At 35.1% G+C, this 72,089-nt stretch overlaps 4 protein-coding genes across 4 annotated transcripts; 1 reads left to right on the forward strand and 3 right to left on the reverse strand.

Moving 5' to 3' along the window:
- The first annotated feature begins 2,597 nt into the window (after positions 1–2,597).
- On the forward strand, positions 2,598–9,176 carry LOC145797263 (protein disulfide isomerase-like 2-3). Its single transcript, XM_082883978.1, has 9 exons — positions 2,598–3,019; positions 4,193–4,351; positions 5,661–5,774; positions 6,856–7,013; positions 7,577–7,676; positions 8,004–8,180; positions 8,254–8,399; positions 8,554–8,700; positions 8,785–9,176. The coding sequence occupies exons 1-9, from the start codon at positions 2,888–2,890 to the stop codon at positions 8,957–8,959; spliced, it is 1,308 nt and encodes a 435-aa protein (XP_082740104.1). The 5' UTR covers positions 2,598–2,887; the 3' UTR covers positions 8,960–9,176.
- A 626-nt stretch (positions 9,177–9,802) lies between these two features.
- On the reverse strand, positions 9,803–22,426 carry ATZW10 (centromere/kinetochore protein, putative (ZW10)). The gene is made up of 14 exons (XM_082883979.1): positions 21,592–22,426; positions 21,143–21,280; positions 20,806–20,979; positions 18,480–18,641; positions 16,848–17,081; positions 16,620–16,769; positions 16,111–16,203; positions 15,705–15,800; positions 14,197–14,325; positions 13,643–13,720; positions 13,393–13,551; positions 13,160–13,310; positions 12,943–13,025; positions 9,803–10,245 (listed from the first exon to the last, which is right to left on the reverse strand). The coding sequence occupies exons 1-14, from the start codon at positions 22,150–22,152 to the stop codon at positions 10,162–10,164; spliced, it is 2,292 nt and encodes a 763-aa protein (XP_082740105.1). The 5' UTR covers positions 22,153–22,426; the 3' UTR covers positions 9,803–10,161.
- A 13,141-nt stretch (positions 22,427–35,567) lies between these two features.
- LOC114278338 (uncharacterized) lies at positions 35,568–37,229 on the reverse strand. The gene has a single exon (XM_028220355.2). It carries the CDS (start codon positions 37,227–37,229, stop codon positions 35,568–35,570), a length of 1,662 nt encoding a protein of 553 aa, XP_028076156.2.
- A 3,153-nt stretch (positions 37,230–40,382) lies between these two features.
- Positions 40,383–44,587, reverse strand: LOC145797262 (GDSL esterase/lipase At2g04570-like). Its single transcript, XM_082883974.1, has 3 exons — positions 44,130–44,587; positions 41,399–41,888; positions 40,383–40,842 (listed from the first exon to the last, which is right to left on the reverse strand). Exons 1-3 carry the CDS (start codon positions 44,496–44,498, stop codon positions 40,649–40,651), a joined length of 1,053 nt encoding a protein of 350 aa, XP_082740100.1. The 5' UTR covers positions 44,499–44,587; the 3' UTR covers positions 40,383–40,648.
- Positions 44,588–72,089: the final 27,502 nt, after the last annotated feature.

Raw genomic sequence — 72,089 nt, forward strand, 5'->3', positions numbered from 1 at the left:
TATCCTGTAGATTGATATGAATTTTAGAGTTGTATAAGTAATGTATTTATAATTTTATTTGCAAGATATATACTCTGAAAGTTTTTCTGGACAAGATAAAATCACTACTTTAATATTATGCTAGTCTAATTTTGTAAATCAAAAATTTGTGCATGTGTGTATTTATGGTTTAATTCTTGTATCTAAGTTATTATTTCATACCATGGTTTAAATAAATTGTTTATTTAAATTCTGTACTTTTATTTAGTATTGTGTGACACATACAATATTTTATGATTGAGAATTTTAATGAGTTGGTATAACATTACTTGTGATTAAAAATTTGGAATTATTTGTGATTAATATCAAAATTAACTGAAATGATTAACGGCATATACAAAGTTAACAATTGACGGTTAATACCAGTTGTTCGAGGTGAGCCTTGGTTTAAAGACTGTACGGAATTAAGGGTTGACGGTTAACACCGGTTGTTCAGGGTGAGCCCTGGTTTTGAGAATTCTCACGTAAATTGTGTTGCGAAACTCTAAGATGGCACGTGACTTATTTGAACCCTTTTCGGTATTCGGTTTTGGAATAAGGGTGGATGTGCAGGTGGTACACAAGGAGGTTACTTACCCCTGGCAGATCGTTTTTGAAAACTCATGCATAATGTGCATTATGATTTTATCTTGTGACCTTAAAATCTTGTGGATGTTTGAAAAATGTTGAAAGGGGGTAAATAGCATATGAGTCCGGGTAGTTGATTCAGATTTTGGAAAGTGATTGTGTATTGTGTTGGTACCAATGCGGGGAGTTAAGGTGCCCAATTGCCCTGTGTTGAGCTTATTGCCAGACGAATGTGGGATAATATTTTTGGGTGTCCATTGGTCTTTTCATATTGTAGTCGGTAAAAGTAGAAAAATAGATGATTTTGGGTGCCCATTCCCTGCCGTATTAATAGCTGACAAATGTGGAGTATTTTCTGTATATAGATCTATGTATGTAAGTATGGTTTTGTGACTCTTACTTAGGATTTCATAGCGTATTTATCATCCCATGGTTACGAATGAGACTTTGAATGGAAATCATGCATTAGACATTTTTAGTTTTTAAAAGAAAATATATATATATATATATATATATTTTGTAACAGGTGAATGGCATGATCATAGGCATCTCGATTATTTATATATCTTATTAATAGTATTTCCTACTGGGCAATAGCTCATCTCAAACTAACAACATTTTAGGAAATGATGGTGTGATTTTGCCAAAGTGACTTGCCAATGGATGTGTTTTGATTGGTTCCTTGGGGCAGACCGCGGATGCCACTACTTGGGTATATAACTCCGGGCGTGGGCATCCCTGGTAGTTACGGTTGGTAACACTTAAATATTTGACCAATGGAGGGTTTCAAATTAACCGTTGCCATGCTTAGTGGTTAGTAAGTTAAATCTCTTTGGTGAGATTTCGAGTGTCACCTAATTTATAAAAATTACTGAAATTATTCTAATGGTTGTAAATTCTGTGTATAATTATATTGTTATCTCATGTTTAGAATATTATTATTTTTCTCTTAAAAAGAATGGTAGGTTGGTTACGTTTTCTTACTGTGGTGCAAAACTCATGGCATATATTTTGTTGCCCTGGCGTTTCATGCCAGATTATGTCGAAGGAGGGACTGAGGCTGAAATGGGGGCTGCTGCCAATATCGAACCTTGGCCGACTTAGAGTCAAGATTTTATCAAAATAAAATCATGTTATCCTTTGTATTAGGATTTAACTATGTTGTGACATTGTGTGTGAACTTGTAATTTTATTTTGTCGTTGGACTTTGACTATGTAAGAACTTAAAAGTTCCTAATTAGTAGTTAAAACTTTATCTAGCAAGTTATCGTTATTTAAATCTTATGACGTTTCCAAAAAAAAATTTAGGGCGTCACAGGTACTCCGACAATCAAGTCAATATTTAATATCTTTCAAAGATAATCAATAATGCTAAACGCACTAGCTTGAGCATAAAAAGACATACCTTAGACCCATGGGGTGCCTCCCTTTTATAGCCAATGCAATCCTAATCCCAATAGGAGCCTAGCTCTAATGGACTTAGGATTACTGCTAATCTTGGACGCCCAGTAGAATTAGGATAAACTCTCTAAGAGTCTCATGTGTTACCCAATATTGAAGTCTTCTCTCATTCTAGAACTCTTGTCCCTTATCCGCTTATCTCGGATTTTGATATCTTCGGAGATAATCTCGGCCTTGCCGAAATCACCTTGGCGTCATGACCAGAACACGTGACACCTCGGCTGACATGTCGGCATCACCCTGACCACGTATTGGTACTCAGAAAATATATCCCCACAAGTAATGGTAGGGATTGAAATTTTTTTACTAAATGAATGATCAAATATCTCATATGTAGAGTCCACAAAAATATAAGCCCGACATTTATATGAGGTATTTGACAATTTATTTAGTAAAAAATTCGAAATCCATTCATTTAGTCGAAAATCTGTCACCTATAGCATTTTCCAAGAGATATCAACAATGATTCATCCCCCTTTTTCCCCCACCCCTTTGACCCCTCTCTCTCTCATTGGTTACATTTTTTTTTTTTTCTTGCTCCTCCAATCACCACCCGTCACGTGGCAAAGGGGTGAGGGGTGAACCCCAAAAGGGGTCCAAGCATTATTCAAGAGATATACACCACAGATGACGTGTAAATCTCTTATTGGTGGGTACACGTAGCTCCGTCAGGCAATAGTAGACGGGGAAGGAAGGGTTTTTCCTGTCTGCGTCGAGAGGTTTCTGCTCCGATTTGATTCTATTCTATCTCACCCGCGAAGAGCCCAAAAACAGAAACTACAATCTTCAATCTTCTTGAGAGAGAGAGAGAGAGAGAGGAATGTATCGATCATTAGCAGCGTTGATCGCGTTCTCTTTGTTGTTGATCTTGGAGCTCAGTTCACAGGTAGATGCACTGTACCAATCATCGTCACCGGTGGTTCAGCTAAACCCTTCCAACTTCAAGTCCAAGGTTAAATTTTGATGTAGTTTTGGCACCCAATTCACTTAATTTATCAAAATTTGCTAACTTTCGATCAATGGGTCTTTTGTGTTAACTTTAGATCTGACTGTTTATTGTTAAATTTCCATTAATGGGTAATTCTGTGAACTTGGAACATATTATTATAGTTGTTGTTGTTGTTGTTGTTGTGCTTAGCTTAAACTTTTGTATTTCGAACTGTACGGGTAAATCTCTGCAGTTGCTGTGTTTTGTTGGCTAAATTTTCTATTTATCATTCAGAATTGATCATTTATGTATGGTCATGCTTATGCATTTGTTTTTATGACATTTATATGTGATATAGAGAAATGAAATTATCAAAACTGGTATCTTGGGCTAGGTAGGAATATATGCTTGGTTGGGTTTTTTTGAAATTTTTTTTGAAAAAGTGATTTGAAAACTGTTTTTTGAAAAAAAATGCTTGTTTGGTTTCCAAAAAAATACATCATTACAATTTCAAATTTTCCTCTAAATTAATGATTGAAACAATTAAAAAAACATAAAAAAATCACATCAAAACATTCTCTCATTTTTTTAAATATCTATATATACATACATATATATATACCTAAATGTACTTATATGTACCTATATTTTTAGAAAAATGTACCTATTCAAAGCCTACTTAAGTGTACCTAGATTTTCAGAAAAATGTACCCATTAGAAAAATGTACCTAGATTTTCAAAGCCTACCTATATGTACCTATTCTACTAAAGCCAACCTATCTCATTTATTTTTTTGAAAACATAACTCATTTTTGGTTATGATTATTTCTATGTTCACTCTTTTTTTTCACTTGACATTTTGGTCCTAAATAAGAAATTATGTGTTTAAGACTGTATCTTTATCTAAAAATTAGATTTGTAGGACATATCTGAGCTCCAGGAAGAGTGTGTTGCAATACTTCTATTTCCTTTCTTCTATTTCCTTTCTTTCTGTGTTGATATTAACCAGTAAAAAGTTATTGCAGAAATAAAAATTAAAATGCTTGGGCAAAAACCCATTGTCACATGTTTGATTCAATTAACTTGTACTTTTGTTTCAAAACAAAGTATAACAATAATAGTAAAAATGAAAATTTAAAAATTTCCAACACATTTGGCTTAGTGATATCATGACATGTTTTCCTTGAATGGTGGCAGGTTCTAAATTCGAATGGAGTTGTTCTAGTTGAGTTCTTTGCACCTTGGTGCGGTCACTGTCAAGCTCTGACACCAACATGGGAAAAGGCAGCTACAGTCTTGAAAGGTGTTGCTACTGTGGCAGCACTTGATGCTGATGCTCACCAGTCCCTTGCTCAGGTTTTTTTTTATACTTGAGATATTTCTACATACCGCGGATGTCCTTAAAATGTTGTGCTTATTATGGTTAAGCCTATACTTCCCTTTCAAATTATCTTCAAATGCAATATGTGTAATGATTAATGAACGTGTTGTCTATGATTAAAAAAAGGAGACTTACGTGTAAGTCTTACTAAGAATACTTATTGTCCAATAGGTCTTATGATAATTAATGGTTTTTTTTTATCAAACACTATTAAAAAAAGTCACTAATTGTTAATTTTCAACAACAGTTTAAAAATTGATACAAAAAATATCACTAATTATAAATTTTAGTGACAGTTTAAAAAAATAGTCACAAAAAAGTGAAAAGTCACGAATTTTTAATTTTCAGCGACAGTTTGAAAAATTGGTCATAGAAAAACATCACTAATTGTAAGTTTTGGTGACAATTTATAAAAATCGTAACAAAAAAAAGTCGTTAATTGTTAATTTTTAGCGACATGCAAACAATCGTCGATTTTATTAGGACTTATTTTCAGTAAGATTTTATGGCAATTAAGTCCAATTATTAGGACCTATTAGTAATTTACCCGTAAAAAAAAGTAGTAATAGGAAAACAATGCGCCTGTCTCCCTTCTTTTCAATATGTTCAGATGACATGTTGAGATGCAGAATATCATTAGTCAATTGGGTTGGTTATCTACAAAAACAACGCCTAATTAGTACACATTAATGTGTATTTGGGAGGAGAAAGATTGAGTGCACACCTAATCTTTGGCATAATGCACAAAATGGTAGTCCCAAACTTGAACCCATAACCTCAAGGTTGGATATCTATGCCAAGTTTAATTTGGTTCCTTCTCGTGCTTTGCTGTAATTTCTTGGTGATGGTATTCATCCTGATCATTGGATTTGGTTATTATAGTTCATGTAGTGCTTTTATCAAAAGTTGATGGCACGCTAGAGATGTTGGCTTTATTATCCCACACTGTCTTTCTCTGTCACCAAAGATATTACTTCTATGCCTGAAATCAGAAGTGGTTGAACTAAAAACTTGGATTAATTATTGTTAGATTCAAGATTGTAATGCAATTGTTTGGCATATGTTATGGAGTTGTTATAAAAGTTAACAAGACTGAATATTCATCATGTATGTTGGAAATGATGGGCTGGATGTAAAAATAGTTTTTGGCACTATTTCACAGCTTGTCTTGAGATTTCATTTCATTTTACATAATTGCCTGTGATAAACAAATTTTAACTTTTTGTCTGGAGCTTTTGTGTTTTCTAACTTTCCTGTAATTTTATTTATTTATTTATTTTGTAGGAATATGGGATTAAGGGATTTCCTACCATAAAGGTGTTTGTTCCTGGAAAACCTCCAGTAGATTACCAAGGAGCTAGGGATGTAAAACCCATTGCAGAATACGCCCTGCAACAGGTGGTGATCCATTTATCATTTTGCTTTATGTTTTTTTATCTATTTTTTCTTTTGTAGCGTAAAATGATTTGTTCTTATTTCAATTAGCTTAAGCTAATAAAGGTCAATTTTTATTTTTTTTAATTTTTTTTAGAAAAAGTTCAATTTTCTTCTTTTACAGTGTGCACCAACTACAGGATTTGTGAATTTTTTATGGTAAAATGGGGGGATGATTTGCAGCCAGATGTTCATGCATTGTAATAATGTCTATCAAAGAATATATATATATATATATATGTGTGTGTGTGTGTGTGTGTGTGTGTGTGTGTGTGTGTGCGCGTGTATTTTTTTTTATAAGCAACAAAGAAGATTGTATTAGAGAATGTGCCAAGGGGGCACAACCCGAGTATAATTCCTAAAGAAAGAAGAAAATAAAATAAAGAAAATTAAAAAGAAGCACAAAAGATGCTTCAAAATCCCAGCACCAAAGCCGAAAAATCGAAATAAACACAACCACATATGAAAATGCGTCAATATAATGTCATCTTCACAAAGGTTTATTTTCAGCATTAGACATCGATTTCATTTAGCTCCACCGGCTTTGCCAATAATCATAGCTGAACTGACATTCAGATGCTCTTTCTTGAACTTTCTACTTCCATTTCTAATTTTTAGTATTTGACGGAGTGATTATTGGTTTCAGGGGTGTGTGGAGTAGCCACTAAATGTTTAAATTCCATATATAGTAGCTCTTCACTAAATAGCTTGTCAAAATAAAGAAGCCCTTTATTTACACTGCCTGGCCAATTTCCTGACAGGTTAAGCTTTTGGGACTAATAGTTGTCTAAATATGGTTCTCTCTGCTTTCATTTATTTGACCATGCTGTCAGTCTGTTAACACTCTGTTCTATCTGTATCTATGCTTTTCACATGTGAGAGGGCTTCACATATCACGGAGAGTGTTAGAGCTCAATATTCATTTCCTGGCCCATTGCCTGAGAGCTTAAGCTCTTGTGGCTAGTGCTCGTCTATAATCATGGCTAACTCCTTCCATTGAGCATCATTATGAGTGAAAATGCTAATGTGTTTCAGTCGTGTACAGGTAAAGGCACTTCTGAAGGAACGGTTAAGTGGAAAAGGTACTGGAGGATCAAGTGAGAAATCTGAACCTAGTGCATCAGTGGAATTGAATTCACATAATTTTGATGAATTGGTGCTTAGAAGTAAAGAACTTTGGATTGTGGAGTTCTTTGCACCTTGGTAAGTGATGTTTACTGATACTGATTTTAGTTGGTTAACCTTTGATTGGTTTTGAATTGGCAGTAGCTGATAGGTTATTCTATGACTATCTGTATATATCAACAGTGTTTGAAAAAATTCTATATTTCTTGTTATGTCATATGTTGCTTGTTTTGTCATGCATGGAAGTGTCAATCACCTTGAATACAGAAAGGAGTGTGAATTGTACAGCTAAAGCAAGTTTGGCAACTGCTACTAATGAAAGTTATGAGAGCATAAGATATGTTGGCACGAGCTGGTGGAAAGGGGCCATGGCAAGTCAAAGCAAATCTTAATACTGTAGAATTAATATCAGTGGAGTTAGAAAGATATCATCATTGAATAGCACAAAAAAACTGATCAAATTGGCTTCCATGGTGCTTCATCTTCCGTTGTGTTACTATCAAAAGGAACATAGATTGAAGTGCAGGGCCTGCCATTTTAGGGGCATCAATTGCATTTTTAAGTGTTTTGGTATGTGCAATATATTCTGATTTACTTGTGTTTCCCCCTCTTATCAATATATTAAATTTGTTATTGTGAAGGTGTGGACACTGTAAGAAGCTTGCTCCAGAGTGGAAGAAGGCTGCAAGAAACTTGAAGGGCAAGGTCAAGTTGGGTCATGTAGACTGTGATGCAGAGAAGGTAATTTTTGAATTCCATTTTGGTTTTGTATATTGTCATCCTGTTTATCTCTGACTTGCCCGGAATCCTTTTAGATGTTATTATACTTTCAATTTTATAGATACAGGTGAGTTGTAAATATTAAAAAACTACCCAGGTTTCTCTGATGAGCATAATTGTGCTGAGACTCAGTTTTGCAGAATAAGTTTTGACTGGATTAAGCTATGGAAACATGTTGAGCTTTTTTCTCTGCAGAATTTAAAATCTGAAGAGAAATGTAATATTGTAGGATTAGTTTGGATTGTGTGCTTATGGCATGGCATGGCTCTAATGTGTTGGTGTCACCAGTCTCTAATGAGCAGGTTCAATGTGCAAGGATTCCCTACCATCTTGGTATTTGGTGCCGATAAAGACAGCCCATTACCATATGAAGGTGCAAGAACTGCCTCTGCGATTGAATCGTTTGCTCTAGTGCAGCTGGAAACAAATGTTTCACCACCTGAAGTGACTGAATTGACTGGCCCAGTAAGTGTTATTTTCCAGCATAAGATTCTTTTTGTGTTGGCAATATACAAACTGATGTGATCTTTCTCTGTAGGATGTCATGGAAGAGAAGTGTGGTTCAGCTGCCATTTGTTTTGTTGCTTTTCTCCCCGACATTTTGGACTCCAAGGCTGAGGGAAGGAACAAGTATCTAGAAATGATGTTATCCATTGCAGAGAAGTTCAAAAGGAGTCCTTACAGGTAAGAATATGAGAATCCTTATTCAGATTTATATATTGGAATGTTTGTCAAATATCATATGCTTAATGCACCTCCAATGTGCATGAAGTTTCCTTTGCTTAGTGGGCTAACTTTCGTTTTGAGATAACTAAATTACAATTTAATATTATTGCAGCTATGTTTGGGCAGCTGCTGGTAAGCAGCCAGATCTTGAAAAGCATTTGGGTGTCGGTGGTTATGGGTACCCAGCTTTGGTGGCCCTCAATGCGAAGAAAGGAGCATATGCCCCACTTAAGAGTGCATTTGAGCGCGATCAGATAATGTAAGTATCTGATTTTTCTTTTTCATTTGAATGCAACTGTGTTAACAGTGAAGCATGATTATAATACCCATATTGGTTTCTCAGAGCTTTTATAAAAGAAGCAGGGCTTGGGGGAAAAGGTAATCTTCCCCTAGCGAGCACCCCCACGATTGTGAAGACCGAACCATGGGATGGTAAAGATGGAGAAATATTTGAAGAAGATGAATTCTCCCTTGAAGAACTTATGGGGGAAGAATCTGTGAGCAAGGATGAGTTGTAACCAGCCCAGATTGTAACATTGAGGGGAATGAGAATCCAGTTTAGAAATTATTTTGATTTGATGATACGAGCATTGTATTAGTGTCCTGAATTACTAGATTCTTACTGTTTCCAGAGGAGTTGTTTCTCGAGGATTTTCTTTCAAACAAAGTTTGTTAAGTCTGTCTTTAATTTATTACAAATTGGAAATATTAGTCAGTAAAGCCACTAATTCACTAGTGTGTTTTTTTTTTTTTTGGATAATTGGATATCTGGGCCAGTTTACACACGCCTCAACTAATCCTGAAGACATAAAGTTAATGACTGGACAAACTTTCAGTGACTATTTTTAGGACATTTGGTCTACATAAGATTCGACTCTACGACCTCTTGGATTATAAGCCTTTAGTTGCCTCTCCTTCCACAAAACCAAACACAAAGAGGTTCTAATAATTACTAGTTTGTTTTTTTGGATAGTCTAATGTTCACTAGTTGGTGCAAAAAGAAAAAGTTCACTAGATGGTCCAATATTTTCTTTTAAAAATATTTATTTGTAAGTCTATGTATAGACAAATAGAGGTTCTGTATGATCTTGAACCTCGTAACTAAACAAAAAAGATGTTTTTTTAATAAATATATATTCATTTTTTATTTCTTATAATCCAATTAAAAGAGTTTAAAATAAATAAATAAAAAAACTTCATTTTTCTTTTACTACATTTTCCTTTTTCTTTGGCTAAAAATTTCCTTTTCTCAAATCTTTATTTCATTGCTAATTGTGAATCATGTCAAAATTTCGAGACATAATATAATAATTAAAATAAATTAGGACGGGCCAAAAGTATTTTGGGACAAGAGACATGAGTTTCACATGTAATAAAAATCCAGCCAAGCTTAAAAATAAAGAAGGCCGAATAAATTTTTTCTTACATTCAATGGCAGGTAATGTCGTATCATTTCAACAAATATTTACACAGTTTACAAAAATATCTGCTACCTCTCATTCGGCCAGAATTTTCCCTTATCATCTCCCTCAAAAACTTACGAGTACATAATTTTACAAACTGATATCCGCATCAGAAGATTTTGTGTTCAGAAACATAAAAGTGAGTCAATTTCAGAAACAAAAACTCGAGGGAAAACTGGATCTGATTCCTGTTAGTTGGGTCGTAAGAGAGATGACATGGCACATAGGTCAATTCTTCAGCTCATTTCTGAAACTTTCTAAAAACTGGTACTTTCTATTCTCCATAAACATTCTTTCCTCAAAGGAGAATCTGTAAATATGGCTTTGATGAAATCTTGCACCTGCAAGGGTTAACAGCTATAAAACATAATCTCATGAAGAGAGGAAGGAAATAAACATACAAGAAACAACAGTAACAGCTTGAGGTAACGGGTAGGGCTGCAACTCAGGCAGGTTTGGTTAGGTTGAACATCTGTCCAGGCTCAACCCAAAGTGTAGAGGGATCTAGCCAAGCCTGACTTTTGCCCAGAATCAGAGTTTTAACTCAATAAATTTGGACTAGGCTTTGGTTGTCAAAAATTCAAACACAAAAATTATCTTTAATTGTATTGCACTTACCAAAAAAGTGTTTAAAAAACTCAAAAAAAGAACCATAATAAAAACATGAGGGATTTTGTCAAAGCATCCTCATAATAAAATTTTAACGTATTAATGACCAACACAAAAACAATTTCTTAAAAAATCCAATACATACCATTATTACCAAAATATACTTAGTGAGTAATTTAATATTTTAAACTTTAAAATAATATAACTTTTGATCTAGATGTAGATTTTTAATAAAATTAGTATTCTTAGAACCTCTCATCAAGATTTATTAAAGAAGATCCTTGTTGACTATAAAATTCTTAGAAAATAAAAATAACAAAAAATACCGTCAAAATTGACGTAAACAGTCATATGTTACTCTATTTAACAGTAATATGTTATTCTATTTGACAGTAATATGTTACTATTACAAAAAACAAAGTACATCCTAGATGAGCCAACCAAAATTACACACACATCTTTAAACTTGTATAAAATAAAATAAAAAGTGTTCATTGTCAAAAAAAAAAAAATTGTGATATATATATATATATATATATATGCATAGGCAATATTGTCCAAGAAAAAAAAAAAAAAATTCCTTACTCAATTATACGCCTTCTCCTTAAAAGGGTTTATGAAGTAAAATAAATTAAGTTGTCATTTTCACTAAACAAAGGTCCAATGAAGGGATTTTGACTAAATTTTTCTAAAAACATTAGTTTGAGTTATGTGTACCAAATAATATAATATATTACATTGTAATATGATTTAATTCAAATGGTGAGCACATAATCCGTAATTTATAATATTTCATGTCTATTATATATAATTATAGGGTTAATTATATTATACCCCTTGTGGTTTAGACCATAACACATTTTACCCCCTTGTGATTTAAAAATATACACATTTATAATCTTGTAATCTAAAGTGAAGTGCAAAAGTAACAGATTCTGTTAAAAGTAATGGCACGTGTAAAAATCACTGAATTAAGCATGTGTGACGTAGTTGGAATGAGAAAATGACAATTTTGCCATTTCCCCTTCTATAATCTTTTCTTTTTCTATTTCCTTTCTTCCCATTCATCCTCATTCTTCCTTTCACTGCTGCTGCTGTTGCACAGTACATTCACCCACCATCTCATCCCCGTCACTTCCATGTCCTCCTTGATTTCCTAAAACCACCACCACTGAAACCATGGCCTCCCATGGCAGTCTCTCACACTCTCTTTCAAATGTGGCAACCGTAACTACTAGTGGCTACCAAGCACCACCTCAACCAGCAACCCCCAGAAAACCCAAACCACCACCACTTTCCAGCATCTATTTTCTTTACCATCATTCTCCATCTTCTCTTTGTCCTTACAGACACACATATTTGTACATATAGGCACACACAAGAAGTAAGCCATGACCCAAATTGTAATGGTGGCCACCACCACGGGTGCTGTGAAAGGGGAAGGTAGTGGGTGGTCAGTAATAGGATGGGAGCTGAGTTTGTTGGGTAATTGCAACAGTGGCTGTTGGGTTTCTATTGGGGCGTTGGGTTGGGTGCGCTTTGAGGAGAAAGACAAAGGAGTGAGTGGGTTGCTGCTCCTGTACAGCCGTGGATAGCTATGGAAAAATAAGAGAGGAAAAAGCAGGGAAAAAAAGACTCCGAATATATTTCATCTGACAAATTTTGTAACTGGTAAACATCATTAAGATAATTAGAACATGGACTTAACGAAAGCTTGGACTTGGAGTTCTTAGTGATTTTTCTGTTGAACATGTTTCCATTTTGTGTTGCTGCCACAGATATTGGGGTTGCATAAGGAGAGAGGAAGGAGGTAGTGGCTGTTTGAGGCAACTATGGTGGGGCTGTTTGGATCTACTCTAGGAAGAGAGAGTGTTGGGGTGATGGTGGCATGAAAAAGAAAATAAGAGAACAAATATTGACTTTTCACCGAAAATATTAATGGAGTACTTTACACTTCACTCCAAACTATAAGGTGGTTGTTATGTATATGTTACTAGATTAGGAGGTAATGTGTTTTTTGATTAATCCACGAGGAGGTAAAGTGTAATTAACCCTTATATATATTAATCATTGAATTCGGTCACTTGGTTGCTCAAGTTGTGAAACCCTTGCCCGAGCCTTGCCCGAATGGGCTCACAAATTTTCGCACCAAAATTGAAATTATACTTCTCAAGCCCTATTTTTTTTGCAGGCTGGAATAGGGTTGCTCAGGTTAGGCCCACTGAAGTTGCAACCTTAGTGACGGGTGAATTTTGAAAAAACTCAAGTAACTGTTCAATTACTAACTACACATATAAATCGGGCTATGCTTCAGGAGTAGAACCTCATGACTTGACAAGTACTTGTTAAAACAAGGGGTGTTTGTTTTCCAAAGCAACATGGTACTTCAAACCAAACAGCGGTTAGTGTGGGAATTCATCTTCTCATACCTCAGACAACGTAAAACCACAACTGACCAATTCTGCACTTTCCCAGGCTGTTGTGATGGACTTCAAAGGCATGTCCAACAAATCTAGTGAAATACCATGGAAAGAAAGAAAGAAAAAGAAAAGAAAAGAAATGAAAGAATCAGGTCGTTAGTTTTCAATCAACTAATATATTCCACAGTCCCAAGGCATTGAAGAGAATCATGTCAAGAAAGCTTGCCTGCCAGTTTACGTATTTTCCGTAGAGAAGGTATTAGTTCATCAACCGAACTCGTGTGGTTCTCCTGTGACTTCCCTGTTTGGCTGATAGTATCCACGGAATTCAACAAAGAAGATAGGCTCTCCAGCATCAAATGAATCAGTCTTTGAAGCTGAAAACATAATAAAAGTGAGTTTTTTAACATCCAAGTTTTTAACTATCAGAAAATCTGGATCGAGGTTTATAAATTGAACCTGTAGTGTCTCCTCAGCAGCCATATCATCTAACAGGAGAATGTTTTTTGTCATTCCAAAAAAAACTGATTCAAGCACCATGCACATACTTCTCTTGTAAGTGGAAGGTAGCAAGAGAGGCTCCCAAATAATATGTACTTTCTCAAGGATGAAAACAACCTGATCAAGAAAAATTAATTTCTATCATTACATTGGGAAGCAAAAAAATTCCGAAACAAAATTGCACACATTTATGTTATGACATTTATACCTGATCTATGCTAAACTTTGCAGATTCAAATTGTTGCTTTTGGTGGGTATTCTGGAAGCCATCAGCAGCATCAATAGCCTGAAATCACAAGATTTGTGAAGGATGAATCAAGTAATTAACTTCACAAAAGCAAGATGAATAAAAAAGGAGTAAATTACAAATACACCCCAATGAGGTTTGCTTAAAATACGAATTATCCCCCTGTGGTTTGAAAAATTACAAATATCTCCCTATTAGAATTTTTTATTTAACAGAATTAATTGAAAAAGTGAAATTTCTAACTATTCACCTATACAATAATAAAATAATCTGAATTATTAATTTAAATAAAATTTTAACATTATTAAAAACTGTTAATTAACTTGATTTATCAATAAAATGACCTATTTGTTATGAAATTAGAAACCTTAGGGCGCATAATGTAGTTTTTAGCACCACAGGAGGGTATTTGTAATTTAAGCAAACCTCGGGGGGTGTGTTTGTAATTTACCTATAAAAAAAAAAAAAAGAAGATAAAACATATTCATATTTTGTTTACATTTCAACGAACTTACCTCTTTCAAGCTATAAATAACAAGTTTAATTTGTCTTTGTAATATTTCTTCTGCCATGAGCTGGAATCGTGGAGCCAAATCAACAAAGACAGCAAGTTCCTTAATGGAACTCGGGAAGTCCAAGCGATACTGAAACAATGGAGTTCACATGCATAAGTATATCTATCAACAGAGATAGATCTATTCCATAACTGAGAAAAAGGTTGAATCAGCATTGCATGAGCAATATTGAGACATAGACTAATTTCTTTATATTTGTCAATAAATCGTTTGAAACTAAATTCACTTACATTGTGAGTTAGCCAAGTTAAATAATACAAGTATTTGAAGCTTTAGAGGGAATAGGGATCAAACTATTTTATAAGCTGTCTCAGTAGTGACTGACTTTATTAGCTGTGTGATTAATTAGTGGCTTAGCTGTCTAAAAGGTACAGTCAAGATAAATCCCTTCTGAAAATAAACCACTGAGTAGCAAGGGAACCTAACCACGGTAGAGGTTAACAATATTTGATATCTGGTTAGAGACTTAATTCATTCATAGGCTGTTATCCTGGTAATGACACTTAGGTTGCAAAATTGCTAAAATGTCCTCCCCAGGATAAGTTATCCCCAGATTACGAATCCACAGATATTTTATCCTGCCCACCAAATCCTTATTCGAGAATCAAACATAGCCTGGATGATTCAACTTGGTCTTCACTAACCTCATGATCTACCAATCATCATCCGTATCTAAAACCAAGAATGGCTTCTTATATGTTTTCTCTTTTTCCCCTACTAAGGTCAAGCATAAAACATAATTGGGTAGCCTGAGTAATTAATGGGGATGGACTGTAAATTTATTGGCAATATGTCTACTTTGGTTCAAATCCAGCTCAGCTCAACAATTTGCGAATCTACCTGAGATGGCATAACCCCTTATTTCTAGCGGTCGATTAGGTTCTTTCAAATTATTTATCATTATTAAGAAAAGATAAAATAAAATACTAGCTTGTTTTGTTGGCTCGTTTGAGAATTGGCCTTTTTAGTAGCTTTTTGACTTTTTACAAAAAGACGTGCAAAAAGTAGAAAGAATGATTCTAAAACGTATAGTAGCTTTTTTACATTTTGGGTAAAATGTTTGGTTCCCAAAAATGGCCGACTAGTTTCAGGAGCAAAAAGAGCAAAGGTCAAATCAAAATACGGCCAATGAGAGAACAGTTAATAAAGGACCTGTGCATTTTGAAGACAATGTTTTGTTTCTGATGATAAAAAACAAGGCCATTCACACATGAAAAACTAGTTTATATGTTTCAATTAAGTGATCTAAATGATCACATTCCCATGATATCTTATTTCCTGTGTAAATTTGTGTGGCCCAAACCTGAGTTAAAAAATACGAGAATGCTCAAGTGAGAATATAGGTGATATAAGAGCATATTTGTGCAAGCATGCAGAGAAATGTGGTGAACTCTTAGAGAGAAATTATAAGTGGGAATTAGTGAACTTTACAAAAATATCACCCATACCTCAAATGCAAGCCCAAGAATCTCCTGAGACAGATAGAGACAATCATTGTGAATAAGACCAGCAACCTGATTGATGCCATCAAGCTGCCTTTCTTGCTTCATAAATCAAAAGAAAAGATTAACACCATAGTAATGACTCATGAGATAATGGCCATTAAATTTTAAAACATAAAAATAGTGCTCCATTCAAATTTGCAATCTCGAGAGAGATAATCACAAAGCTCTAGCGCAACAAACCTTCTAAATTAAGCTTTCTTGCAAAAACAAAATCACATGATTAGCAAGCCGATAAAGCTCTACTGCAACAAATTCTAAATTGAAGCTCTCTTGCCAATGAAAATCGCATGAAGAGAGATATGAGTACGTTTATAATAATCTATTGATGTAATTATCCCCATGCACTAACCTTGACAGGGATAACAGCTTCATAAAGAATTAGAGCATCTCTAGCAGCATGATAGAATTCCCATGCCACTCTAGGGGATGACAAGCAAACATCCTGCACATATTACCATTGGTTGCAATCAAATGTCCAAAGAGTAGTATAAATGCTGATTGGTTACAACAAGAAGTATTTATATATAATCAAATCTGTCTCATCTAAGTCCAACATTAATTATTTAAGGTCTTATTTGAATAACTGATTTCATCAAAGGGAAAAACATCTTCTCCCACAAATTGCTTCAGACCAACTTTTGGTGCTGTCAAACATATGAAAATTGAGATAAGCATGAGTCAATGGAGGTGGTTTGATAACATATCACCACAAGAAAATTCACAGCAAGAGAAAGTTGGAAGTGTATAAAATGGAGAATATAGCATTCCTGGAAAACTAAATCTGAAAAACCTTTCTAAGAATTCTCCACATTGTGAAAAAAAGATTGATGATTGATACTCCTCTTTTGTTATACCCACCTTAAGAGTTCGATGAACCAGCTCCATTAATTGACAAGCTGCTTTAGACACCACACAACTCTCAGATGAAAAAATCAAATCAACGACATGATCAGGAAACCTTTTTGCAGCTCCACCATACTTCAATGCGGTAACTTTCCTCGTATGCTCCTGTGGGAAGATTTGATAATCAAAAGCTAACTCATCTCAATAATGACACAAGTGGAGATTCCAAGGTAGTAAGCTCACTTGAGGAAGGACAAAATTGGATTGTAGAAGCAAATCTCTAGCCTTTGCTAGGATCTCAACCTTCTTCCTTGCTGCAAAGTGAACCTCAACATTGTCGGTAAAATTACTTAATCTGTCATCCTTGTTATCAGATGCAGAAATGAACATCATTTCCTTTAAAGCTGTTTCAAACTCAGATGTCAGTTTGATGATCCTCTGGAAGTCCGCAAATTTAGAAGCATCATCAGGGACAACCTGAAGCCAGATATTTTAAAATTTTCAACTTACATTTGCAAGCAAGAAGAAGAAAGAGAGAGAGAGAGAGAGAGAGAGAGAAGAATAGAGCGAGCAATACATGCAATGAAACATGCATATTAGCATATAATATACTCATATTATGCCAAAGACTGTTATTAAGGACAAGGAATTCAGCATAGGAAGTGGCACATCGCTAGCATAGTTATGAAGGAAAAGGTAAATTGAGAAGATATTTATATGAAAGCATACTGCAGAACAACAAATATTCCTCCTAAGCTAAACGATAGCATCTTTATTGGGCAGAGAAATCTTCTATATGAAGGCATAGTGAAGAAGCATGAAAACCTCGCTTAAGCTGCACAATTTAAATAGAGCTAAAAGCTCAAGTAGTAGGCCACAACATATGCATGAAATATTGACATTTCTACAAGCAGCCCAGCTTGCAGCCATACGATTCAAACAGAGTCCATTTATATACCAAAGCTTCAATTTTCAACAAATCTTAATAGATTACCAATCCCCATGTTTTTGCCATATTCAAATTACAATAAAAGTGAAACTCCTTCCTTTTCCCCAAGGTCTGGAAGTTCCAGCTACTATTCTAGCCCAGGTGTAGAAGTTGGGAGTAATCCCATGGACCATATGAATCATCCTATTCCATATAGCCAAAGCAAAACCCAGGGCGTGAACGAAACAAAAGGCTATCTAAAACCGTGGTTCTGGAGGCCTGGTAGCAAATCAACTCATCTAATACCTCAGGGTTAGCACTAGTAAAAAACAGTAAGGTTGACCATATTTAACAGAAGAGAGGTGGAAAGTATAAATCTTGAAGTCCAAAAGAAAATTACCTTCAGATTAATCCTTAGTCACTTAGTAATTTTCTTTGGATAAGTACCAAACTAAACCAAACTAAGCCTTGTGTCCCAATCAACTAGGGCAGGCTACATGAATCCTTTTTCGCCATTCAGCTTTATCAAGGGCTATATACTTAATTAAATTAAATAAATTCATATATTTTTCCACTACCATATCCCATGTCAACTTAGGTCTTCCCTTTCCCCTAACATCTACATTTATGGTGATCCTATCACTCTTCCTTACCGTTGCTTCTATAAGTTTTCATTGCATATGACCAAACCACCTTAACATGTTCCCTCTCAATTTATCTTAAATAGGTTCTTTGGATAAGTCATACATATAAATAATCATATGATGTGATAATTAAAAACAGTTCTTAATAGTCAAAGCCAGCTGGCCCAGCACACAACCTAATGTAATGTAACAACACTTGATGTTTTCATAATTATGCATATAAACAGCATTCACCACAGAGACAACTTTGTAGAATAGGGAAAACAAGCAGCTCAAGCAGGCAGATATGTTTGGAAAACAAACCTTAGAAAGGAAGTTGGCAATTATCAACTCTGATAACCTTGGCCATGTCAATCTTCCAAAACATTGCATCCAAGCACCATTTTGGAAGCATAAGAATTTGTAAATAAACTTAACAACCAGAATAATTGCTGAATAGATGCTTTCCCCGTCGGCATTTTCAATCTGCAAACAGAAGAACGAAGTAGATGCTCTATTTATTTATTTTTGGATAAATAAACAAAATATTATGAGAAAAGCATCAAGAAGATGCAAAGAATACAATGGTTCAAAACCCTAAGAAAAAACTAAGGTAGCGTTTGGTAGAGTTTTCTAAATATGACTTGAGAATAGAGTTGTATTTTGAGTTTGTGAGTTTTGGAATTACAATTTGAGTGTGAAATATTTGTTTGGTTATTGAGTTTTGAATTGAATTTTGAAGGGAGTTTTGAGTTTTTGAGATTAGAAAAGTTATTTGATTCAAAAATTTACAGCTCATAGCTAAACATACAACCCAAAATTCTATTTAAAGCTTATATAAAAATTAAAAAAATTCCGAAAATATTTTTTATTTACAATATAAAAATAACAGGTGCTCAAGAAAAAAAAAACCGAACACTATTCCGGTCAACCTGACGAACGTCTGACAGGACGATCGAGTTAACTAAATTTTCCCGTCTGGAAAGGAGCTTTCAAAAGTAGGTGTGGAATTATAATTTGAAAACTCAAAACAAATACCATACTCAAATGAGTGGGTGGAAATGCGTTTGGAACACATAACCAAACACAGCCTAAGATATCAAATCCTTCACAAAATCTACAAAAGCCAAAACATCTGGATCAACCAAATCTGTAACCCCAATTATATAACACCATAAACAAACGCCTCTCCAACCAAGGGCTTGAATGAGACACCCCTTGAAGAACACGCCTATTGCGCTCTAACCAAATAAGCCACATAAGACACTGAGAGGCCATCATCCATGTCCTCCGACGCCTCCTCTCAACCCTACCCACAGCCTAACTTTGCAAAACTACCAACACAGAACTAGGTTGCACCCATACCAAGCCAAAAGTCACAACAACAATCATCCAAAGCCAATAAGTCATTGGGCAATGAACAAGCAAATAGTCTACTGACTCAGCATCACTAGAACACAAACAACACCAATTCACCAAGATATGCCCACGCTGAATTAAATTATCAATCATCAATATGCGTTACAATGCTGCCATCCACACAAAGAAAGCTACCTTAGATGGCGAGCCTGACACCCAGATACACTTCCAAGGGAACAAACCTGCATCATCACGAACAAGCGCACCATCAAACGATGACACAAAAAATAAACCCTTAGCACCTGGGCAAACCCAAACCATAGAATCCTCCCCGACACCCCCCAACTTGCAAACCATATAAGAAACCCAAAAACTTCACCAACTCCATCTCACAATCTTGAACATCCCGGCGCAACTGCACATTCTAAACAACCACTTGTCCCTACTTAGTCCGAACCGCTGCCACCACAACCTCACAATCTTCATCAATCCCAAAAATCAAAGGGAACAACTGCTCTAAAGGGGTATCACCACGCCATCTGTCACACTAAAGACGAACTCTTTCCCCCATCCCTACCTTCAACCAAACTCTCTGCTAGAACTTCTCCCAACGCACCCAAATACCCTTCCAAACACCGCGGCCATGAGACTGCACCACCCTACCTGAACACCATCCCCCTTTACCCAAACCAAATTTTGCTACAACCACCTTCCTCCATAAATGCTCCCTCTCCCCCACAAAACGCCACAATCACTTACCCAGCAAAGCCAAATTAAAAAAAACCAACCGCCTAACCCCCAAGAAGTAGATGCTATATTTAACAATATTTGAAGACAAGGAGCATCCTTGTGCATTATTATAAGCAGAGAAGTATGTTTCATCACATGGATTAGTACCTTGTCCTAATATCTAGACTATAGGTAGGTTAATAGACTGAAATTTAATTTTCTGTCCACCCAATCTAAAGACTTGCTCACCACAAGAATTAATTTATTCAGATTCTAACTAGAAGCTATCAATCATTTAGTCCTCAGAATGTTCACATAATATCTCAATATGAGCAAAATAAGTTAACTTAAAACTCAAGGAATGCAATACTGATTGTGCACCGGGATAAGTGAACAAAGTTGTTCAACAATTGTTCTCTTGGTATGCAGTTCAGACCCTGTTCTCTCAAGACACAAACCATTAATGATTTGGTAATTCTTTTGCTGTATTCTACTTTTTAGTGTTACTATGGATAGCAATCAAACCTTCAGACAAATTATATATTACAATCTCAAATTTTACCTCGGGATCAGAAGATGGAACTATCTTCAGAATTGCCTCAGTGATATGCTCTGTCTCTTGATTTATTTCTTCCACAAAAGAAACACAAGATCTACAGTTCACTGCCGGTGTGATAACATGCTTAATCATCATGTCAGCTACTTTTGCGAGCCCATAATCTAGAATGCCAACCACCTACATAGTACCCAAATAATGAAAAACAGACTCATTTCTTAAGACCATCTTCCAAAAGCAATTTGAAAATAAAAAGCCAAAATCAGGTTTCTATTTATCTACCTCAAGAATTCAATTCCTACTAATTCAAACTGAAAGGACACAATGCATGTACCAAACTTACGTCCATTGCTTTCAAAATGGTACGAAGCTCAACCCCGTTGATTTCATTTAGACTCAACAGATACTTTACTTGAACTGCATTCTGCTGCTGCTCAAAACGCACTGCGATCTTCATAAATCTCAGAAGCAAATCTTGAATCTACAAACCCAAACCCAAAACCAATTCCTCTAAAAATACAATCACAAACTAAAGAAATTACCAATAAATCAGTCACAACTGACTAGAAAATTAACTGATGAAAAGTTCAGTCACCAGGAACTTCGAGGAAACGGAAAATCAGAACACTGTATTTTATGTTTCTTCAAATCACAAAATAATTAGGTCATTGTCCCAATGAATTAAGTCCACTATTTCCTTTCTAGAGAAAGCAATAGAAATTGAAATCTTAATCTCAAATTCTCAATTCGTCAACTTTCTCAGCAACCAAACAGTTTAAATTGAATCCTTACCCCCTCAAAGCACTCCGCCCACTCCTTCCTCAACAAACCATACACCACCGGCTCTCCTTCCTCCTCCGCCGCCGCAGCGACTTCACGTATCCGCAACGCCGCCCTCAAAACCCTAACCGCCTCCGCCGCCTCAACCACCCTTCCCGCCTTCACATCCTCCTTCACACGCCTCAACTGTTCGCTCAATTCCACAATCGTCCTCACCAACTCCAACAATTCCTTCTTCTCCCTCGCCTCCTTCCTCTTCCTCCCAATCTCAGCAACCACGTCACGGATCTCAACGTCGATCGGATGGTCGGAGATGAGGCGAAGGAGGTCGGAGAGTTGGCGGGAGAGCTGTTCGGAGTTGGAAACGGCGTCGGAGCATTGGGCAAAGAGAGAAGAGAAGTCGTGGTGGTGAGAGAGGATGTAGTCTCTAACCTTGGACTTGATGTGGAGGGAGTGGACTTGGAGGCGGTCGATGAGGAGCCTGAGATCGGGTGCGGAGAGTGGGGACGAGTCGTCGAGGTCGTGGGAGGAGAGTAGATCTCGTACGTCGATTGAGTTGAAGAGAACGTCCATCGATGATCTCTCTCTCTCTCTCTCTCTGTGTGAGATGCGGGGGAGAGAAGAGAATGACAGAGCCGGTGTGCGGCGGAGGAGACTAATGTGCGCCGGGGTGTCGCCGACTTGGTGTAGGATGTGGATTCGGAGGGTAAAGTCGATCTTGGCCCTACTAAAATGAAGGAATTAAATTGGGCCCGTTTTGTACTACATTTTAATGCGGGTTTAATTAAAATTCAAAACGGATCGGGTCAGATTTTTGTAAAACTAGTCTGGCTAGTGTTCTTAAAGTAGAAGTAAAAGACAATCAATTTTTTTGTTTGAATTTACAGAATTCACTTAGAAAATTAAAAAAATTTATTCTTATATTTTTTATTTTTACTGATTTTTTTTTAACATTCTAAATATATTTAAAAAAAAATTAGATACACTTAATATAAATACATTTAAAAAGTATAATATTTGTAAAAAAAATTAAAAAAATTCACTAAATACCAAAAATACAAAAAAAAAGAATTCAGTATATTTTTCATATTCTTGTGCATTTATTGATTTTTTATAAATATTTTACTTTGTAGATGCATTTCAAAGAAGTAAAAAAATTGCTTAGAATTTTAAAAATATTTACTAAAAACAAAAAAACAAAAACTCAATTTCCAAAAAATTAAATTCATAAAAACCAAACACACTGATAATTTTGAAGAATCTACGATAATTTTTTATTAAATTCAATATATTTTTATTGAAATTATTATATTTTTATATATATTTTGAAGATATTTTTTTTGCTATTAATTTTGTGACTTTATAAATTTTGAAATTAAATCTATAACCTATATAAAAAGAACGAAAGAGTGGTGTGGTGCAATGCTGGGCTTCTTTCCTCACAGATTTTGGGCTAGGCACGTGGGTTCCTAGAATTTCCCAAACCGGTGCTATGCTGTTTGGCTATTTTCCAAAGCCCTTGCGTTACCGACTATAAGGAAGAAAACAAATTTTACCCCTTTGAAGAGCAACCTTCATCGACCCACAGGTCCACGGAAAAGCCCCTAACTTGAATTTGTAGAAGTGCACAATTGCCACTATTGCTGTCGCCTATTACATCTCAATCCTATGGCGGTGTATCGGTTGCTGTTGAGTTAGGCAAATGCTGAGTTGTCTTCAAAAGGTGTAACAACGAAGTGACAGAACTCTACATCTTTCGGAAGTGCTGAAACCAAGAACAACAAGTGCACAACCAGACAACCAGGTGTGTCAAATTCTCTACTTCGTTCTGCTTTCCTCTATGTTCTGTATTTTCTATTGGTGTTTTTGCGAACTGGAACTCCATTTAGCATTGTATTTTAATGCTCTTTTGAGATGGTTGGACAATCTGGTATGTAAATAGCTGCTTCCATGATTATTTGTCTTCCAGGATGTGCCGCCATGTGGTTTCTATGTTCTTGTTTCTCTTTACTCTAATTTATGTGCAAATTATGCACATCACATGTTTACTAATATGCCTATGAAAATAGAAATACAAAATTTGCAGTTTTTTTCCCTTACTTCAAAATATATATATATATATATATATATAGAGAGAGAGAGAGAGAGAGAAAATTGTATCTCAAATTGTAAAAACTATTCTTAACTCAACAAGAATTTCAGTTTCAATTCAAATGTTATTGTATAGATATGCTATTGTAAGAGTGAAACTCTAGGGGTTTTGTTTTGTTTTTGTTTTTTTGTTTTTTTTGGTTTTTTTTTTTTTGTGATTTTTCCAAACATAAATTAGTGTTAAAATATAAAAAATAAAATAAAAAATTATTGCCATATTAAGTATGGAGGTTTGTGTAAGAAATAATGCAATATCCAGATCTCTATAACTCAGAATGCAATATTAAAAACAACTTAGAATTTACAAATTTTAATATGTTCCTATTTCATTATGTCTAGGTTCCAAATGTTTAGTAGTATTGATGTGTACACGAGAATGTTATAATGGAATGAGTGGATTTTTTGTTTTTCTTGTCAAGATTTTATCTTGAAAACATTTTATTATTCATTTTTTTTTGTTGAAATTCTGGTAAAGTACTTCAAGAACCACTTCCATGTGAATTGAAAAGTCGTTAAGCATGACAGAACCAACTTTTAGAAGAGGAGGAACTAGGAAAAGCAGCAAGGGTTTACACTTTGTCGAGAATAAGTGTTGACATTTAGGATTGAGCTTGTACTTTATTTCCATTTTGAACTGATATTATGCACAGATTAGGTAGCTTAGTTAATATTCAAGAACGTGTCAATGATGTTGAATTGCTAATTATATGGTTATTTATAAGAACGTCCTCGTTGAGTGTCATATTGTAGCCAAGTTTTTCTTTAGACTTTAACATTTGATATATAAATGGTTTCAAAAAGTATGTACGTAGAATTTTTGGGTATGTTGAAGTGTAATGCTTTGCTCTACCGAGCCAACATAATGAGTCAGAGGCAAAGTTTTTTTAGGAGAGAGCAGCCCTTGAAGCTAATTGCTAGAAGGTTTATGGATCACTATACGATAAGGTATGGAGAATGTGACTCATTGAGTGGTACGGCCTATGGATTGTGTAGTTTGGCATTGTTTGTTTTCTTAATGCTTTTCCCAAATACATCATAATTTCTTGTAATCAAAAGAAGTTCAAATTTATGTGAATTATCTATTTGTTTGATCATTATCTATTTGTTTGATCAACTTGTAATGTGAGTGGACATGTTGCAGAGGTGTAAAATTGTAAATGGTGTCATCGAAGTTGAAGGAGTTACAAGTGAAGCCATAATGGACCTTGAGGATGATAACTCTACAAAAGGTAACTCACTTCTTTGAAAATTGCTGAATTCTTCTTTTCTCTTTTGTTGGGAAACATTTTTCCACACCATTGGATCTCATCATCACAGGTAACAAAAACTTCCATTTCTACTCTCTATTTCCTGAAATCTGTTTCTCTACGAGTTAAATGGTTTTGAAATTATTTGATTTCAGTTATGAAACGGTTTGATTTCTATAGCATCTCTTCTTTTATCATCAATGATTGAAGTGGGTTTTCAAATGGTTTCTACTTCTATTTTTTGAAATGGATCTCTAAAAGATTTCTAGTTCTTGAGATGGGTATATGAAACAGTTTCCACCATCACATCATTTTTTAATTGGTTCGATTCCAGATATTAGGCATGGGCACTTTGTGAAAAATGATATTAGGCATGAGGACTTTGTTGTTTGGGCTCTGGATATCAGTCCTCATGCTTTATAGAAGAATAAGTGATATTAACTCTCAAATCGAATGATTTGGTATGTGATTTTATGGAAATATAACTATATTTCACCTATAGTTTACAACACTTTTTTTCCCCTCAAATTCACAAACCAAATACAATTTTTAAAGTATTTATATTGACACTATAACGCGACCCCCACGCGCGAAGCGTATGGGGGCCAACTAGTCCAACCATTAAATATTTGAAACAAAATCATACATAACTTGAGGGGAAAAAAAACTGTTCAATTCGGATTTAGTTTTATAATTTTAGTTTAAAAAATTAAGAGAAAATTAGTGAAGCATCTCTCTTAAACTTTGTGTAATAAGAGAGGTCCAAGATAATTTTTTTATTAGCTAACGTCCCTCAACATTTTCATAGAAAAAATTCGACTAAGAGAAATTTTATCCGACTTAGAGAAATTTCACCCGACTCAAAGAAATTAGAGAAATTTCCTTGTGAAAATTGAAACTTTTTTTAGTTGAGATAAAATTTATTTAAGTCGGGCAAAATTTTTCCAAGTCAAATTTTTTCTGTAAAAATGTTGAGAGACCTTAACTACTATGAAAATATTGTATTTATTTTATCTTATAAAAGCTTAATATTAGTGACCTTAAAAAAAATTCCCTTAAATTTAGGGAGAAATTACTCACGAGGGACTTTAAAAATTATTACACATTAGTAAAAAAAATAAAAATAAATAAATATATATATATATATATATATATTAATATTTATAATGTTTATCACTTTTTGTAAATAATTTTTTAAAAAATCACCATGGGTGCTTCGATCTCCCAAAATCACTATATTCTAAAAATTTTGTTGACAAAACAAATTATTTGATATTATATAGTAATTACAATAAAAATGTAATTTTTAATAATATAAGATGGGTGAAAATCATATAAATAAATACAAATATAACGTACAATGAGGACAAGAGAAAGTCCTCGAGATTTGAATGAGATTGAAAATTGAAAGTTTTATAATAAGCAGAGTAAAAAATACCTACCTCCTATAAATATTAAAATTAATAAAAAAAACATTGGATGAATAAATATATTATTAACAAAATTCACTATGTGATTTTTTATTTTTATTTTTATGATGAAAATTAATTGTTAGTTGTTAAATTAAAATTAATAATAAGTAAATACTTACATCCTATAAATATTAAAATTAATAAAAAAAATCAAATGAATAAATATATTACTAACAAAATTCACTATGTGATCATTTTTTTTTTTTTGATCGGTGAAAATTAGTTGTTAATTGTTAAATTAGTACTAATAAAAGTTAGCCTCCTCACCCTTTGTAAATCATTAAGGTTGTGTTTGGTTCTCTTTTAGAATTATGATTCCAATAAAAAAAATTTAAAACTCATAATCAAACACACAATTCAAAACTACTCAAAACTTAATTAAAAAATTATTTTCAAAATTCATTACCAATCATATAACTCAAAACTCTTTTCAAAACTCAAAATCAAACTATTTTCCAAACTCTGTTTTAAAAAAAAAATCAAAATTTTTTTATTTTGTTTTTAAAATTATTTTTAGAATCATGATTTAAGTATGGAGTTGTGTTTTAAGTTTTGAAAAGAGAAAATTTGTTTGATTATGAGTTTTAAAAAAAAAAATTGAGTTTTGAGTTATATTTTGAATTTTTTTGGATTTTTTTTAAAATATTTAACAAATTTCTTAATTTTATTTTTTTAGAGTAAATATTTTATATTTTAAATATTTATTTATTTATTTTAATGTGCGCTATATTTCATACATTTGTGTGCTATATATATTTTTAAAACATTTTAAATATATTTTTTAAATATTAAAAAAATAAAAAATTATTTTTTATTTTAAATGTTTTTTATTTTATAAATATGTTTATAAATATTTTAATTTTTTGTTATGTGTCTGATTACGACTTGAGTGTGAAGTTTGAAAATAGTGTGGAGTTTCGAGTTATGTGTTTGGTTATGAGTTTTGAAAATTATTTTTGAACTGAGTTTTGAGTTTTGTGTTTGATTGCGATTTGAGTGTGGAGTTTTAAAAGTAGCGTGGAGTTTTGTGTTATGTATTTAATTACGAGTTTTGAAAATAATTTTTTAATTGAGTTTTGAGTTATGTGTTTGGTTACAATTTGAGTGTAAAATTGTGTTTTGAGTTTAAAATATGAAATAAAAAAAATTAAATATTTACAAAATAAAATAAAATGTTTAAAATAAATTTTTTAAAAATATTTAAATAAAAAAATAATTTTTTTAAAACATTTTTTAATATTTTTAAAAGATAAATCTAAAAAATTTCAAAATTAATCTCAAAATTCAAAAATTTAAAAACTCAAAACTCAAAATACAATTCAAAACTCTTTTTAAAACTGAAAACTCTTTTCAAAATTCAAAAACTATTTTCAAAACTCTTTTCAAAATTCATAATCAAACAAATTTTCTTTTTTCAAAACTCAACTTACAATTCCACACTCAAATCATAATTCTAAAACTAAACCAAACAGATTTGTCTCTGTGCGTACCGGATTCCGGACTAGATAAAAGTGGATCAGGGCCCCGCACTCGGTTGGACTATCCTAGAATCGAAGTTCCTGCAGGAAGAAGAACCGTAAGAGCTGCCTGGCCGGGGTTGGTCGGATAACCCCTCTGGTGTAGGAATCAGTGGTCGGAGAAGAAGTGTAGAGAGTTGAGTTTGCAGTAAGTGGGATTCAGCTTGGATCAATTACCTTCAATGTGAAGTTTATGTAGTATATATGGAGTTCCTTGCTTGTTTCCCAATATGGTTTCATAGAGCTCTACTGCTGCCAAGTTTCCCTTTAGCATGGCCCTAGGTCGGGGATCATCTGGTAGTTGTCAAAAGGTGCTTGTACTCATTGTAGTCATGCTGATAACAAATCATATTCCTCTGGTTTAACTGTTTCCGTGATTCTAGGTGTAGGGGACCGGCTGAGGTGGCAACTTGCACATGTTTATACTCACAGCATCCACGTTTCTTTGAGAGGTTCCCTCAGTTCGGCACCGTTGTTCCCTGGCTCGGTCCTTTGTGAGGCTTCTATTGGGATGGGCTAGCCCATTCGGATACTTTGTACATGGACTCGGTTCATTTTGGTTTTGATGATGGGTTCGACCTATCAGTTCGGCCCATATAATGGGTCCTGAAGCTTGGCCCTAGCCCAGTATTACAGCTGGACTAGCCTTTCCACTGCGAGTTGGGCCTACGTGCTTGAGGACTTGGGTGGACCGTTGGTAATGAAGTTAGACTTGGTTGGGTTGCCCACATGCTCATCTGACCCATGTGGATTTGGGTTTGGGAGATTGGGGGATTGTACAGGCCCAAGGCTCGAGTCCGACCCATTTCTTATTTAGCCCATTCATTTGCCCCCTAGCTCGCACTAAGGTTCCCCTTGGGGGGAGCTATTGTTCTGCACTCCAAGCGTCACATCGCCTCAGTTCTGCTTCAGTTCGGCCTTGGTGACGGTTCAATCTTGGCACACAACTCCTACATGCGTCCTTTCATTGTAACACGTAGCGGTGTGGGATAGGTGTGCAGAGATAGTGCGTCGATTCCATACCGATGGTCGTGCTTTGTGTAGCTTCACACCAGCTGGTGCAATAAATGCTCTGGGCTATCAATTCAAAACCCTTTATCTGCTTTTTGTTCTTCTAGATAGTTTCAAAGAAAAAACCCTTTCCATTCCTCTGAGCCAGTCTCGTTGGTGCTCTGCCCAGACATTCCGCTGCCACTCTTACTTCGGTGCCGCCCGTTCGCCACCGCTGCTCTAATCTCTGTAAGTCCTCTTATGATCCTTTTTCCCTTGCCTTTTTCTGTTCTAATCATCCCGTTCGGACCTTGCACCGTTGTATTCCACATCTTAATATTTGAGTTCTGCCCTTGTATCACTAGGTTTGGTTTAATGGGAAAGTTTCGCTCATTAGTTGATACTCCTGAGGCCATGGCCAGGTTCCGTCGTGATTACAATATCCCCGATAACGTGACCCTTTCACTAGCAAAGGTCGATGCCAAGCATATGGGCACTAGGAATACTGTCACCTTTCCGATTGCATCCATCGTTGAGGAAGAGGTTTGTTTTCCTCTCGACCCTTTGGTGTGCCGATTTCTGCACCAGGTTCAACTCACCTCAATGCAAGTGTCTGTTAACCTATTTCGCGTTGTCTGTGCTGTGTCCGCTCTCAACAAGCGATTGGGTTTGAATCTCGATATTTGGGACATTTTATGCTGCTATACTCTCTCACATAACAAGGATCACAGCACGTACTACCTGCGTGTTCGTTCGATCGACTGTCATCTGGTGACTGGTTTACCTGACTCAGACAAACACAACGATGATTTTCTGCAAGTTGGTGGCAACTGGGAGTTCCCTGCCGGGACTGAATTTCAGTCCGAATGGATGCCTCTGAAGGACGGCTACCCAGGTTCGAATCCTTCCTCTAGTGTCTTTTGTATTTTTTGCCTTTGTTTTGGGTGTTGCTCTAACGTGGTACTTTTTTTTTGCAGAGGCTTCCCATTTTCAGCGTAGGCCGAATCGAGAAAACGCTGAGGCCATCAAAGCCGTTCTACGGTACAAGAAAAGGTCCGCCCCATAGTTGTTGGATTACCAAGCGACTTACCGTTCCGTCATTCCGAAGAAGGCGAGGCTTGCAGCATCCCTTTTAGATTCTAACACTGAAACTGATACATCCCTCACTCCTCTGGCTACAAATCGCCGCCGAAGCCAGGGTGCATTGCCTAAAAGGACGCCCTCCTCTACCCCCAGTTTCGCAGGGGATGGGTCTATGTCAAAGAGAAGAGTGCTGGTGCATTTGAAGGCTGAGGCTTTTGGCGCCTCTGATGCTTTGGAGACCCCTTCATTGAAGGGCGAGGTGAAGAGCCTCATGGATGTAAAATTAGAGGTGGGAGCTTCTGGAACTCACACTACTACTGTTGAGCCCTTTACTTCGGTTGCTGCGAGGGCAAAAAAAATGAGGAGTGAGACTGGCAAGGCAATGGTAAGGGAAGCTTCTGAAGACCCTATTGAGGACGAAGCACTTAAGAAATGGGAACCGCCGATGCTGCATCAAGGCAGACTGATTTCTATCTTTGATTCGGTTGTTACTTCCTAAGACTTTGTTTTTGACTTGACCATGACTCTGTTGATGCTAGTTGACATGGCTGACCATAATGGGCCCTGTGATATTCCTATTTTGAAAGGGACCCTGCAGATGATGACTGCTGTAAATGCATTCTTGCTTTGTTAGTTTTCGGTGTCATGGTACTGCTTTCTTTCTTTTAATGCTTTGTAATCCGTTGTAGTGTATTCAGAGGATGCATTTGTCCATTACCCGTGTGGAGGAACTGGAAAAGGCCGTGCTGGAGGCCGCTATGAACGCTGAGAGACTGACGGTGAGCCTGGAGGCCGAGAAGAAAGGACGCAGAACTGCCGAAAGGGAGGCGTTCCGTCTAAACAAGATTGTTACTTCAACTAAAAAGTCAAAGAAGGCTACTATTGGGGCACAGGCTCAACTTGAAAGAAAAATGGTAGAGCTGGAGGCCGTTATCGCGGTGATGGCTGCCGAGCGCTCTGCTTTGGAATGGCAACAAGGTTGGGATGAGGTTGGGGCTACCTATAAAAAAGAGGTGCTAGTGCTGCGAGATAAGCTCTTTCTGAAGGGTTGGTCGAGCGCTCTAACCGTTGCCCTGGTTCTTGAAGGCTCTCCCTTGTTTCAGGATGTCCTAGTTCCCTCAAGATCCTTGAGTTCAAAGATTTTCTCTACCCCTGCGGTTCTTCTGGCTAAAGTTTACCCAGAAATTGATTCTGCAAACAAGACTCAGAACAGTGATGTTGCCATTGAAACGGTGAACGTTGAAGGGGGTGGAACCCTGGAGACTGAAGTCGCAGGAGACGTGGTTAAGGAAGCTTCCACTTCTCAGGAAGTCGGAGCTGCCTCTATTTTCCCTACCCAAGATGGCTTGGACAAGATTGTGGACACTGCTTCTAAGGTTCCCTCTGTTAATGAAAGCTGAAGTTTTCTCTGGAAAGATTTGAAGTTTTTGCTTTTTGGACTTTCTTTTGTTTTGATGTACTGTGGCCCGGTCCCCTTGACGAGTTCTCTCTCTATACTTGCCAAGACAATTTTTTTTTTTCTTTTCTTTTCTTTGTTGCTGGCTATGAGGCCATCTGTGCCTTTGTTGGATAATGGAATTTTCTTTTTGAATTCGCAATCTGATGTTGTCTGTCTTCTATATCTGAATGTTTTCTGTGCTATTTGCCCCTGGCCGAGCATTATTGGGACCTCAGGGCTGAACATATGCTCGGTTTGGTTCTGTACTGTTTGCCCCCAGCCGAGCTCTGTTAGGACCTCTGGGCCGAATATGTGCTCGGTCTGGTTAACGAATATGTTGTATGGCTGTACTTGGTTTTGTAATGAACAGATGAGGGTCTTAGTTAGGTCCAGGTTGGTTCTAAAAAACAATTGTTTGCCTCTACCTGGAGCTAAGTAAGATCTGTGCTGGAGACTGTGCTCTCCAGGCAGAGCTACTTAAGTTTGTTGCAACTTTGATATCATGAATGTACTTGAATAGGATAAAGATATGAAGAGGTGTCTTACTCAGGTCCAGGTTGGTTTGAAAGAAAACAATGGTTTGCCCCCAGCTGGAGTCGAGTAAGACTAGTGCTGGAAGTTTGTTCCTGATAGAGTTTAACTTAGTCTGTTCCAACTCTGTTTGTATGCAGCAGTATTGAAGTGTTGATCTGATAATACTTAAGAGATTTTGTAGATTCAGAGATGTTTACTTAAGATATGTTAGTGCGGTTTCCACCAAGAAATTCCACTTGGCTAAAGTCCAATTTAGTTGCCAAACATAATTCCACCAAGCAGTTCCACTTGGCATGTTTGAGTGCTAACTAAATTTTAATTCCGTTCAGTCGTTCTGAAACTAAGTCTATTTGGATTAAGACCAAAGCCGAATTCGTTTGATTCACATCAAAGCTAATTCCGTTTCATAAACATCAAAGCTAATTCCGTTTGGTATGTACCAAAGCTATTTCCGTTTGGTATGTACCAAAGCTAATTCTGTTTGATAAACATCAAAGCTATTTCCGTTTGGTATGTACCAAAGCTAATTACAAAAATTTGACAGTCTTGAAAGAAGTGGATAGGCATTTGTATTGGCTAAAAGATAAATGTCTTTACATCCTGATAGAGAAGTTGGTGCTTAATTCCATTGATAGTATTTCTTGAGATTTGCTACATTCCAGGGCCATGGTATGGTTCGGCCTTTAAAATCCTCCTGGTAGTAAGCTCCATTTCCAGCAACAACTGTGACTTTGTAGGGACCCTCCCAGTTAGGCCCAAGTTTTCCTTCACCAAGCACCCTTTTGTGATCCATGACTTTCCTCAAAACCAGTTCTCCGGGCATGAATTGTCTTGGGAAAACTTTTTGATTGAAACTCTTGATGAGCTGCTACTGGTATGCTACCAGTCTGATCAGTGCGGCTTCTCTTCGACCTTCTGCCATATCCAGTGCTTGTGCAATAGCTTACTCATTACTGGTGCTTTCAAATAATTCGGACTGGAGGGTCGGGAGACCTACTTCGAGTGCGATGACGGCCTCCATTCCATAAGTCAAGGAGTAAGGTGTTTCCCCTGTTGAGCGTCGTGCTATGGTTCAGTATGCCCATAGTACGTGGGGTAACTCTTCAACCCATTTTCCTTTTGCATGTTCAAGCCGTTTCTTTACTTCGTTGATGATGGTTTTGTTTGACACTTCTGCCTGCCCATTACTTTGTGGGTACCTTGGAGAAGAGTTCCGATATTTGATTCTAAGGTCGACACAAAACTTTTTGAAGATCTTTCCATTGAACTGTGTTTTATTATCTGCAATCAATACCCACGGGATACCAAAACGCACCACTACGTTTCGCATGACGAACCGCTTTGTGTCCGCTTCTTTGATACTTGCTAGTGCTTCGACTTCAACGCACTTAGTGAAATAGTCGGTTGCAGCGATGAAAAACCGTTTGTTTTCAGTGCCTCGTGCCAATGGTCCGACAATATCCAGGCCCCATTGGGCAAAGGGCCATGGGCTGGTAAGCGGAGTGAGAGTTTTGGCTGGCTGATGTATTAGTGGAGCAAACCTTTGACATTTATTGCACTTCTGAACGTACTGCTGTGCATCTTGTTGCATCCGTGGCCACCAGTACCCGTGAGTGAGGGCTCGGTGCGCCAGTGAACTTCCACCAACGTGGCATCCACAAATCCCGTCGTGAATTTCGTAGAGAACATTTTCGACCAGATTCGGATGCACACATAAAAGATAAGGACCGAGATAGGAGCATCTGTACAACTTCCCAGATGGTGAGATCCAAAACCGAGCTGACCTATGTCTGATTTTGTTGGCTTCATTTTTATCTTCAGGGAGGGAGACAGGTTTTAGAAAAGCAAGTATCGGATCCATCCAGTTCGGCTCTAAGTTGCTGCAGAGGACTGGAGATGCAATACTTGGTCCTGACACGAACTCAACCCAAATTTTTCTAGCATCCTTGGTATCTACTGACGAGCCGAGGCAAGCCAGAGCATCGGCATGGCTGTTTTTGTTCCGACTGATTCGTTCCACTTGTATGGATCAAATTTTTTTGAGTAGATCTTTGGCCTTACCTACGTACATAGCCATTCTTTCGTCTAGTGTTTTATAGACCCCAAAAAGTTAGTTTACCACCAGTTGTGAGTCGCTGAAAACAAGAAGTTATTTTGCATTGAAGTGTTCGGCACTGCGTAGACCAGCCAACAATGCTTCGTACTCTGCCTCATTGTTAAAAGCCTTCCAACCGAGCCTGAGGGCTTGCTCCCAAATAAATCCTTCTGGTGAGATAAGTACTACTCCTGCCCCTGAGCCTCAGTTATTGGTTGATCCGTCAACATAAAGCTGCCATTTGTCTCCAATAAAGAGTTTATATGCTTCCGAAGCGCAGTGCTTTCCCTGTTCGGTGGTGCATGACACCTGTGCTGAACTGGGATTCCCTGGATCGGTACTCTGGGTGGGGGCAAATTCTGCGACGAAATCTACCAAGACCTAGGCCTTGATTGCTGTCCTGGGTTGATACCGAATGTCAAACTCACTAAGTTCTACCGCCCATTTTGTTGTTCGGCTAGAGAAATCTGCTCGGCTGAATACAGATCTGAGGGGAATTCAGTGAGGACATTGATGGTGTGCCCTTAGAAGTAATGTTGCAACTTTTTTGAGGCGATAAGCAACGCGTAAGCTAACTTTTCCAGGGGTAGGTACCGTGACTCGGCGTCTAGTAAAGTCTTGCTAACATAGTATACTGGCCTCTGCTCCTTATTAACTTCTTGAGTCAATACCGTGCTTACGGTGTGATCGAAAACTGCTAGATACAGGTACAACTCCTCTCCTGGTTCTGGAGTGAACGGAAGAGGTGGTATCTTTTGAGACTTTACAATGTTTCAGCACATTCAGGACTCTAATCAAATGCTGCCTTTTTTCTCAATAGCTGGAAGAAAGGTTTCATCCGATTTGAAGACTTGCTGATGAACCGATTCAGGGCTGCCACCATTCCGGCCAGCTTCTGTAGCTCTTTAGCCTTCGTTGGTACTTCAAGCTCTTGTATTACTTTGATTTGATCTGGATTTGCCTCGATTCCTTTGTAGGTGACCATATACCCCAAGAACTTCCCTATTCCTACCCCGAAAGCACATTTCGAGGCATTAAGGCGAAGCTGGTGGTTCTTTAGGATACCAAAGACTTTTCTTAAGTCTGCAAGGTGGTTTGTAGCGAGCTTGCTCTTTACTACCATATTATCTATATAAGCTTCCATGGTCTTTCCGAGTTGGTCCTTGAACATTCGAGTAATCATTCGCTGGTAGGTTGCTCCAGCGTTCTTGAGGCCGAACGGTATTACTTTGTAGCAATAAGTCCCCCTTGGAGTGATAAATGCTGTCTTCTCTTGATCCAGACCGAATAGTGGTATTTGGTGATAACCGCTATAAGCATCCAGAAAGCTCATGCGCTCATGTCCTGCTGTTGAGTCTACTAGTTGATCGATGCGAGGCAGTGGAAAACTATCTTTGGGACAGGCTTTGTTTAGGCAGGTGAAGTCAACGCAGACTCTCCATTTTTCGTTCTTCTTTTTTATTACAACTGTGTTGGATAGCCATTGTGGGTACTGAACTTCCCTAATCGCTCCCGATGCCAGGAGTTTTTTGACTTCGGCAATACTGCTTCAGTGTGCTCAACTAAGGACCTCTGACTTTTCTGTACAACAGGTCGAGCTGAAGGGTTGATGTTGAGTTTGTGGCAAGCAAATTCTGGGTTCAACCTTGGAGTATCGTATGCTGACCATGCGAATACGTCCATATTTTCCCTCAGCAGCTCAAGCAGTCGAAGTTTCTCATCAATGCCTAGCGAAGTACCGATAAGGAAGTACTTTTTTGGATCATCCTCTTTTACCAGGACTTTCTCTAAATCCTCTACCATCTTTTCCTCTGGGGCTCCCCCTATGTCTTTCAGGACTGGCTGTTCGGCCACTTCCACTGTCTGTACCTGGTTACAAAGTTGCTTGTTCTTCAATGCCGCCATGAAGCAATGTTTAGACGTAACTTGATCCCTTGAGATCTGCTCTACTCCGTGTTCTGTTCGGAAACGGATGAGCTGGTAGTAGGTTAAAGGGACCGCTTCCATTTGGTGAATCCATGGACGACCAAGTATGGCGTTGTAAGGGGAAGGTGTGTTAATAACTAGAAACTTTATCTGGAGGGTCTTTGTTCCTGCCACAACTAGCAATACTATTCTGCCCAGTGGCCACTCTAGCTGTGAATTGGAGCCGACTAATGGAGCTGCCGCTGGGGTGAGGTGCTGCTCGGAGAGACCAAGCTTTTTGAATAAGTCAAAATACAATATGTCTGCTGCACTGCCTTGATTTACCAGGACTCGTTTTACGTCAAACTGTTTCTCAATTTCCACAGTTATAATTAGTGCATCAGTATGTGGGTGTTGTATGCCTTCTAAATCCTTTCTAGTAAATGAAACAGTGCATAAAGGGGGTTTGGTTGCCGAGCGTACCTTTTTCAATGTAGGCTCTACCGACATGACCTGCTGAATTTGCACAGTCTTAGCAATCTCTTCTTTCAGTGTCTCTTCAGGTTCCTGGGTCGCTGTTCCATGGATCACATTTATTATCAACCGAGGTGGGTGCTGAATGTTTGGTTCTGGTGGTGGTTTCCCCGATTTGGTCACTTCTTTATCCTGATCTATGTAATCTCGGAGGTGCTCAGCTGCTACTAAGTCTTCCAAGTGTTGCTTTAGTGCTCTGCAGTTCTGTGTCATATGTCTCCTGTCTTGGTGATAGGTGCATCTGAGCTTTTGATTACGCCGAACCGGATCTTCTAACATTTTCGGCGGCCAAACAAAGAAGGGCTCTCTCTTGATCTTTTCCAAGATTCGATAGATTGGTTCCTTGAATACGGTCACAACTGCTTCGTGAGATTTGGACTTATCCACCTCATTCACCGTGAGCCCTTGGTGTTCTCCTCGGTCCGTTCTCTTCTTGTGTCGAGCTATTTGTTCTGCTGACGCTACCTCGATGGGGATTTGAACATCTTCGAGGCGAGCGTACTGCTCAATCCTGGCACGCAAATCTTTTAATGTTATGGCTGGGCACTTGGTAAGTGATTTTCTCAACTTACTTTCCGGGCGCAGACCATGTTTGAAAGACATAACGACCATCTGCTCAATGCACACGTTATCCTCCAGGTCATTGTACTCTTCCCAATACCTCCTAGCATAACTACACAGCATTTCTTCCTACTCCTTTCGGAGACCGAACAGTGTATCCGGCTTTTTCGGGATCTTAGTGTTAGAGACAATCCTGGCTAAGAACTCTTCGGAGAGCTGCTTCCAGCCATAAATTGATCCAGCGGGGAGTCGATTGAACCATTGAAGTCCGGTTTCTCCCAAGCTGGATGGGAAGACTTTGCATATCAGTGCTTTATCTCGGCTCCATAGAGACATCATCTGTCTGTAATGGCTAATATGTATCAGTGCGTCTGACTTCCCATCATATGAAGTGAACTTTGGCGGGGTGAATTTCTTTGGGGGTCTCATGGCCTCAATTTTCGGGGAGAATGGTGAGGAGACGAGCCTATCCAACGCTCGGTGCTCTCTCTGGTGAATGGTGCGGTCCAGATGATCCCGACGTTGTTCGTTCTGCTTGTTACCAATCAGCCAAGTATGAGGGTCTTGAGGAAGGTATTCGGTCTGTTGGCTAACCGTTTTTTGCCTTTTAGCCCTTCTCCAGCGTGACCCACGGGTGTGGCTGCTCGCCGCTTCACTCTGTACCGGGATTGGCTGGCTTTGTTGCCCAGACTCATTTCTGGGGAACTTCTTCACTAGTGGCTCTCTAGATAAGCTCCTCCGTCATAATCGAGAGGGCTCTACTTCAGTCTTCTTTTTCGTTGGATCACCCAGCACCCTTTTGATTTGCACTTTCAGCTCCTGTATCTCCATCCCCATATAGTCTATGATTCGATCTGTGTAATCCTTTTCTAAAAGAAAGTGATGAGAGGAACCTCCAGCGAAGGGCAATCGATGCTCGACGGATTCGGGGGTCTGGTTATTGTTTATAGTTTGTTCTTCTAGGACTGTTGAGAGTGCCAAGCCTTTGTCCTTTGTCTTCTCCATCTGTGGAGCACATGTCGAAGGTAGGATGTCCTCAATCCCCATCGCCGGAACTGAGTGCAGAGCTTAGAGACAAAGTGTTCTACGCTCACCGCACCAATTGTGCGTACCGGATTTCGCACTAGATGAAAGTGGATCGGTGCCCTGCACTCGGTTGGACTATCCAAGGATCGAGGTTCCTGCAGGAAGAAGAATCGTAAGAGCTGCCCGGCCAGGGTTGGCTGGATAACCCCTCCGGTATAGGAATCAGTGATCGGAGAAGAAGTGTAGAGAGTTGAGTTTGTAGTAACTGGGATTCAGCTTGGATCAGTTACCTTCAATGTGAAGTTTATGTAGTATATATGGAGTTCCTTATTTGTTTTCCAATATGGTTTCATGGAGCTCTGGTGCTGCCAAGTTTCCCTTTAGCGTGGCCCTAGGCCGGGGACCATCTGGTAGTTGTCAAGAGATACTTGTACTCATTGTAGTCATGCTGATAACAAACCACATTTCTCTGGTTTAACTGTTTCCGTGATTCTAGGTGTAGGGGACTGACTGAGGTGGCAACTTGCACATGCTTATACTCACAGCATCTACGTTTCTTTGAGAGGTTCCCTCAGTTCGGCACCGTTGTTCCCTGGCTCGGTCCTTTGTGAGGCTTCTATTGGGATGGGCTAGCCCATTCGGATACTTTGTACACGGACTCGGTTCATTTTGGTTTTGATGATGGGTTCTACCTATCAGTTCGGCCCATATAATGGGTCCTGAAGCTTGGCCCTAGCCCAGTATTGCAGCTGGACTAGCCTTTCCACTGCGAGTTGGGCCTAAGTGCTTGAGGACTTGGGTGGACCGTTGGTAATGAAGTTAGACTTGGTTAGGTTACCCACATGCTCATCTGACCCATGTGGATTTGGGTTTGGGAGATTGGGGGATTGGACTGGCCCAAGGCTTGAGTCTGACCCATTTCTTATTTAGCCCCATTAGTCTCCCTAATTCAACTTCTTCTAAAAAGAATTGAACTTATGATGCTCACTAACATTATGTAGTCATCTTACAATACTTACATGAATTAAATTTAAATCATATATTATTTTTTATACTTAATTTTGAGTACATATTTTTGACTAGTACTAATCTCCTTGTAAAATAAAAAAGTTTTGGAAAATCAGAATAGAGGTTGTTGGGAAATTCTTAAATAAATATATTTTTTGATTTTTTTACAAAAAAAAAGATGTATAAAAAAAATAAAAATAAATAAAAAGATAAAAAAAAAAAGAGTATATGACACTTCTCCAACAACTCTTAAGTCAGTGGTTCACAGTTCAATGTTTGAAAATATTTGAATTGAACGTTAAATCAAAACGATGTTGTAATTTGGTCAACATTACCTATTTGCACCATTTTTATGTGAATTCCCAAAGACCACTCTCTTTCATTCAAAATTCACACCATTCAAAAGTAGAAAGTCTTTAGCTTTGTTTTCTTTCTATGATTGTTGGCATTTGAGTCTTTGACAAGGTTGAACCAGTTTGATAAAATTGTAAGACCATAAAATAAATTATTATTTAACACATGATATATTATAATTTTAGGCAGATGCTTTTAAAAATATTTAAACAATAAAGTGATTTTTTATTACGTAATTGTTACTTTTGCCCTTATGAGTTATAAATCTTTAAAAGCGTGTAATTCATTAAATCAACTGTTTAGTTCAATATCACTGTAATTAAAGTTTTATATGTCTTGTTTTTACAGAAGAATGATAGGCCTTATAGAAAAATCTCAAATCTTTAACCAAAACTTTATAAGGAAAAACATGTACATCACTGATTAAGACCATATCCAACAATGAATCAAATTCACCATCAGATTTGAATTTGGTGAAAAAATATTACTTTTATGGCTCCAACGGTTTCACCAAACAGATATAAAATTGAGAATTTACCACCAAGTTTCACCAAAATGAGAAGCGGAGCAAATTTCACCAAAACACTGTGCATTTACGTTGGAGGCGGGTCCCACTGGACAACCGGCCGGACGTCCTCCCAGATGACCACCTTAAGCAAAATTTTGTGAAAATTTTACACTAGGCAGTCGACCCCCCGGTCGACCACCTCTTTGTTTTCTCAGTTTTTCATTTTTTGTATTGGCCAGTTGTCCGCGCCGATAGTTTGATGAAAAGCTAAATTTCTCTTTTGGAGCAAGTGGTATCAAATAAAGGAAATCATTTTTTTTTTGATGAAAAATCTGATGAACCATTGGAGATGCTCTTAATTATATAGAAATAAATAAACATTTTCATGATTTTCAAACGTAGGAGAGGATTTTATTAATTAACCACTATCATTTTATTTTATAAAAATTACAAAAAAACAAACAGCTAATCAACTCTCCATGATCACAAAAGAGAAGACCTAGTTCTTAAGTTTTTTTGATTAGCAAGACGTAGTTCTTAATACTGCATCATCTATACCCGATAGTATATGACCATACTCAACATTTGATTATTCACCACCATATGAAAACCTAGTTAGCTACTCATCTTCACTCCCAATGAGAAATCAAAGAAACTGATACAAAGTAGTGTTAAACAAATACTGAACAATTAGTTGATTTGTTTTCTCTGTGGGATGAAAGGAATCCCAGAAAACAAACTTGTTTGCATCAGTGCAGGTGAATGGATTGTTTCGATGACATGCATACCCCATCTCGAACATTCCTGTACTGCAACATGCTACTGCTGCTTCATCAAACCCTGCCAATTAATAGGTACGCTTAGAGCATCTCCAGCAAATATTAATCAAAATAGATAAACAAAAAATATTTTTTATTGTTTCTTTTAACTCATCAATTTTTAAATACACTATAGTTAGTCTTTAAATATTCTTTCTTTCCTTCTTTTTCTAGTTTAAATTATAGAGTGTAGGAGAAAAGGGAAGGGAGAGAGAAAAGATACGTCTAGTAAACAATGATATCAAAGGCTACAATAATAAATCAAAGGCTAATAGTTGAAATTGTTATTGTGGACCTATATAGCATAAGTGAATCTTGATCATTGTTTTTTCTTTCTTTTTTTCCTCTGGTTAGTAGACCCACTCAACCTCAATGGATTATAATTCAATCATAATTAATATTACAATTAGTCATAACCAATGTCACAATAAAATCATGACTAAAGACTACACTGTGTCTTACAAAATTTCTCAAATTTTTGTTAGCTAAAATAACTAGTAATGTTAGAGATTCTAATATGCATATAAAGCTTAAAAAACACAAACATAAATTTAGGCAAAGAGACCTCATTAACTTACCATAAAAGGAAGGTTTTTTAATAATTTGAAGCAAAATGCAATACGGACAGGACATCACCACTTTCATCCCAGGCAACTCGTTGTTCAGTTCAACAACCAAACCATTCAACTTATCATTAAAAGCCATTGCAACAGTGTTGTAACTCGTTGTACAATTGTGTCCACCCTGGAAATTGGTGGTTCTCTCTAGCGGCAAACACCCCATCGGAGGAAGCCCGCCGAGGGAGACTTTCCGGGCTCCCAGCTCGTAGAGGCTCATTATGAAGTTTCTGGCGATCCCAATGAGGAAACACTGGTACTGGTCTATGTTGTATTGTGATCGCCTTTCATTCAGGGTGTAGTAGTTTTCAAGAAAGTCATTTGTTCCCGTGCTTATTACGTATAGTGCTTCGGTTAAGGTTTCGTTGGCTTTTTGGTCTCCGAGGTAGGCTTTTAGTTTGGTTTGGTAGGTTTTGTAGTACTCCAATTCTTTCCATAATGGTATCACAGACTGCAAGGAATTACAAAATTGAACATTATAACAAAAACAAATATTAAAAATGTATTTTTAAATTTTAAAAATTATTCCTGCTCTCAAAAAGTTAAAACTATATGAAAGTTATGAATTTTTTTTCATCAAATTAAATTTTAGATTTTTTAAAATAAGATTGAAATTTTTTTCTAAAAACTAAATAAAAAATAGCCATATCTTTTCGTTTCTCTCTCAACACTTTTTCTCTCTCTAATGGAATTTCAACATGAGCTCTTTGGCCTTGTTTGAAAAGTTGACTATTTTAGTTGGTTATTAGACTTTTTGAATATTTTAGCCTAACTAAAAGAGTTGTATTTGGAAAGTTTGTTGGATTTTTTTTTGTAGTTGATTTGATAGTTGTGAAAAAAAAAATAAAATTATTATAAGTTTGATGTGACATTTTGTCTTATTAATTAGTGGATTATTTTAGCCCAATCCTCTTTCTAAACACTCCCAAAAACTGTTTGGTTTTCAAAACTAATTTAGTTGGAAAAAATGGAAAAAATTATTTTAAAATGATTTTCTATTATTTGGGATAAAATAATTTTAAAAAAATTTACAATATATTAGTTTTGGTCAAATTAATTTGAAATTTTTTTAGAAGTAATTTTCAAAAACTAAACCAAACACAGCTTGCAGTATTGGATTGAAATTATTTGGTCCAAAGCTCATGACCATGATACTTGGATTTTCGCCCAGCCCAAGTTTGCAGTGTAGACAGGCTGGATTAGCACAGATAAGGCTTGAGTTGCTGCTGTGTTTGAAACTCAGCCCAGCCCGATAGCACCCAGAGGTCAGCTCAACCCAATAGCTTGGCCGAAAATAGGAATTAATATAAATAAAATAAAATAAAAAGAAGAAATATAAATAAAAAATGCAAAAATAAGATTGAATGTCAGTACTTCTATACATTATTATTTACCCAAAATGAAGACTGGTACATGATATGGGAAACATAAGGTAAAGATTGAGATCCTTAAGCATTCTTTTCTTAATTTACTTATAATGATATGATATGTTACATATCAATTTTAATTTATCACAAATTCAATTATATAACGTCATCTCCCTTATTATTTATTATAAATAAATTATGAATTTTTAATATTTTTTGAAACATAATATTACACTGATATAATTATATCAAATTATTAAATATTTAATTAATTATAAATAACACTACTTGGGTTGAAAAATAGTCAAAAATCGACTTATACAGTTAAATTGGTCCATGCATATGTTCACAAAAATAGCAACCAGTTATGACCAACCAATTGGTTAGTTTTGGTCTATTTGAAAATTCAATTTGTAGTTAAAAAATTAGAAAGTGATTATAAATTGTCATATTATTCCTTTTATTTTTTTAAAATTTTTTAATAAAAAATTAAAAAAACTAACTAAAATAATCAATTTCTAAATCTAACCTTAGTTTTAACATCATTTATATAAGAAAGTTTAATCCTATATAACCATATTAACGATTATAACTACAAAATCATCCATTATTAGAGGAGTCAATTTCAAAATCTCAACAACTCAGATACTCCAACACACTTGGTACAAGAAAAAAAAGAAAAGAATAAAGATTGAGTGCTCTAATTTTAGAACTCTAAAAAGCATTTTAGTGATGTGGCAAAGAGGGAGGCCCACATGTGATATTATGTGTGTGCCTATATTTTTGTTTTTTGTTTTTTTTCTCTTGCCACATCACTAGAGCTCTCTTTAGAGCTTTAAAATTAGAGTTCTCTATCATTGTTAAAAAGAAAATTGCTAAAATGCATACCGGAATTTCTGATTACACCATAGTAAGGCCTCGTTTGGAAACATGTTATTTTAGTAATTTTTTGACTTTTTTTTTTTGAAAAGATGTGCAAAAAAATAGAGAAAGCGATGTGACAACTTATAGTGATTTTTTGACTTTTTGACTAAAATATATAATTGATAAATAAGGCCTAATATATCTTTATATTTATAAAAAAAATTTCTTGTCCATGAAGTACAAATTTTATTGTAATTAGAAATTTGATGGCGATAAATCCTCCATTGGGAATAGATTATTTAAATAATTTTTGACTTGTTATAAAAAAAAATACACAAAAAAATAAAAAGAGTGATGAGACAATTTATAGTGACTTAATTTACAAATGAAGCATAAGAAAACCATACATTATATGCAAGAATGAATGAAAATTAGTGAAGCGAAGAGAGAAGAAGACTCACAAGCACATCAGAAGTTGCATTGTCATATCCACTTCCAGCCGAAGCAAATGTAACTCCAATGGCGAAATCCGATATATTATACATCGGATCCAAGTAAGCCGGCACGATGGGCCTCAGCCCAAAAGCCTCCGATATAAAATCAGTCCGAATTCGGCCATTTGAGAACCGCCCCGTTGGCTGGCCCCCAACGTAGTCTCGACCATACGGGTTGAAATCGCTTCTTGCAATGGTCGGAATCTGATTGTTGTTTCCGGCATCAACAGAAGAATCTCCGAACGCGATAATAGCCGGAACTTTGGCTTCGCATTCAAGACCTAGCAATATTAGAAACTGAAGTAAAAGAAACCATGGGATGCACATGTTTGCCATTAAAATCTAGTTTGTGTTTTTTTCTTTTTTTTTTTTGTTTCTCTATCTGGAGAGAGCCTGGGAGTGAAGTTGGTATGGGGGGGGAAAGGTGGTATTGCATGACAAGCATAAATAACGGTATGGGTGACGAGAAGTGTACGTGGGCTTAGGCCCATTTTGGCTGCAGGAAACAAAAATAAACTCTTTTTGATTGGGGAATTTAAAAAATGATTTAGCAAGAAAAAAAAAGTAAATAAATTATGTCATCAATGCTGTTGTTGTTGTTGTTGTTGTTGTTTTTTTTTTTTTTTTTTTTTTAACATCGTTGGTATAATGGCTTATGTAAATATTGATAATTACTTCTTTGTTTAGAAATTAGTAGTTGACCACGTGTTATTTTTTTAAAAAAATATTTAATGGTATAATATGTGTTGTAAAACAATAATTTTAATTTTAATTATTTATTTTAATAATATTAATGCTATCGTACTATAAAATTATTACTTAAATACTTATATATATATATATATATTAATTTTAGTTAAATTATTTTTGTATTTTGATAATTTTAGTTCTATAATAATGATTTTATATGATATCTATATATATATATTAAATTATAAGATTATAAAATAAACACTTTTAATTAAATTAAAATATTAACTATATTAAAAAAATTAAACAATGACTAATCAAGAAAGAATCATATAATAACATCTAAACCAAAAAAGAAAAAATAATGAAAACATCCAAACAATAAATACATCTTAGTGCGTGAAGTAATTAATCATATATAATATGATGCCAAAACACAAAAGAACTTATTGTTCAACAATTGAAAAAGTAATTCAAGTAACAAATTTAAACTTTAGAGATTTTTCGAGAGTGTCATTCACTCTGTTTGATTTCAATTTTCAAAATTCACTTTTCAAAAAATTCTAATTTTTCTTTTTTCATATTTTTTTTGTTTTCACTGAATTTTTTAAAATATTTTAAGCAATTTTTTTTTTTATAAAAAATTTTAGACACACATAACATAAATACACTTAAAAAGTATAATATTTGTGAAAAAATCAATAAAAAATTTACCAAATACCAAAAAAAAAAATATATATATATGAAATTTTAGTATATTTTTCATATTTTTGTGTATTTATTAATTTTTTAAAATATTTTTTCACAAATATTATACTATTTAGATATATCTAAGTAAGGTGCATCTAAAAAATAAAAAAAAAATTTGTTTAAAATTTTAAAAATATTCACTAAAAACAAAAAAATATGAAAAACAAAAAACTCGATTTTCAGAAAACTGAATTCAAAAAATTGAAATCAATCACACTGATTTATGTAGGTTTTTCCTCATGTGAGTTGTGATTATATAAAATAATGTAGGAAATGAAATATAATTTCATATATATAATCACTATAAAATTTAAATGATAAATCCATATTATAGAATTTGTATTGGATATACAATAATGCATGGAGAAAAAAAAAAGGAAGGTAATTTAGTATTAAAAAAAATCCTAATACCATTGAAAAAATTAAAAAGAAAAAAATGAAATACAAAATTAGTATTGGGTTTGTGAATTATTTCAATTTACAATAAAAAATATATGAAAAAGAAATATTTGTCAAATAAAATCCATATAAAATAGGTAAAGATAATATAATTCAATTTAGATTTGGATTTGTATAAAACTCTATATGTAATTAAGAAATATGCTGACGTGGCTCTCTTAGAAAAAAGTAACGCTTCCACTTCCAGCCGAAGCAAATGTAACTCCAATGGCGAAATCCGATATATTATACATCGGATCCAAGTAAGCCGGCACGATGGGCCTCAGCCCAAAAGCCTCCGATATAAAATCAGTCCGAATTCGGCCATTTGAGAACCGCCCCGTTGGCTGGCCCCCAACGTAGTCTCTCGACCATACGGGTTGAAATCGCTTCTTGCAATGGTCGGAATCTGATTGTTGTTTCCGGCATCAACAGAAGAATCTCCGAACGCGATAATAGCCGGAACTTTGGCTTCGCATTCAAGACCTAGCAATATTAGAAACTGAAGTAAAAGAAACCATGGGATGCACATGTTTGCCATTAAAATCTAGTTTGTGTTTTTTTCTTTTTTTTTTTGTTTCTCTATCTGGAGAGAGCCTGGGAGTGAAGTTGGTATGGGGGTGGAAAGGTGGTATTGCATGACAAGTATAAATAATGGTATGGGTGACGAGAAGTGTACGTGGGCTTAGGCCCATTTTGGCTGCAGAAAACAAAAATAAACTCTTTTTCAGAATTTTTTTTGTGTTACGCTGCGTTGATTGGGGAATTTAAAAAATGAGTTAGAAAGAAAAAAAAAGTAGATAAAATATGTCATCAATGCTGTTGTTGTTGTTGTTGTTGTTGTTTTTTTTTTTTTTTTTTTTTAACATCGTTGGTATAATGGCTTATGTAAATATTGATAATTACTTCTTTGTTTAGAAATTAGTAGTTGACCACGTGTTATTTTTTTTAAAAAATATTTAATGGTATAATATGTGTTGTAAAACAATAATTTTAATTTTAATTATTTATTTTAATAATATTAACGCTATCGTACTATAAAATTATTACTTAAATACTTATATATATATATATATATTAATTTTAGTTAAATTATTTTTGTATTTTGATAATTTTAGTTCTATAATAATGATTTTATATGATATCTATATATATATATATATATATATATTAAATTATAAGATTATAAAATAAACACTTTTAATTAAATTAAAATATTAACTATATTAAAAAAATTAAACAATGACTAATCAAGAAAGAATCATATAATAATATCTAAACCAAAAAAGAAAAAATAATGAAAACATCCAAACAATAAATACATCTTAGTGCGTGAAGTAATTAATCATATATAATATGATGCCAAAACACAAAAGAACTTATTGTTCAACAATTGAAAAAGTAATTCAAGTAATAAATTTAAACTTTAGAGATTTTTCGAGAGTATCATTCACTCTGTTTGATTTCAATTTTCAAAATTCACTTTTCAAAAAATTCTAATTTTTCTTTTTTCATATTTTTTTTTGTTTTCACTGAATTTTTAAAAATATTTTAAGCAAATTTTTTTTTTTAAAATTTTAGACACACATAACATAAATACACTTAAAAAGTATAATATTTGTGAAAAAATCAATAAAAAATTTACCAAATACCAAAAAATAAAAAAAAATATATGAAATTTTAGTATATTTTTCATATTTTTGTGTATTTATTAATTTTTTAAAATATTTTTTCACAAATATTATACTATTTAGATATATCTAAGTAAGGTGCATCTAAAAAATAAAAAAAAATTTGCTTAAAATTTTAAAAATATTCACTAAAAACAAAAAAATATGAAAAACAAAAAACTCGATTTTCAGAAAACTGAATTCAGAAAATTGAAATCAATCACACTGATTTATGTAGGTTTTTCCTCATGTGAGTTGTGATTATATAAAATAATGTAGGAAATGAAATATAATTTCATATATATAATCACTATAAAATTTAAACGATAAATCCATATTATAGAATTTGTATTGGATATACAATAATGCATGGGGGAAAAAAAAAAGGAAGGTAATTTAGTATTAAAAAAAATCCTAATACCATTGAAAAAATTAAAAAGAAAAAAATGAAATACAAAATTAGTATTGGTTTGTGAATTATTTCAATTTACGATAAAAAATATATGAAAAAGAAATATTTGTCAAATAAAATTCATATAAAATAGGTAAAGATAGTATAATTCAATTTAGATTTGGGTTTGTATAAAACTCTATATGTAATTAAGAAACTACATGCTGACGTGGCTCTCTTAGAAAAAAGTAACGCTTATAATGTGTCACCTAAACATAGAAAAAATACTATTTTTAATAATATATATACATATATGATAATATTTTATCATGCATTTTGATGATATACAACCATGAAAAAAAGAAATACGAGGTGTTTGGCAAGAATTAGTCTCTTTTAGGCTAAAATGCATAAAAAAAAGCAAAATAAGTTAAAATAATTAATAAAACAAAATATTACATCAAATCTATAATCATTTTACTTTTTTTCTCACAAAAATCACATCCAATTACAAAAAATTTAATCATCTTCCCAACTATAAAAATTTTAGCCTATTAGGGTTGGTTTGGGAAGTGGGTTGACTTTTTGGCTTGTTTGACTTCTTTGGTTATTTTAGCTTGGGCTAAAAAGCTTGGTTTGGGAAGGGTTTTTTTGGGTTTTTGGCTTTTTTGACTTTTTTTTATGAGAGAATAGTGTAATGATTATGGGTTGGATGTGGTGTTTTGTTTTTTGTGGCTAAAATAGCCTATTTTGTCTTTTGTGGTTAAAATAGCCAAAAAAGCCCCATATTCTTCTTCCCAAACGGTTAAAATAGTAAAAAATTAAAATTACCTACTAAAATAGCAACTTTTCAAACACCTACATAATATAGATTTTAACTTCCGGTATGTGAGTAATTATTTTATAGTTTTGAAATTCTATGCGATAGCTATATTTAGTGTTTATTTGGCATGTGCTAAAATAGCACATGCTATTTTAACAAATTATCCTATTTGGATCACAATCATTTTATTTGAGTCATATCACCTCTCTATCACATTACTTCAAATTCAACCCATATTTCATGTTTTTTCATAAAAAGTCAAAAAGTATACTAATCTAGCATTTAAGTAGTGTTCCAGACTAATCACATATATAGTGATTAAATCATGGATTTTGGATAATGATTTAAACAATGAAAAGAAAATGTAAGAGAAATATGAATAAAATATATGTTAATTTTTTTTTCATTTATTTGTTTTTTTTTATTTCTCTTTTCAAATCACTATTCAAATTCATGATTTAATTATTGCTATGATAATTTTTTTTTACAAGTGAGACATGCCACATTTGTTAAGTAATTAAGATATACATAATGATCCGTGTTGTATATATTATGATTTTTTATTTATTGAAAATATTAGACAAGCAATGTCACATGTAACTTATCTAATAATTTTGCATAATCTGCTCAAAATAAAATGGATCCACTCATTTTAAATACTAGACATTTCTTTTAGAGGTATTATTTTACGTTGTGTTTAGCTGGAGAATTTGATGAGAGATTTAAAAAGGAAAAGGAAAAAAGTGTGTGAAATTAAGTGAAATATAGATATGTTTTATTAACATTTCACTTATCTTCTCTATTTTTATTTTTAAATTTACCAATTAAACACAACATTAGAGGTATGGAAAATGTTTTGTAGCTCGAAACATTTTGCCCCGAATGGCCCGATTTTTGGAAACGACGTTGTTTTGATTTTGATTTTGTTTTTTTTTCTTCTTTCCCTTCCACTTCTCGTTTCTCTCTCAAAGGTTGAGCCAAACCCAAGGAGAAAGAGAGAAAGAGACAAAGAGAGAAATTGAGGAGGAAGAGAGGAAGAGAAGAAGACGGTGATGGCGGAGGAGGAAGATGTTGATGGCGATGATGATGTGTTGATGGTGATGATGTTGCTGAAGATGTTGCTGTTAATGAAGATGTTCGCCGATGATGATGTGTTGATGTGATGATGTTGATGAAGACGTTGCTGTTGATTATTATTATTTCAATTTTTTTTTTTGAAAATCAAAAAAAAAATAAAAAAATAAAACAGATCTGATCTATTTATCATCATCTTCTTAATGGATAGAGACCACAAAGTTTAAAATTATGAAGAGTAAACAGATCAGATCAGATCACATAAACAGATCAGATCTGTTTAAAATAAATTTGTTCAACATAAATTTTTTATTACAAATCAGATGTGTTCATCATCTTGTTGATGATGATGATGTGTTGATGAATGTGTTCATAAGATCTGTTCATCATCTTAATGTGTTCACCAGCTACTCCGTCTTCTCTTTTCTTCTTCTTCTTCTTCATCTTCATCTTCATCTTCAAAAAAAGGAGAAAGAAAGAAGGAAAAAAAAAAAAAAAACCAAAACGGCGTTGCTTTGAATTCGGCCAGTTTCAAGCTTGGAAATTTCAAGTTAAGTAGCACAACAGTAGAGGTATTTAGGATTGATAAGGACATATAACATAGAAAGTTAATGTTCATTTCTTTAGATGACGAGGAACAAACCGGGAATGCACACATACATACATGTTTGGTATGGAACCAACCATCAAAACAGAAAAGGGTTTAATTCACATGCCACAACTTTTGATTATCTAGTACTGGACACATCTTGGTACCATGAATATTTCAAAGCAATGCACAACATTTGATTAATTAATAGTGAGTAAAGGGTAAGATTCACAAAACTTGAAATATTTAATTTGTTGAAATGAATTTGAACGGAAAAAAAAGAAGTTATTTATTAATTTTTTTAATAAAAAATGACACGAATTTGAACGACTGTTCCTAAATCAGTGAATGGTAATTCTATTTAGAATATATTTTTTTTTTCCATTTCACCCAACCGAACACGATAATGAATATTTTGGGAGAATAATATTATTTATACACAAATCGCCAATAATATACAAATTTCATTATTCAAATTACTTATTACATTTATTTTGAGTAACACATAAAATAAAAATTAAAAAAAAGCACCCAAAATCTTTTCAAGATCCACAAAGCAATTGAAGCCAGATGGAGACCCTTTATTTTCCATTCTTAAGATTCACAAAGCAATTGAAATAAGATAGAGACCGTTTGAATGTGATTTTTTATGTTAATTTTCAAACATATCAATGGAATTATATGGTGCATCATACAACAATCAATCACAGTCGTTAGATTCAAATAAGAAGAAAATTCAGTTGTTGATTGGTATTGAAAAAAATCATACTCTATTTTATTTAAAATTGAAGTGATTTTTGTAATCGTATTTACCACTGAAAGTGATACTTACTCATCACACAATGCATTGTGCCACAAGGCATTGGCCCTTGTTAGTAGTTGTATTAATGACTTTCAAACTCTTGATGGTTATTGGCGGCCAAATAACAATTAATCAATTCCTAAAACTCACCTACCCACCGAAATAACAGAAGCAAAAATTATAAAGTGTTCATCATGTGGTGTTGGCTTGAGTTGGTGGGAGTAGTGTCCCTGGCTATTGTGGCCAATTTGTTGTTAAATTGTCATGCATTCAAAGCTCCCCCATCAGAAATGGAGGCGCAGGTCTATTACCTATATATTCTTAGGGTAAATTATACGTAATGTGTTAATTTAATTTCTGTTATTTTAATTTGTTCGATTTTGTCTTTTAATTTATTGAATTGTGTCATTTTAGTCTAATAAATAACGATTGTTAAGTTTGATAGACGGAAAGTTAAACTACATGTCAATTTGGCCTTTATAATTTACACAATATGTCAATTTGATCCCTGTCAAAATCGACCAAATTAAAATAACAGGAACCAAATTGACACATTGTATAAATTACAGGAACCAAATCGACACATTGTGTAAACTTTTCGTTTACCAAACTTAATAACTATTATTTATTAGACTAAAATTACACAATCTATTAAATTAAAAAATAAAATTAAATAAATTAATACATCATATAAACTATAAATTGACACATCGTATAAATTACAGAAACTGTTTACATAATTAACCGTTATTCTTATAAGCAAATCTAACTGTACAAATAACTATGGGTTCAGCTTTATTCAAGTTTTAAAAATATATTTATTGTTTATTTTTTAAAGGTAAACGTGATAAAACAAAACTTTTAGCTGAATATGACAGTCAAATTAAGAAGAGAAACTTAACCCTCATTTGGGAAACCTAGATAGGTAGACAAAGGGTGTGTTTCGTGGGGACCCACATATGGGATCCATAATTTGTTTTGCATCATAACTGTGTTTCATTCTATGAAAAAATATATATTTTTTATAGAGATGTTATTTAGACTTAAAAATTAAATTTATTTTTTAAATTGAATTATGTCACTGTTTATTAGAATATTTAAAATAAGTCTCTTACTCTTATATCTTTTTTAAATATCAATCAATCATCTCACTTAAATATCATTCGGTCTAAAAAATAGATTTATATACTATTATTATTATTATTTTTTTTGTTCATAACATAATTGTTATTCTTATGATAAATTACTTTTATTCATGAACCTCTCAAAACTTTTAGGGTAAATTATATTGACACCCTTTGAGGTTTGGTTTAAGTATTATCCACCCCTGACGTTTTAGAAATTACATTTCCATCTCTGTAGTTAATAGATTTATTTTACAAATCCCACTGCTTATATAAAAAGTAACAACTCCTAGTAGAAAAATAGAAGAAATTACATTAAAAAAAAATAAAGGAAAAGCAAAAAAAAGAGAAAGTAAGGCAAAGCAAAGCAAAAAAAGAGAGAGTGCATGAGTTCAATGTCTTTATTCCGTCTAAATAATTACAATGTCAGGGGGAGTTAGTGTAATTTTCTAAACGTCAGGGGTGATATATATTAAACTCAAACCTCAGGGGTATAAGTGTAATTTACCCAAACTTTTAACTTACATGAGCTTTGCCCATGCACCAAGGATCCTCTAGAGTATTTTTTTCCTAAAGTTTCCTAAAGTGGTGCATTGTGTGGTTGAAATTTAATGTTGAAAAATTAATGTGACTTGTCATTAAATCTCAACCACACAATGCACCACTCTAGGAAACTTTAGGAAAAAAAATACTTTAGAGGATCCTTGCTCTTGACCATGGACTATGATCCTAAATGGCAGGGCAAAGTTTTGCTGTAGTCTTGAATTATGCAATCACATAATTTCGGTATTTTTTTTAACAAGCAGCCATTATTTGTAAAAATGTGAAATTGTTATTTAGTGAGGGTCATTGCAAAGGTCATATATACATTAATTTTTTAAAAACAATATTTGATAATTTTAATCATATAATTTTAAGATCAAGAATTCGAATCTTGTAACTTCTCTTGACCCATTCTACTACAACTAATTGTAAAAAAAAAAAAAAAAAAGAAAAAAAAAAGAAAAAAGAAATCACTCAATTCAAAACTATTGTGTAGGTAGGAGACGTATGAGACAGAAGAACATGGGGTTTTTAGGACGAGGGGATTACAGCCTGCAAAATGTTCCTATGAACACCAAATACCAAAAAGACTGACTATTTAGTTTTGGTACTTTGTTGTCTCCATCACCTACACTCTTACTCAATCTCTAGTATATACAAGTAAGATAATGACTATTCAGTTTTAGTACTTTGTTGTCTCCAATCTCTAGTATGCATAAGATTGATTTTCTGGTCCTCTCTGTTTTGTCCCTATTCATTAGGTGATCCAATATTGTTGTTGAATTTTTATTTATTTATTATTTTTATTTTTAAGATAGTGACATTGTTGGTGATTTTAATGTGCGGGAGACATGTATGGGTTAGGGCATAATATGTGTTCATAACCTATGGATCATTTTCAATAACACTAGCTGAAATGCATGGTAGCTCAAAATTGGAGCGGCTTGAATGTCCCGAGTGCCAAAACAACGTCATTTTGGCACCTTTTTTTTTTTTTTTTTTTTCTTTTTCTTTCCTTCTTCCTTGAAACTGGTTTGAGAGAAAGTGACAGAAACAAAGAGGCGAGAGAAAAAGAGAAGGAGAAAGAGAGGAGAAGCCGAAGATTGATCCTCGGTTGAACCACAACCCACCGCCATGGACAGAGGCTAAAGCTTGATCTTCGGCTGTGGATCTTCGACTGAACCAAAACCCAACCACCGCTGATCTTCTTTTTCTTCCTTGGGTTTGAGGAGAGAGAGAGAGAGAGAGAGAGAGAGAGAGAGAGAGAGAGAGAGAGACGGTTGTGGCTGTTTTGATTTTGTTTGATTTTGATTTTGATTCTGTAGGTTTGGTTTTAATTTTGGATTTGATTTTGATTCTTTTTTTCACTCTCAAACTTTGACAAGGTTGTCTCTGAACAACCTTATTCTTACGATCCAAATTAACATTGTCAACCTTCGAAGAACAATTTTCACACAGTCTGCTCGATTGATCTTCCTTTCTTCTAAAAACCTTTCTCTTGTTTTCAAACTCTGTCTCTGTTGGAAATTGTCACGACCCAAACTCGCCCCTATGGGTTTAGCACCGTAACCGGCCAGTAATTCGTGATTATCGAAGGTCTGCTTGACAGTGAAGATAGTAACACAGAGTACAGGGGCTGGCGGAAGCCAAAACAATAATAAAAGATGTCCAATGAGCTGTGACAGTCTGTATGCAAAAAGACTTTCCTGAACATATTCACATTCAAACCAAAACACTATATACATAACAAGTGCACATAACATCCAGGTTAGGGACCAAGTCCCTTCTTCAAACTGTACAGTACAAGTCTAAAACAGTATTACAGAACAGAAGCAAAAGGGAGAACTGAGACACCCCAAAAAGCCCTGGCTTGGACTGACATGGAACCTCGAAGTGAGGCACGATGGTTGGCTTGAAAAAAAGGGAGCTAACCCAACGCTCTTAACTTCGATCCGGTGTCTGGACACCTACATGTAAATATAAACAGTAAGCTAAAGCCCAGTGAATAACAGTTATGTAAAGAGGTTAAGAATAAATGTCATTTCAGTAATTAAACAGTCATATCAGTCGTTTAGAAACCATAGTGGTCATATGTGATACATTCCATAGCAAAACAGTACAGTAGGTCTTAACAGACCGAATAGTCAGTTGATGGCCATCATAACAGTAACAGTAGTGGTTCCAAACTTGGGAACTGACAGAGATCTCTATGACAGTAGCAGTAACAGTACAGTAACAGTAAGTTGCTAAGGATGTCACGAATACAGTTTACAAATAGGACAAACATTCGTTCATTAAACAATAACGTTCCAGTAAACAGAACAGTTGATCATTCAGAAAATATTCATAATTGAACATATCTTTACAACATTGTTACTCACAGAGCACTGGGCTATAAGCAGTTAATGAGCGTCCTCAGATGCCAATCTTACACAATTACAGAACGAACACACACTAAGTTACACACTTGGGAATCAACAACTTAGTCCCTATCTTGACTCGGTGTGGTTTTATATCAATATCCTCATTAAGATGCCTTAAATTAGGCCTAGGAATGCCTAGGATGGAATGAGGATGCAAAGATGCACTTTAAAACACTTTTCAGAATTTTTCAGAAGACAGGGGTCTCGCTCGAGCGTGGATTTCTACGCTCGAGCGAGTTTTCCAAAATAGAGGGGTTGCTCGAGCATGGACTTCCTCGCTCGAGCGGTCTGTAAAAACGCAAAAAGTGCTGGATGTTGAAAATCTCCACTCGATGCTCGCTCGAGCGTGAGACACATCCTTTGCTCGAGCGTAGGTCTCGTCGCTCAAGCGTGCGTCTGTGCGCACCACAAATCTAAGAGCTTGCAATTTACGCTCGATTGAGCATTCTTTTGTTCGAGCGGAGCTCTGAACAAAATACGGTCGCTCGAGTGTGGAAGCCAAAATTTGGAAGTTCCAGATTTGCCTCATAAGCTCAAACCAAGCATTCAACACCTCAAAACTCAACTTCTTGGGCCCAGTTTCTGGAAAACACTTGAAAACCAACAATATGACATGTTTTGAAGATCAATTGATAAAATCAAGGCCCAAAAGTGAGACAATTGAATACAATTTCAACTCAAAATTCAAGAATATGAAGAACAATGTAAAAATTATACATGCATGAGTTCCCATGAACTCTAATGTTTCAAAATATGACCAAATGCAAGTTTTAGCTCAAGAACATGGTGAATTCATGGACTACATTCAAAATATGAACATGCATATAGCAAATTTCATGGAAAAGACCTCAAAGCTTAAGAATGTGCACATGCATGCAACCATAGCTACTCAATACAACATTTAAAGCCATAATTTGATGCTAATCTCCAATGTTCCCATGAACCATGCAAGTCACAACTAGAATTCACAATCGAGAAGATAATTTCCTACCTTAGGTCTTCAATTTTAGGTATAGAAGCTCAAATATGCAATCAACCTTCAAATCTTCTAAGTCTCCAAGCCAAATTCTTGATAAACTAAATTTCCTCTTACTCTCCCTCTCTTGCTCATGGTTTTGCCCTCAAGAAGATGAACAAATTGACATATAATCAAGTCTCAAGATGATTTATGAAAGTGGCCCACTAATGGCATTTTGGTAATTTACTTGAACTAATGTGATTTACATTATTTAATCCAATTTAATCATTCCAAATCAAATTTAAGTTAAAACTACCATAAAAGCACATAAATTCTAATTAACCTAAAATACCAATCGATTTCTGATTCGGTCGCCGATAGGACTTTCAATTCGCAATTCAAAGATAAAAACGAACAGATTATTTAGTAGTTAAACAGATAGGAATGCATTTACAGACAATACACTCATGCAATCAGTTTAGGATTTCCTCCTAATCAGTTACTTATCATATTCAGTCATAGTTTAGCAGTAATCAGATGTGAGGGTTGCCACAGAAATAATGGTTTTATAGGTTTATTTTGGGCTAATTTTGAGCCCAAATTTGAGTGGGGTCTACACGTCTTTTGAGGTGGGTTTAACGAGGTGACGTATTCCTTGCCGTACGGCAAGTCACGCAATGAAGACGGTTTGTCAAAACCATTTATGAGTGAATGAGAACTTGACGTCATTTTCGAGTTCATGGAATGGACAATTCAAGAAGTAAAATGTGGGTTTCCTTGAAAAGAGTTGTTCCACATTGAAACTTTAAGAGAGCTTGTGTATGTATAAAAACTGTAGGTGGCAACACTTGGGTTGGCCCCTAAGGGGCACCCCAAGTTTGTAAAAGGGAGGAGTTATGGACAATGTGAACCTTAACAAAAACCACCACACATGCACCGCCGGCCAAGTCGAGCCATGCCAGGCGCAGGTGTGGGGTGTGGGTCGGGTCAGTTCTAACATTAATTTTTTTTGACAAAATTTATTTGAATTTTTTCAAATTCTTGCAAGAAATTATTTGAATTCAAATTTTTTGTCCAAAAATTGTGCCACTTCTAAGTCAGAATTCCATAAAATTCCCAACTGATAAACTATTTTTTAATTGTCAGAAATTGCCAGCAGTTTACAGATTCAACAGTTAGCAGATCTGTTCAATTTCAAAATTGTATCTGTTCAAAACTGTTTGCACCTGTTTTGTTTGTTTCCATACATGTTCGAAATTTCTAAACAGTCACCATTTGTCCTATAAATAGAAGACTTTCCAGCAGGTTTTTCACAATCACAAACATCCAGAAAAATCTGAAATTCTCTTGGTTCCCTCCCGGTTTTGTTCATTTGCATAAATTCTCTTCATACTAGTGTTTTAGGAAAAATAAAAGAGTATAGAACACAGGTTTTATTTGCCGTATAAATTGTTTAGAGTGCTACTACAATTTGTGAAGATCATTGTATCTTAGGAAATAGATGCCTTTTATCCGTAAGCACCGTAGTGGAGGGAACCTGTCTTAAGAATAGAGTATTACATACTCGACTTGATTGTTTTTATTACTTATTCATTTCGGTAAAATAAATTCTGTAAGTAATTTATTTTTATTTGTTTGATTTGTTCCAAGTTATTTATTTTACATAGAAGATTGTTCTAACACTCTCTCTCTTAAATTCTCTCTGTTTTCATCTCTTTCTGCTTCAATTCTTTCAAACCCATGTCAGAACTCAAAACCATTTTGTTCCATCCATTTCCATCTACTTTCTCGAAGCACAAAACAAAAAAAATAAAGATTTTGCTTTTGTTGTTGTTGGAGAAAGGTTGGAACTTCGCGAAGAATGAAAGTGTTTTTTGGAATCAAGTTGAGGTCTGGAAGTGAGTCTAGACCCATGAGTCTTACAACTACTCTTAGGGTCTTAACTTAGGTTTTGAAATCTTTTTTTGGGTTTTTGAAGGTGGTGGGGTTGGTGATGAGATCGGATGGATGGGTTAGGAGGCTACAATGTAGAAGAGACGGCGGAAGATGCCGGAAAAACACTTTGAAGTGGAATGTTGTGACTCGGACATGTTTGAGAGAGAGAGAGAGAGAGAGAGAGAGAGAGAGAGAGAGGAAATTGTGTAGAAAAACAAAAACTGTTGTGTTTGAGAGAGAGTGAGAAGGAATAGGAAGGAAAAAGAAAAAAGAAAAAAAAAATCAGATCATTCGAGCTTCATTTTTTTGAGCTATGTAGCGAGACTCTAAAACTAGCATGAGAGAATCCTATCAAAGTAAATATTACACACACACACACACACACACAATCCTAAATGTACTAAATCCAATTCGTCTTTTGGACCATTTCTAATTGTAAAACAAGTATAATGCAACGGGTAAAAATTTTAGGTCATACATTCGGTGATAGAACTTGAAGGGAAGAATCTTGTGGGTAAATCACGTGCTTTAAAAATGAGAATAACGAACACCCAGCAATAGAGTGATACCATAATATAAGTATCACCTACATAAGTCACAGTGCAAAAAGCTCGATCGCTTTTTTAATAGGAGAGAGTCAGTATGGGAAAAAACATACGTTATTTGATTCATCCCATATCCCATATATTGTATCAGATATATAGGCTAAGTATATCATCTATCCATATTAGTTGATACGATAGATATAGATATCATGAGTGGGTTATTCATATAGGTTTTAAATTCAAATTCAAACTTACATGGATAATGTTCAAAAGGGTCATGGGTCATGCCACATGGGCACCCAATTTCTAACATCTTCCACTCGTACATGAGTTGGCATGACACTACCACATCTTTATCTCAATCTTCCTAAAAAATGAGCAATTTCATACTAGCCAATGCACCGTACGACCACTGAGAACACCTGCATGTGGGAGCTCTATACTAGAAACTAAAAAATGAGCAAGCATAGAGACATCAACCCAAAAATAAAAATAATGTCTTATATACCCTAGACCGATCTAATTACACTGGTTCAAAAAACATCTCTAATACCTCAAAAGAGCATGTTTGACCTTCTCAATTCTTGCAATATATTCACACTCAATCCCCCTCTTATACAGAGCGGTGTGAGTTGTCGGCAGTGAATATACAACAGTGGTATAATACTAGATGATCTTTCCTTTGCCCTCATGCCATTTAGTTTAGGATTGACCGCTTTCCTAGTGATGTCCCTTAAAGCTAGGGGTGGGCAACGGTTTATCCGAACCGCTCAAACCGCCCAACCAGCCCAATCCGCATATAAATGGACGGTTTCGCAAACATAATGCGGGTGGATGCGGTTTGAAATATGAAAAATTTACGGGTTGCGGGCGGGTCGCGGGTTAAACCCGTAACCCGTAAAAACCGCTCGCACTTTAATTATTATTATTATTATTATTTTTTATATACCAACTTTGTAACTTTAACAAAAGCACCATTATGTTTTCTATAACACTAGGATCCTTATTTTTAAGTATTTCTCAACTTTCTTAATGCCGTAGATTTATCAAGTCCTAAACTTGGTTTCTTATATGATTTTCATTGGTGATTCATCTACTTTTTCCTAATAAATTTTTTCTTCTGGTGGTCGATGGAGCTTCTAGTTTGATTATTTATTACTGAACTGGCAATTCTAATTGAGTACAACCTTTAATGCATCGATATTCATTTTTTTCATGGCAAAAATGCTAGTGTAGGGTATCTTTCTTTTGGGCACTTTCATTTAATGCATTGACATTCAATTTTTATTTGTAAACTCATCAGAAAATTGTTATCAAATGATCACAAATATATGAAATGAATCTGATGCCTAAATTCGATGGGGTAAAAAAAAAAAACTCAAAAATTAATTTTTAAAGAAAAAAGTGTAAACCGCAAACCGCTCGTACATCTGCAAATCCTATCCGCACAAACCGCAAACTGCACAAAACCGATCTGTGAGCACCCCTACTTAAAGCTGAATCATACATGACTGCAGACAACATACCAAAGTAGCAAAACATTAACCCCTTACCTTATAACATAGTCAAAGGCCACAAAAAGGTACATAAATGAAAATCATAAAAAAAATGACACGTAAGACTGACACGGTGAGGAAACAGGGATCTATTCTCTCGCCTCATTACTCGGTCGCCAAGCACATATAGTATGAATACATGTTACGATGGAATAACTCTTCCAAAAGAGTGACGTCATACTCAATACACCGTACAAATCTTAGTCTAGTTGTTTTATAGCGTCTAACCGGAATTTTCTATTTGCTCGCCTTCCAGGCGCCAAATGAGATCTCGCATCTGGCTAATCATAACAGGCACACACATGGAAAGTGAGTACTAACATCCATGTTTGGTCTTTAACACGACCTCATCTTGGTTGTAACCAAGGCGACATACATAGTGGATAATTTAAGCCTCTCTTGGCTCCAAATAAAAATAAACCACTAGTCTCATCCTTGCTCGCTCCCAAGCACCAATGGCGATTGCTTGTGTGAGTGAGCCAATATTGCCTGCTAACATCATTATCTGCTAATCATTATGACACAAACCATAATAGTGTCAACATCCCATCATCTCATAACAAATAAGTGATCGATTTTAAAAAACACGACCACAACTTGTGCATTTCTAGATTCCAAACATAAGCCTTATCAGCACCTCTTGCGATAAGTATATACAACGGAATCCACTATGTGCGCCTCACATGAAGTGATTCAAGATCACTACCTCTTACGCAATAACTTCTCTAAAGATATTTTGGTGACCAATCTGTGTTCATTCAAGATGCGCCCAACTAGCGCATTGAATCTTACAAGGAGCAAATTAATATACTACTAGTAAAGCATTCTATCCACAATCTAATGAGCAAGGTCAATGTCTAAACAACTCAGTTGACCATTTACCAAAGATAACAGTTATCATGCCGAATATGTCCACATAGCGTACTTTAGGCTCCCATAACCCAAAAAAAAAAAAAAAAAGAAGAGGAATATAGGTCATCTGTTTCTCCCAAAGACAATTCGAGGATTCACTCAATAGCTAAGGCTCTGGATTTTACCGATAGGTAAGTTAATGAGTTTGTAATTTTGCATCTAGAATCATTCTAGGATATTCCTTATGTAAGTCATCAAAGACAAATTGAGAATTCTCCCAAAACAATCGCTAAGGATTGTACATCCAAGCATATAAATTACATTATCCATGTCCATCATATCTAAAACAGAAGACTGCCCACCCTAGGTGGCGACAACCTTATAAAGGACCATTGATCATGCCTCAGTGGTCTTCATCGATCATCATTGGCCTATCATGGCTCAATGAAATCTAAGAACTACTATTTGGATAACTGTTTTAGGCTATAAAAGATTTATTGGAACTAGCAACCTTTTTGCGCTCCTAACTTTTCACCGTAAAAGCAAAGGGTAAATCCCTATGGATCTACTTATCCAATTCTCCAACGAGAAGTTGAGTTATAACGTCCACAAATCAATGTTTCGAACTTATGTCAATCATAGCCTAAGTCGAAATAACCTCACTCCATATGAGGAAGTCTTCTTATGGTCTACACTTTTCTCAATGGTGAGCCTTTTCGATATCTAGCGAGCCTTATGCCTCAACAATGACTATCCAAATTGCGCATAACTTTAGAACAGTTTTGCGTCATAATGGAAAGTCAGCCAAATTATAGAAATGGTCAATCCTCAAAGACTTTGTCTTAAACTGCACAACGTTGATCCACATTCTAAAAACAGGGGACTAGAGCCTTTGGCATTATCCTAGGCTCTTTATCATCTTGCGGAGCAATCATGAATGTTTCCCTCTCAATCACCCAGTGATGATGTGAAAAATTTTCACATTTGCTACCATACAACAAAGAATATAAAGTATTTTTCTCTAATGGAGTAATCCACTAGTAGGCATATTACTCCCACTGTCCCTAGGAGATTGGAAATTTCTCTCAATTCTCAACTAGGCTACATAAAGCGCTATGTTTAGAATTCTCTATCTTATAGAGTTCCAAAACTCTATTCACGTCACCTTGACTAAGAAAACTTTATGTGACTTAGTTACACTACTACAAAGATGCTTACCTATATGCACATAACCTAGAGGGTTTACATGATAGCATACAATAATGCGCCACATGACCCTATGTGTTTACAAGACAACATGTAATAATGCGCTATAGAACCCTAGGTCTTAACTTCGCAACCTTATGAGAAGTAAAATAAAGATAAGCTGCTTAACGATTACAGATCGCCTATAGATGGCTCTCCGCTAACCCATTACTCAAATGGAGTGTAAAATCTGATATGGAGGGCACTTAGTCAGGGATATAGGCAACAAACTAAAGTGCTATTCCAATTGGGAAACATTTTATGCCATAATCCACCTAACATTAACAATACTTAATTCCTTATCTCTACTACATTCTTGTGTTGCTGAGTACTAGGAATAATCAATTTTCTAAGCATCCATTTCTCTTTATAGAGCTTTCTAAAAAATAGCTCAAATAGATACTCGCCACCTTGGTCAAAACTAAAAGCACGAAAGCTCTTATCTAATTGATCTCGATCTCATATGTGCAATGTCAAAAATCATTTCAAAACTTTTTGACTTATGAGAGATCAAATAGTCTTGACTAAGATGCGTATCGTAATCTATAAATGTGTCGAGATTTGGGGCTAGCTATCATACCCTTACACATATCCAGTCACAAATATCATAGTGGACTAAATGCGCCAATACCAATGCCCTTCTGTGACTTTCCTACTTACTTTGTGCGCAACCATTGCGAGCCAACTCAAACCATCCATGTCATCTTCTCATTAATGTGATTATGTATAATAAGCCACCGGTTCATGACCAATGTCATAAACTAATTCCAATCATCCTAATGTGTGAGTTTTCGAAGACAATTTTTAAAGGTTTAGGCCCAACTAGGTAATGACTCACGACTAATTCATATTCACTAGATCATAAAAAGATGTCATAGAGATATCAAGTGCGCCTAAGTCACAAATTTAACTAGTAAGTGCTAATCCCCTGCACCTTCAAGTCAATTTTATTCTCCATACACTTTACTGCATCTAGTTGAAAGATGAAGATACTCCTCTTGACATCTCTGTTTCTTGCTTCATAGTTACTTGCAATTAATTCTACTATCCATAGAAAGAGAGAACAAGCTATCAATCTATGACAGCTCCTGAAGTAACTTAAGCGCGAATTAGGCTAAAGAGTCTAATTCAACACAATGCTCTCACAAGCAATGCGTTAGATTCTTAGAGTCATAACAACCTTGACCTTTTCATTACTATGCTGCAACGTTTGCGCTTAGTGGTAAACGTTATTCAAAAACGTTAGCCTAGCTAAGGAATTATACAAAGAAGCCCCTCCTCATGTTTCACACTCAAGTGTGGAAATAGTAAGTGTTCAGACTTAAACAAGTTGGCAATGCTAATAGATTTTGCAGCCACTTGGCGCTAATCTTTTCACTTAGTGTTAATAGATTTTTCTGCTACTAAGCGCTAATCTTTTAACTTCAAGTGATACTTTAATGCACACTATTATAGTGCATGAAATTTTGCTCCATCCACTTCCAACAGTTAGATAGAGAGCAAAACACTGCTCATACTGGCTACTCGTCTTACACTTAATGACTAATTCATTTAAGCTCGCATTTCTTGGATGACATGACTCTTGAATGTTACTTCATCCAATGATGCAACATTATTACAAGTCAAATTACAAAATCAATCCGCGCAGCTCAATAGTCAAGATCATATACAGATCTATTGAGGGTTTACTAATTTGACAACTCCAAAACTTGCCAATCAAAACTACGTAGCATGCCGCTAACTATAGCGCACACATCAGTTTTTATTGTGCCAAACAAGGCAACAAAATCACGGCGATTTTGAGTCATGTTTCCTTACTTTAGCTCAATTAAGGTCTGACCTAAAGTCTCCAAGACTTTTTGCTCATCTAAAAAATAGGATTACATTGTTCACATTTGAACATCTCTATTAAGTCTAGGTCAACCAAATTAACTTTCATAAGCTAAGTCAATTTAGAGAGAAATTCGCATTGGGATTAATTTGATTAGCATAATATAATTTTGCCGCAAAAATCTAAATTAAATAGTGACAATATTACACAAGTCGCAAGATTGAAAATCAGCTATGCTCGTAATCATCTCTTGCACCATAAGTGACAATTATCCAAAATTTAATTTAATTCATGCGCAAAATTAGTTTTTGGGAGTAAATCTACAAAGATTTTTCTCAATCGAATAACCTCCCACTAACTATGGCATGTCTAAAGCATGATAAAATATTTAAATCCACATTATAATATCTCAATGTAGTTCAGAAAAGAACATATGTTAGAATATTTAATCATGGAATTAAAATTCACTAATATAAATAAATCATACTATAATAATATACAATAAGTTTTAATCATTTAAAAGAACTTAACATGTTGTATACAATATTTAAATAATTTCACAACATATTTCTATAATTTCTGTAATTTTTTGAAATTTTCTAAAATTACAAGTAATTAATAATTACACAGAAAATCAGAAATAAATATTATAGAATCTGAAAAAATACAAAAATTATTCCAGTAAATAAGATTACATAACAATAGTCTACTGTAAAAGATTCAAGTCCAGAATCCAAGTCATGCTCCCCTAAGAGCAATTTAACGTAAAAATATTGAATTTTTCATTAATGAAAAATATTTTATTTTTCATAAAATTTCAAAACTTTAATATCTTATATGAAAATTAATTACGAACCCAATGGTATAATCCATGCTTCAATCGGAATTATAAGAAATAATTTAGAAGCAATTAACACAGTTTTAAAATTAAAACAAAACAAACAGGGCCTTAACGCAGCTGCCTTTCGCGGCTTGGCTCAGACCGCGGCTTCTGTGTCATGATGACATCAGTGCGCGTCATGCTGACATCAGTGCGTAGCAATTTTGTCTCTTCTCCGTTTTGTTCAACTCTCGCCTCAAATTAGGGTTTGAGTTTTCTCCTCAAACGTAAGTCGGAATTAGGCTCATAATATATCGTTTTGAAGGTATCGAAGCAAGGATTCCAAATATATAATTTTATAACATAAAAACAAAGCATATAAAACTAACATGCAGTCAAAGTTACGAAAAATTAAATATAAAATTTCCACTTTTCTCAAAATCCGACAGTTGGATTTTCATGAAACTTGACAAATATATTGTACATGAAATATAATACAACATATGTAAATTTCAATTTGATTGGTGAAAGATCATAAAAATATTAATTTTTCATGCATATATCATGTATATATTTATATAAAATTATACATCTATTTTAATGCATAAAAATAAGTACGAAAATACCCATTACATGCTCTGATACCAATGTAAAACTAGTATAACGCACCGGGTAAAAATTTCAGATCATACATTCGGTGATAGAACCTGAAGCGAAGAATCTTGTAGGTAAATCACGTGCTTTAAAAATGCGCACAACGAACACCCAGCAGTGGAGTGATACCACAATATGAGTATCACCCACATAAGTCACAGTGCAAAAAGCTCGATCGTTATTTTAATGGGAGAGACTCAGTATGGAAAAAAACATACGTTATTTGATTCATCCCATATCCCATATATCTTATCAGATATATAGGCTAAGTATATCATCTATCCATATCAGTTGATATGATAGATATAGATATCATTAGGGGTTATCCATATAGATTTTGAATTCAAATTCAAACTTATATGGATAAGGTTCAAAAGGATCATGGGTCATGCTATATGGACGCCCAATTTCTAACACTAATAGAAGTACCATTTGAGAGTCCTAATCAAGCAAGTGGTTGGCGAAAATTTTTAAGGGCATCAAATCTAATCACGTGGACCATTTCTAATAAAACTAACCATGTGAGAGTCCTAATTGAGTAAATGGTTGGTGAAAAATTCTAAATATTCCAAATTCAATCATAAAATTGAACATAAAAAATGTGCTTGATCTTGTGATTGAATTTGATATATTTCTAATAGTTGCCACACACACAAATTATTATATTACTGTCTTATTTATTTTAGAACAAGTCTACATAGTCTAAAAAAAAAGGAAAAAAAAAAAACTAGAATTTACCTAGAATTTTAAATCAAAAGTCAAGATTTATTTGTGAAATGACCCTGCAATAGAAAGATAAAACCTACACCATAAATTTGGAATTTTGGTCAAATTTTGATTCTTTTTTTCTGATTTCATAGATTTTTCCTTAATTTTATGACATTCCCACTAAAAGATGTCCTTTTGTCATGAATATGAAGGCATGATTAGTATATGCAAGTTCAACTCTTTAAACCAGAGCAGTCCAGCACAAGATCATCTTCTCTTAAATTTTTATGATCTTATGTCTCAATAAGATTATATATTAAAATTCTCAATCTCAAAATTGTCACATGATCTTATTAATAATGCATTGAGACACAAGGTGAAATTTGAATACAAAAAATCCTTAACCATAAAATCTAGTTGAAAAGCGTTCACTAATTCGTTAGATATCAAAATAATATATATACACACATCTATATTCATATATTTCTTCTTCAAACATGAATAAGAGATAATTAAACAAAATTAATTTGTTTTATTTGTTCAAAAATATCAAACTCAATGAACAAATTTAGCCACAAAATCATCACCACTATCACCGTCACCTCACCATTACTGCAAAATTACTACTATTATAGCAACAACAATGGCATGTGTCTGTACTCTTTAATTAATCATCATTCATCATGTTCCTCAATCACCTAACATAATATCTCACCTACCTACATTTTTCACCAATCACAATATCATGAAAGACCACGTGTCCATATTGCGAAACTACTGAATAATTATCTAACAACAATATATATATATATAGTAATAAATGGAAGCATTACTGAAATTTATGTTGTCCAAATTGTGAAATTAAATAAATAGATTTATGAAGAAATCAATATTATATACCAAGAATATAGGCTGATAGTTACAATTAAATTTCAACAGAAATACACAAAACAATATAATGGTAAAGAAACCAAACCGAAGCCTACACGGTAGCAGTTTCCTTAAAACAGATTTCGCCGCCTCACGGGTCGAGTGCTTGAGGAATTCCGGTATTTGTCTCCCAGGATACGATGGTCAAAAACTAGTTACGGCAAAAGCACTCTTTGTCTAGCTTAGCGAACAAAAACTGTGGCAGCACTCTCTCACTGTAGGAACTTTTTAGCAAACTGACTTGTAAAATGGAAGCCAAAATTTCTATATTGAGACTTGACAGGAGGGTCTCAATTTATGCATTTATAGGGGAGAGAAGAAGGGCCTCCAGCCTTTAAGGCTGGTCATTAAAACACCATTAGCCAACATTCATAGCCCCTTTTCAAAAAGTTGAAAAGTTTGGATATCTAAAAGATTCACACCCTTTAGCCAAGAAAAAGGATTTAAATACCTTTTAAAATCTTATTCATGAATTTAACATCATGAGGCAATTTCTTATTCAAATCTCAATGGGTTTTGGCTCACTTGGACCCAACACAATAGATGGTTAGGACTCACTTTAATATTAAATTAAAGTCACCAAAAAATCATTTTTTCCAACAATCCCTCACATAAATAAAAATTGACTGAATGACTCAACAAACGAACACCGTTTAACAATAATGACTCGGAGAGAGAGTACAACGAACTAATCCCGACATCAGAGAAGGTAGCTTTTGGCTTTGAACCTCTCCTAGTGAAAACGTATCGAGTTTACTGGCTGACCAGTGAATATGACATCTTGAACTGCTCTGTCATTTATGTAAACTGAGACAATAGATCTCACACGGAAATTACTTCTACTACCATTCTGTTCTCACTGGTGTGCCCTGTATGGCCCTGGGCACTAGCCTGGTTCAGCGAGTGGTTTCAAAGAATCTTGGCCTCCTAATTCTTCTAGAAGCGGCCCCACTTCAAACTTACATAGGTGACTCTACTTTAGTATCCTGCTATACTTAGCTCAACGGCTTAACACACTACAGTCATTAAAAGCTCAGCTTAACCTCTACACTTCCAGGTATCACTGATAAAAAGAATGGCTGGAGGTTTAATCTCCTCAGTGACATACCACCGTTACACGCAATTAGGTTGTCCCATTGAACTTAGATCTTGGGATCTCCAGTCAACTAGGTTGGGTTTCCATTCTGATAACTTCCAAAGGCCTCAACCCCATTCCTTTTGACGACGTTTCGACTAACACTCGGTTTAACCCTTTGGTTAGCGGATCCGCAATGTTGTCCTTAGACTTTACATAGTCTATAGAGACAGCTCCATTCGAGAGTAGTTGTCATATGGAATTATGTCTAGGACGGATGTGTCTAGACTTTCCATTATACATATTACTCTGTGCCCTACCAATTGCAGATTGACTATTACAATGAATACAAATAGCTGGCACATGTTTAGACCAACATAGAATATCTTCAATGAAATGGCGAAGCCATTCAGCTTCTTTCGTTGTTTTATCTAAATCAATAAACTCTTATTCCATCATTGATCTAGATATACACATTTGCTTGGAAGATTTCCAAGACATGGCTGCCCCACCAAGAGTGAACACATATCCACTAGTGGACTTTGAGTCCTTTATATATGATATCCAATTCGCGTCATTATAGCCTTCTAGCACCACTGGATATCAAGTATAATGCAGCTCGTAATCCCGAGTGTAGCGTAAATACCTTAACACCCGCACAATGCCCTTCAAATGAGAAGCATCGAGATTACTTGTGTATTTACTAAGCCTGCTAACCAAGTAAGCTATATCCGGCCTAATACAACTCATCAGATACATTAAACTTCCAATTACCCGAGAATATTCTAACTGAAAGACACTCTCTTTATTATTCTTGGTAAAATGTAAACTTAAGTCTACAGGTGTCGGTGACGCACTCGTATCTGATCTACTAAACTTCTCAAGTATCTTATCAACATAATGAGATTGAGAAGTACAATTCCGCCAGATGTTCTGGTAATCTTAATTCCCAGAATAACATCTGCAATGCTCATATCCTTTATGTCAAACTTAGAGTTTAACAACTTCTTGGTAGTTTTGATCATTTCATCGTTACTACCTATAATGAGCATATCATCAACATATAGACACAAAATGACATAATCTCTGTCAGTGTCTTTGACATAAACACACTTGTCACATTCGTTGATTCTAAACACACTTGACAACATTACGTTGTCAAACTTCTCATGCCATTGTTTAGGCGCTTGCTTTAAACCATACAATGATTTGACAAGTTTGCAAACTTTCTTGCTTTGCCCTGGAGCTGAAAACCCTTCAAGTTGCTCTATGTAGATTTCTTCATTCAAATCCCCATTTAAGAAAGTTGTCTTTACATCCATCTGGTGTATCTCTAGATTGCGTAAAGCTACTATCGCAATCACCATGCGAATGGATGTTATCCTGGTTACATGTGAGTATGTATCAAAGTAATCCAGACCTTCTCGTTGCCTGTACCCTTTGATAATGAGTCTCGCCTTATACTTGTCAATTGACCCATTGGCCTTCATCTTTCTTTTAAAAATCCATTTGCAGCCTAAAGGCTTACAACCTGAAGGTAAATCTACCAACTCCCAGGTGTGGTTCTGTAAGATAGAGTCAATCTCACTTTTGATCACTTCTTTCCATAAAGGACTCTCAGGAGAAGTCACAGTTTCGTGAAAAGTTTGAGGTTCATTCTCAACCATATAAGTCAAGAAATATAGACCAAAAAATTTGGACATCCTAGCCCTTTTACTCCTTCTAGGCTTATCTAAAACCTCAATTTGATCATCACCTTGATCATCAACATGATCATCATCACTAGCAAGCTCATCAAATTGCTCCAAAGACCTCGGAACCCCTTCATGGGCTCGGCAAGGAAAAATGTCTTCAAAGAAACATGCATTCCTTGACTCCATGATGGTATTCCTGTGTATGTCTGGAATTTCAGATTTATGTACAAGAAACCGATATGCACTACTATTATGTGCATAACCAATGAATATACAATCCACGGATTTCGGGCCTATCCTAACCCGTTTGGATGTAGGAATCGCTACTTTTGCAAGACACCCCCACATGCGTAAGAATTTATACGAAGGCTTAACGCCTTTCCATAACTCATACGGCGTCTTGTCCACCTTCTTCCGGGGTACTTTATTTAGAATGTAATTTGCAGAGAGAATTGCTTCCCCCCACATGTTTTGTGGCAATCCAGAACTTATCAACATTGCATTCATTATTTCCTTTAGCGCCCTATTCTTCCGCTCAGCAATCCCATTTGATTGAGGAGAATAAGGCGCCGTGGTTTGGTGGATAATCTTAGATTGAGCACAAATCTCAATAAACGGAAATTCATACTCACCACCACGATCACTTCTTAAAGCCTTAATCTTGCGGCCTACTTGATTCTCAACTTCATTCTTATAAAGAACAAACTTGTCAATAGTCTTATCTTTACTTTTGAGCAAATAGACATAACAATACTTAGTGGGTGTTTGGGAAGTGGGTTTTTATGTAGGTTTTTTTAGTTGTAGGATATTATTGGAGAAATTTTTTTTGGTGTTTAGGAAGATAGTTGAGTTTTTTTGTGGTTGGATGTGATGTTTGTGAGAGAAAAAATGAAATGATTATGGGGTTGGATGTGATATTTTGTTTGGATTTATTTTTTTTTTTGATTTTGCAAAAAGTTTGTCTTTTAGTGAAAAAAATCAAAAAAAACCCAACACACAAACTTCCCAAACACCACCTTAGTGTAATCATTAACAAAAGTAATGAAGTACTTATTGCCACCACGTGATTGTATAAATTTTAAGTCACACACATCACTATGCACTAAATCCAACGGTTCTAAAATTCTTTCAATAGAATGAAACGGAGATCTTGTCAACTTCGCTTCAACACACTTGTGTTTCGGATTAATCTCAAAAGATGGTATGCGACCTAACTTGATTAATCTACGTAAAGATTCAAAGTTCACATATCCTAGTCTACTATGCCACAAATTGGAAGACTCAAGCATGTAAGTAGAAGAAGATGCACCTTTATTCATCTTTGGGAAACATACCCCCTAACATATAACCCTTACCCACATACATTCCGCTCTTGGTTAGAACGACCTTGTCGGACTAAAAAACCATGCGAAAACTATGTTTACTGAGAAGAGACCCTGAGACAAGATTCTTACAAATGTCTGGAGCATACAGGAGTTCGTTCAAGGTTAGCTCATTTCCTGAGGTTAACTTTAGGACCACCTTTCCATTCCCCTCAATAATAGAGGTAACAGAATTTTCCATAAACAACTTATCACCGTTTGTAACCGGTTCGAAAGTTATAAACAGCTTCTTCTCAGAGCAGATGTGGCGTGTAGCCCCAGTATCAATCCACCATTCTCTTGGGTTTGAACCCACCAGATTCACCTCAGAGACAACGACAAACAAGTGCATATCATCCTCCTTATGGGAGTGCTCTTGTATATCTGCCATATGAGCACGAGGTTTGGTCTTGTATAGCTTCTTCTGCTTGCGACATTCACTAGCC

Source organism: Camellia sinensis, chromosome 8 (genome assembly GCF_055761805.1).
Source record: "Camellia sinensis isolate YWXY chromosome 8, ASM5576180v1, whole genome shotgun sequence".
NCBI lineage: Eukaryota > Viridiplantae > Streptophyta > Magnoliopsida > Ericales > Theaceae > Camellia > Camellia sinensis.

Bases quoted from the DNA above. Each gene is read 5' to 3' on its own strand.
- ATZW10 (XM_082883979.1), bottom strand. From the start codon at position 22,152: ATGGACGTTCTCTTCAACTCAATCGACGTACGAGATCTACTCTCCTCC. The intron at 16,770-16,847 runs GTGAGCTTACTA...ATCTTCCCACAG, and splicing joins CCAATTTTGTCCTTCCTCAA to GAGCATACGAGGAAAGTTAC. The intron at 15,801-16,110 runs GTTAGTGCATGG...TGATTTATGAAG, and splicing joins AAGCTGTTATCCCTGTCAAG to CAAGAAAGGCAGCTTGATGG.
- LOC114278338 (XM_028220355.2), bottom strand. From the start codon at position 37,229: ATGCTGTGTAGTTATGCTAGGAGGTATTGGGAAGAGTACAATGACCTG.
- LOC145797262 (XM_082883974.1), bottom strand. From the start codon at position 44,498: ATGGCAAACATGTGCATCCCATGGTTTCTTTTACTTCAGTTTCTAATA. The intron at 41,889-44,129 runs GTGAGTCTTCTT...AATTCCTTGCAG, and splicing joins ATGCAACTTCTGATGTGCTT to TCTGTGATACCATTATGGAA. The intron at 40,843-41,398 runs GTAAGTTAATGA...ATTAATTGGCAG, and splicing joins TAAAAAACCTTCCTTTTATG to GGTTTGATGAAGCAGCAGTA.
- LOC145797263 (XM_082883978.1), top strand. From the start codon at position 2,888: ATGTATCGATCATTAGCAGCGTTGATCGCGTTCTCTTTGTTGTTGATC. The intron at 7,677-8,003 runs GTAATTTTTGAA...TGGTGTCACCAG, and splicing joins TAGACTGTGATGCAGAGAAG to TCTCTAATGAGCAGGTTCAA. The intron at 8,181-8,253 runs GTAAGTGTTATT...CTTTCTCTGTAG, and splicing joins TGACTGAATTGACTGGCCCA to GATGTCATGGAAGAGAAGTG.